Here is a 72,089-nt window from a genome sequence, read left to right on the forward strand (position 1 = left end):
AACGGTACCCCGACCACGTGTGTAAGCTCTCTAAGGCGCTCTATGGACTTAAGCAAGCCCCAAGAGCATGGTATGAATGCCTTAGAGACTTTCTAATTGCTAATGCTTTCAAGGTTGGGAAAGCCGATCCAACTCTTTTCACTAAGACTTGTGATGGTGATCTTTTTGTGTGCCAAATTTATGTCGATGACATAATATTTGGTTCTACTAATAAAAAGTCTTGTGAAGAGTTTAGCAGGGTAATGACGCAGAAATTCGAGATGTCAATGATGGGCGAGTTGAACTACTTCCTTGGGTTCCAAGTGAAGCAACTCAAGGACGGCACCTTCATCTCCCAAACGAAGTACACGCAAGACTTGCTAAAGCGGTTTGGAATGAAGGACGCCAAGCCCGCAAAGACTCCAATGGGGACCGACGGACACACCGACCTCAACAAAGGAGGTAAGTCAGTTGATCAAAAGGCATACCGGTCAATGATAGGGTCGTTACTTTACTTATGTGCTAGTAGACCGGATATTATGCTTAGCGTATGCATGTGTGCTAGATTTCAATCCGATCCTAAGGAGTGTCACTTAGTGGCAGTAAAGCGAATCCTTAGATATTTAGTTGCTACGCCTTGCTTCGGGCTCTGGTATCCAAAGGGGTCTACCTTTGACCTAATTGGATATTCAGATTCCGACTATGCTGGATGTAAGGTCGATAGGAAGAGTACATCGGGGACGTGCCAATTCTTAGGAAGGTCCCTGGTGTCATGGAATTCTAAGAAACAAACCTCCGTTGCCCCATCCACCGCTGAGGCCGAGTATGTTGTCGCAGGACAGTGTTGCGCGCAACTACTTTGGATGAGGCAAACCCTCAGGGACTTTGGCTACAATCTGAGCAAAGTCCCACTCCTATGTGATAATGAGAGTGCTATCCGAATGGCGGAAAATCCTGTTGAACACAGCCGCACAAAGCACATAGACATCCGGCATCACTTTTTGAGAGACCACCAGCAAAAGGGAGATATCGAAGTGTTTCATGTTAGCACTGAGAACCAGCTAGCCGATATCTTTACCAAGCCTCTAGATGAGAAGACCTTTTGCAGGTTGCGTAGTGAGCTAAATGTCTTAGATTCGCGGAACTTGGATTGATTTATAGCATATATGTGTTTATGCCTTTGATCATGTTCCTTATGTATTTCGTTGCTTACTTATGGTGCTCAAGTTGTACAAACACTCCCTGGACCTCACAAGTCCTTTTGCAAAGTGATGCACATATTTAGGGGGAGATGTGTTACAACTTGACCCTTTGAGACTAACCATGTGCTTGAGCTTGATGCCTTAGTCTCAAAGAAGGATTGAAAGGGAAAAGGTGGACTTGGACCATGAAAGACTTCCACTGCACTCCGATGAGAGGGTAACTTATTCCAAGTTCATCTCATGTAATCTTATTGCCTTTGTATTCTTATTGAAGATTTTGGTGAGGCAATGGGGTTTAAGGGCCAAGATTCATCCTGTTTTGGTGCTTGATGCCAAAGGGGGAGAAAATAAAGGCCAAAGCGATAAATGGATCAGCTACCACTTGAGAGATTTTGAAAATAGTAGAATAGAGCTTTTGGTTTGTCAAAACTCTTTTATTGTCTCTCTTGTCAAAAGTTGGCTTCTTGTGGGGAGAAATGTTGATTATGGGAAAAAGGGGAGTTTTTGAAATCTTGAATCAATATCTCTTGGAATGACTCTCTTTATGTCTTAACATGTGTGTTTGACTTAGAGATAGAAATTTGAGTTTGATTTGCAAAAACAAACCAAGTGGTGGCAAAGAGTGATCCATATATGTCAAATTTGAATCAAAACAATTTGAGTTCTTATTTGAATTGGTTATGTATTTGTTCTACTTGCGTTATATTGTGTTGGCATAAATCACCAAAAAGGGGGAGATTGAAAGGGAAATGTGCCCTTGGGCCATTTCTAAGTATTTTGGTGATTTAGTGTCCAATACAAGTGCCTAAGTGTAAAATGGTGGACAAAGTACAAATCAAGGATAAAGGTATGTTTCTCAGACTTAGTACATTGTTTTAGAGACTAATGTATTGTGTCTAAGTGCTGGAAACAGGAAAAATCCAATTGGAATTATCTTGGCTCGAGCAGCCAAGACTCTGCTCAGTCTGGGAGCACCGGACTGTCCGGTGGTGCACCGGACAGTGTCCGGTGCGCCAGGCTGGTTCGAGCGAAGTGGCCGCTCTCGGGAATTCACCGGCGACGTACGACTATAATTCACCGGACTGTCCGGTGAGCCAACGGTCGGCCGGGCCAACGGTCGGCCGCGCGATCTGCGCGAGACACGTGGCCGAGCCAACGGCTAGAAGGGGGCACCGGACTGTCCGGTGTGTACCGGACATGTCCGGTGCGCCAACGGCTCTCTGACTGCCAACGGTCGGCTGCGCTAGTTAAGGAAAGAAATCGGGCACCGGACAGTGTCCGGTGTGCACCGGACTGTCCGGTGCGCCACGCGACAGAAGGCAAGAATTGCCTTCCCAGATTGCTCTCAACGGCTCCTAGCTGCCTTGGGGCTATAAAAGGGACCCCTAGGCGCATGGAGGAGAAAACCAAGCATTCCTTGAGCACTCTTGATCACTCACACATCATTCTTGCGCACTTGTTCGACATTCTAGTGATTTGAGCTCCGTTCTAGTGTGCTAGTCTTTTGAGCTTAAGTCTGGGTCTTGTGTGTGCGTATTTGCTGTGATCTTTGTGACTTGTGTGAGTTGCTAATCCCTCCCTTGCTCCGTGTTTCTTTGTGAACTTCAAGTGTAAGGGCGAGAGGCTCCAAGTTGTGGAGATTCCTCGCAAACGGGATTAAGAAAAGAAAAGCAAAACACCGTGGTATTCAAGTGGGTCTTTGGACCGCTTGAGAGGGGTTGATTGCAACCCTCGTCCGTTGGGACGCCACAACGTGGAATAGGCAAGCGTTGGTCTTGGCCGAACCACGGGATAAACCACTGTGTCATCTCTGTGATTGTTCTCTTGTGGTTATTGTGTTTTGCTAAGACTTCTCTCTAGCCACTTGGCGATTACTGTGCTAACGTCTAACAAAGTTTTGTGGCTTAAGTTTAAAGTTTTATAGGATCACCTATTCACCCCCCTCTAAGTGCTCTCAATAGTTTAAGAAGAAAATATCTAAGAAAGAAGCACCAATAGAGTCCTTAGAGTATCTTCAATAAGGTACCTCAAAATAGTGTCATAGAAATTAAAATACTACACCATTTAAAGTGTTTAGGGCACTAAAAACAAATTGGGATGCAACCGTTAAGCCCTAAATCATGTATTTTAGAAAATAAATTACATTATTAATAATAAAATGGGAGGTCCAGGGCCTTCCGTGAGGGGCGCGAGGCGGGAGAAGACGACTGCCGCGAGACTTTCTCTCTCTCGTTCTTGCTCTCTCTCTCTCTCGACGCTTGTAACCCCTACTACGAGCACCCCCGGTGCGAGATAATACAAGCCGCATTCCCCCTTGTGTTCCATCTTGCGCCAACCCATCTGGGCAGGGGCACGCAGCGATAAATTCACTGGTCGGCTCAGTTGAAGGTCCCCTGGGTCCGAAACGCCGACAACTCCCTAGCTCTATCCCATTAAGGAGTGCATTTATTTGACAAAGCCAACCTTTTAGATCTCTGACTAATAATTTAGCCTATATATATAGTATTCATGCTATATATTTGGTATCATATACAAAAAGTACTTTAAAATGATGGCATTTTTGTATTTATTGATGCTATATTTTAAAAGATATGAATGGTCAATGTTTTGCTTTAAAGACCGTGCCAAAAAATTATATGCTCTAATCAGCGGGACAAAGGGAGTATTAAATATCTATAAATATCAAATTTTAAATAATAGAATAAACAAAAAAATTAGACACTTTGGTTTTGGTTGGTGTCTCTCTTTTGAGTCACAAACTAGTATTAAAGACTCTTCTTTAATACCGATTCGAGCCACGAAGGCATCTCTTTAGTATTGGTTGGAGTCATAAACCGATACTAAAGATTGACATATTTATAGTCTCAATTGTGCTCAGTACTGTGGTAGGTTATCAGTCGGTGCTGATTATTCTTTGTCCAATATTGGCCCATTTACACCACCCAGGCGGAAAGTTAACAGTGAAGGGAAGGGGGGTAAAACCACCGTTGATGAGATCGATTTGTGTATACTGAGTACTGACGCACATAGAGGTGGGCGATGCAGCCGTTGTTTCTGAAAACCTAGCTACCCTAGCCGCCTCTAAAAGTATGTTAAATTTAGTAGTAGTGCAGCTGGCTCACTTGTTATTGTTTATATGCAGAGGTACGGTGTGCGTCTGTTTGTGTTCAAGAAAAAAACGTCTGCATAAATTAATCAGTTAATTGGTTGACGTACTAACAGAGAGTAGTAGATAGGGATCATCGATCAAAGCTGCACATCTCGCATGATCGAACTGCGCGGTAGCAAGCACTACATTATTCCTCATGTACAAGTACAACACGACGCGAGCACCCTGATGCATGGTGATGAATTAACGCCTGAGATGATCAGCACGTAGTACATACGTACACACTGCTCGATCTCCATGCATGCATGGCAGCACCGCAAGAGATGCCGTGTCTACCCCTAGATGTAGCTAAGTAGATATATATACACAAATTAAACGCACGTATATTTAATTTTACACCTAATACACAACACACACGCCCCGGGTACGGCTAGTTAGCTAGCTAGTGATCACCTCTTCCAGGAGCTTGTACCTCCGGACCCTCGGCCTGCCACGCGTAGTAACGCCGGGCGAAGGCGGCGCGTCGTGGTCGGTACGAACGACGCGACTGCCGAGGTCCGACGCCGACCGCCGCAGCAACAGCCTCTGCGCATGCTGCTGCGGCTGCTTCTTGATAGGCTTGCTCAGGTTGGAAGACGCGAAGTCGCCACGAGCGGCAGCCTTGGGTGATGTTCCGCTGCCGATTTTGTCACCGCCGTGAGGAGCCGGGCGCTGGACAACCGCTTTGCCGGCGGATCTCGGCGAGTTAGAAGTAGAAGCCACGCCCCCGTCCGCCCTGAGGCACCAGTTGCAGACGCCGTATGACTCCACCTTCGGGTACCGATCCGTGCAGTATCTGGGTACCCGACCACGTACATACATACGTTCGTGAACAGCAGAATGTTAACACAGACGACAGATGATCTCATAATACGTTATTGCATGCAAATTATGAGGTGTCAACACGTACATTCACACTAATTAAGACCCGCAGATAATAAACAGTGCCGCTGTTGGATTCGGGTCAAATAAAGTCGAGCGAGTGCATTAGGCCCTGTGTTCGTTTGACAATTTGGTGACAGCACGCTGTTCCAGATTATAATTCGTTCTAACATTTTCACAGAGTTAAAGTATCTCAAGTTTAATTAAAATTATAGAAAAAAATTATAAACATTTATGCCATCAAATCTTTGTACTATAAAATTTTAATTGATAAAAAAATCTAATAATATATATTTGATATCACAATTATTATTATTTTATTATATAATTTTGTTGAACTTACCGATGCTTGAACCCTTTTTATTTAAAAGGTTTAAATGACTATAATTTATGAGTACAAGGACGTGCGACGTACGGAAAAGGATGGGAGACAGAGATCAGATGAAGTAGCAGTACAGTGAGTACACAGACGATGATATTTTCTGACGTACGGGGGGAGGGATTGAGGGAATAGCTAGCGCTGATGAGCAGTTTGTGCAGGCGGTTCACGTGTTGTCCTGGAAAAAAGGCTGTGCAGGTTAACATCAACTCATGAACTATCAGTTCGATCGTGTGGTGGGCATTTCCAGATTCAAAGAAGCTAGATCGTGTGGTCGTCGTTCTTCAAGATTATATTCCAAATTCAACAGTTTTTTTTTTAAATCTTTGAGAATGTGCAGGAGAACCACGCATTTTTGCACTCATGGGAGTAATTTCTAAAACTGTCAGGAATAGTGCTTGGGCTAAGAAAGCCAAAGCAGCTAGCGCACGTATCTGTCCCCGATTCGATTCACAAATAAAAGCGCCCAAATAAAGTGATTAAACCCCCGATGCGCACGATCACAAGCAGATATAGATGGGGATTTTTTTTAAATATATTCATAAGTAGCGTAATCGACGCTACTGCGAGTGCAGATCGAATTAGGGATCGGCCGCAGGTACGGACACGAACGACGACGACGACGACGCGCACTAAGGTAAAAAAAGAACTGATTATAGGGTGGATGGATATGGATGCACGTACGTGTGCTGGGAGCGGACGGAGCAGGCGGAGCAGCGGAAGAGCTCGGGCAGGAGGCCGCGGTCGCCGCACATGCAGCAGACGGCGGCACCTGGCGGCGAGCCGCGCCCGCCGGCAGTGGGGCCTGGCGGAGACGACGCCTTGCCGCTCCCCATGAAGCAATCGATCGAGTTCTCTCAGGAGACGGGTGCGTGGGGCATCCGTAGGTGCCGCGTGCTGTCGAATCGGCCGGATCCAACCCACAGCGGCACAGCCACAGGGCTGCGTCTCGATCGGTCGCTGCTGGCTGCTTGATTCCTCGTCGTCGATCCTGGTCCTGGATAGGTGATGAGAAGGTGGTGGTGCCAAACTTGCGGGGTGGATGTCCTGGGGAGGGTGGCTGGACGCTGGAGGCAGCAACTAAAAAGGTGGTGGTGGTGGTGCCTGACTGATGCGGGGTCTTCTCCAGTCCTCACACATCGCAAGGCGTAGGTAGATCTTGCGGAAGCTGCCCTCTTTTTGTCGTCCTCTTGCTGTGACATTTTTATTCACTACTTGGATTTTGCATTCTACCCCTTGAGCTTTCGTAGTTTTACTTCTAAATATTTGCTCTCGGAGCATGATAATTTTTGTCCAGAATAATTAACTAACAGCCAAAGACCCAAGTGTTCAGAACGGAGGGTCGTATGTATGAATATAAAAAATTACCTCGAATAAAAATTAAATCGATAGTCTTCCCAAGAACAAATAAGACGTCCTTGTGAGTGGCAAACCCGTGGATAGGACGGCATCGAGGGCCAAACCCTTTTTTCTCTCAGGAATAATTACAGCTGGGTGGATGGACAACGTTGGACGGCTGGGCCAACGTGGGCCGGCCTTCACGTTGCGAGAAGTCACCGTCCCTCCACTGACGCGCAGGGCCCAGATGGCAAGGCCCGCCTGTCAGATCCACGTGGTGCCGTGCGGTGAGAGGAGGTGGTCGACTTTGCTGGCTACACGCTGTCCGGTGGGCCTAATGCTAACGAAGTACGCTGGGGCAGTGGTAACGAGAAGTAGAGAGAATAATAGAATCAAGGAGTACATAATGCTTTTGGATCATGAGTAAAACTCACATTGAACTTCAAAAGAAAAATATGCTTGTAATCATCATTCGTAAAAACCCCTTTAGGAAAAAATCAATGATGAAGCATATAGCTTAGTTGATATTACCTCATTAAAAACTTTGGATGAGAAAACCTTAACAAGGCAAAACTCATACAAAGAAAAGAGTGTAATATGATGGATCAAAACAGGTCAAATATCATGGAGAATTACTTCCCCTGATCCTTGCAAGCATTTAAGTCTTCTCATACCAATCACATCAACACATTTCTGAAAATGTTGAGTATGGTGGAGATTTTGTGAATAGATCAGCAAGATTATCACAAGACTTTGTTTGCAAGATGTTTATATCTCCATTTTCCTGAAGTCATGGGGATAAAACAATTTAGGAGCAATATGTTTATTAATGTTGCTCCTGATATAACCTGTTTCCATCTGAACAACACAAGCTCAATTATCCTTATGGATAATGGTCGGTGAATCAGTTGAATCATGGTACGATATTGTTCTCCAATGGACCTCTAGCCCAAAGAACAATAATATGTCTATAGCCATCATCTCAAAAACCCCGTGGGGAAAATAAATGATGAGACATATAACTCAGACTAATATTTCTCCAAGATAATCTTGCCAGAAAATCTGAGAAATCAACATATCAGCTGAGTCTCCTTAAAAACCCAGTGGGAAAAATAAGGAGAGTAGTCATACTCTATTATTGATCCATTTGAACTCTAGGGAGATAAACTCATATCCTAGTTCAAATACAATAATAGCTATGTCATAATGTATCATCCTCGAAAACCTCTACGGAAAAAATAGATGATACGACATAGGCCTTGTGTTGATGTTGTCTCGTTAAAAACTTTGAATGAGAAACCCAAGCAGGGAAAAACTCATGCGAAGAAAAGAGTACAACATGATGTATAAACAAGTTCTTTCGATCAAGAGGAAACTCCCCCTGATCTTTGCAAATCACTAAGTCATCCTATACCTGCTCTCAAACACATTTAAAATGTGGAGTAAGGTAGAGACTTAGTTCGTAACTTGTTTTTCATCTAAACAACACAAAGTAATATTATCTTTATAGATAATAAGGTCAGTGATAGAAAATCATGACCACCACATACCCTCAGTATGTAGTATATCATTATGTGTGTAAGTGACCATTAATCTCTGTTGATCGACATATATCAAACAGTAGGTCCAACTTACCAGAAGTATGTCATTGATCTTGTACCTGGGGATCTTCTATAGATATCCAAGATCAGTATATCCAAACATAAGGAGAGCATGAGTACACCTGGAGATCATAACTCGATCTCATGTGCTGTTAGCTAGCAAGTCTTTGCAAAGCAATATCCGGCCGGATGCTCTTGCAAGATACAATAGCACATCTCATGATCAGAAAGAATCAAATAACAATGATTCTCTCATATTGAATTTCTTCAATATATGTTGGATATAGACAATTTTGTATCCAAGATACTCAAGATATTTTACTTTGAATTGAAAATCTCTTTCAATTCATATCCTCTATCTCGAACTCCGTCGATAAGTAATGTATGTTTAAAATATGCTGCACATATTTACACTGAACATACCATTCTATGTGTATCCTTTCAGAAGGAAGAATTCACTAGGTCGAATGTACCATATTTGACCAGGATGCTCTAAGTCACAAAGACCTTCCAAGCATTACAAATTTGTGATTGGTGATTATGTATTTGGAATCCTTCAAGACTCCATAAATACCATAATCCCGTGACCACATATACACATGTTGTCACTACATCTATCAACTGCACAGATAGATAATTTACTGCCCATAATATTGTATCGAAATTTTACTACTCACAGTAGAAGAGAATTTATAGCATTAAAATAATGCTTGGGTTTGCGTATAAACCCAGTTGCTACTAGCCATGCTTTCTCACCACCTCATTGTTTCCAAGTCCATGAAAACAAACTTGTATCCACAGTAAGATACCTTGAAGTGAAAATAAGTTAACACTTCTTTCCGGTGAGCAAGGCTATCTCTGCAACATTGTATCACTCAACAAGATCCAGTTTGAGCATACTCATGCTTTGCTATGGCCATAGACTTTTGGATCACTTGGAGCGCATATACAATTGCTGAGATGTATGTGTCGACACTCGTAGCTTTTAAATAACACAATTCTCCAGTTGACATGAAGTCATTTTTTATATACCCTTATGATTCCTCGTGAAATCCCAAAACGAGAATCAAGGGCTTCCGATAACCTAGCCTCATCAGTGCGCACTGAGCTAGGTTGTGAATGACTTCCATTCACAGGATAATCAATATCCTTTAGGTGTCCACCAACACCATGTTGGTTACCAACAAATAGATGGTCTGCATTTACTATCTCAGAAGGTCTAGCCTTCATTAGCTTGCAAGCATCTTAATCCTAGGATTTGTGACCATACTTCTCCCCCTCTTATTTACAACATCATTGTAATAGGGAGTTTAGTGGTGTTCCATTTAACCACTCTTTCTGGCACTTCCACATAGGATTAATTTGAGTGACACCTCATAGTAAATGCATAAGGCAGTCAATTTGCAACTTCTTGCAAATCATTCGAACCCAAAGGTTCAGTTTTAGTACGTGATCCTGAGCCTGAATGCTTACTGCATTCATTATAATTTCCTGGCATTCTTTTTGGTACTCGAAATCTCCCCCTAATGCCTAGAAAAGTGAAGCGTCCCGATCCTTTGGGACTCAAATGTGAAACAATTACTAGTCCCAGGAGGCTAGTAAACACATTCCTTACTTCAAATAGTACAGAGTTTAGATAAATTTATTACAATACCGGGGTACAAGCTCGAGAGAGAGCCAAATAGAGAAGCGTAGTAGGAAAAACACTAGCCCAAGCCACAGGCAGAACTGGGTGCAGACACAGCCCACTTAGTCAAGCATAGCAGAAAAGAAGTCCTCGGCTGCTGAAAAACATAAATAAATCTGGGTGAATACACTAGGTATTCCGCAAGCCCACCCCGCTCCCGTAGAGAGAAAGAGACCTATGATGTACATGCTCAATTTGGTGGAGTTGTAGTCACTCATCATTTTCTTAGAGAGAGGCAGTTACTTGAAGGTTTTCCCATGGTATTATAAGTAACCAAAAACTCAACCACCACTGAGCTTCCCGCTCCAGTGGCTTTATTTCTTTTTCAAAACCCATTTAAACACACCTTTCCTTTGATAAGAACTTAGAGAAAAAGTTCTAATTGCCATACCATACCAGACTCATCCATACCAGTGGACACGGACTATTCGAATAGGTTTCAACTCTGCGCAGAGGGGTACACTTTACCCACTAGCCCGGTTTCTGCGATCTCACCGTCGCGAGACCCGAATGCCGGATCTCTTTCCTTACTCGTGCATCCTAACCTTAACGGTTATCCGGAAGGAGTCAGGCCACCACCATGCCCAAACCGGACAAAACTTTCCCCCTCCTTATCCTCCCGGTGCTCCCCAGCCTTCTTAACCCTGGGGTCGGACCACACGAGTTCGGATTGAGTGACTGCCCACACAGTCTCGAGTGGTTGTACGACAAAGGAGTACAGGTAGTGAAAATGACAAACCGGTCCTTACATGAGGGGACAATCCTTCTGCTCACGCCTAAACCAGCTGAGCCAACACCTTAGGCCCTCCCCTAAACCAGGGAGTCCCTGATCATCCCACTCCCAGGGTGATGAGGGTGAGCACCCTTCATCGCAAAACTTTTCAAGAAGAGACTTTTTTAGGGGAAACACTTTGCCCTTCCTTCCAAACCATATTATGTATCCAGAAAGTATATGCTAATGCGGGCCATCTCTCACTCACAATGCAATATTCCCCCGTGATTCCCGGCCTAGGTAGTAGTAGAGAGAATAGGTAATTTATGCATCAAGGGAAGGATGGACTTGCCTTCGTCGAAGCTTTCCTGGCACAGAAGACCTACTTCTGGAAGTTCGGGCTCTGGTCCCTCTTCCGGGGCTATGGGTTCCGGATCAACGATCCCCGCTTCTTCTAGGAAAACAGGCAATAAAACAATACATCAACAGGGATTTACAAATTATAGTGTGTCATTTTCTAACATCATTGTTGTATGAGATCTTTTAGAAATTATTTGGATAATTTTTGGTGCATAAAATATTGAAGAATACTAATTAAATGGGAAAAAGGGGGTGAAAAGAAAAAGAGAAGGGAATCCCTCTTATCTGGGCCGGGGGCATGAATTTTGGCCCACCCCGGGCGCGAGCGCGCGATGAGGCGCTTTCGGCCCAGCGGCGGCCCACGAGCGGGGAGAACGGCGCGGCCGTGGGGGGGTGACGGCGTCGCATAGGGCCCACTTGCCAGCGAGAGGGGGGTGGAGAAGGAACGACGTTACGGTTGACGGGGGGGGGGGGTGAACCGGCCGTCCGCGGGGAGGACTCAGCCGCCGGTGGGCTCGGCGGCGGTTCGCCGCCGGTGGCCCGGTTCTTGGGCAATGTGTAGGCGCCTTAGCATGGGGAGGGGATGGCGGACCTAGAGGTGGGCTTAATTTGGTCAGAGGAGGTCGGGAGGGGGCTGCCCGCGGGGAGGTGGCGGAGCTTCGCGGCGGGGTTGCCGTCGGTGAGCTCTGGGCGAGCAATCGGGGTGGGGGAGTGGTGTATTGCGTTTGCGGCAAGGTGAGGAAGCTGCTAGTCTAACTCAATCGCTTGCTGGGCTAACAGAGAGGGAGAGAGAAGAGGGGGAGGGACTCACCGGAGAGGGGGAAGACGACGGCGCTTCGCGAATTGGGCTCGGGCGAGGGGAGGAGGGTAGTGGTCGAGGCTGGTGCGAGGAAGAAGGGGCTCGGGGCGAGCTTTTTATAGGCGCGCGGGGGCGAGGGGAGCGGTGGAGCTCCCTGACTCCGGCGAGCTTCCCGGTGCCGCCATTAATGGCGCACAGCGCCGCCGAGGGGACGCTACGGCGGGGCGGTACTGGCGAGGACGCTGATCAAGGGGAGGAGGACGGAGCGGTGCCAAACTTTTCTGTGCGGCGAGGAGACGGCGGTGAAGAGACGGCGGTGAAGGACGGCGGTGAAGGGACGGCGGGGCGTCGTATGCGGGGAGGATGACGAAGCGGCTGACCGGTGGGGCCGGTCTGCCAGTGGAAGCGAGCGCGTGAGAGAGAGCGGCTGGCAGGTGGGGCTGGCTTGTCAGTGAGAGGGCGGCGGAGTGCGGAGTGGGCTGGCGCGCGCGCGGAGGCAGGCCGGGAGTGGGCCGAAAGAGGAGGAGCGCGGGCGCGCGAGGGGGGGGGGGGAGTCGCGGGTTTGGGCCGAGAGTCGGCCCAACAGGGGGAGGAGGAGGCTTTTCTCTTTTTCTTTTTACTTTCTAATTCCTATTTCCCATTTTGTATCTTTTTCTTTGGAACAAATTATTTTTGTAGATACTCTAGGTGTTTAGAAAATAGAATCTAAGTGAGGTGCTTTTGTGATCAAACAAAATGTATGCATATGATGAAGGAAAATTTAGGGGAGGATTTTAGAATTAGAGGATGAAGGGAGGGGTAAAAGATGGATTAGGGTTTCAAACCTAGATTAGGATTTTTGGGATGCTACAAACCTACCCCACTTAAAGGAATCTCGCCCTCGAGATTCAGACGGGGCTCAAGAAAAGGTAAGGGTATTCCTTCCTCAGAGAGTCCTCACTTTCCCAGGTGGCTTCCTCTTCCCCATCTCTGCTCCACTGAACCTTACAGAGCTTCACTTTTGAATTGCGGGTTCTTCTGACTGCTGAGTCGAGAATCTTCACTGGCTTTTCCCGGTACTGGAGATCTTTTTGAATCTGAATTGCTTCTGCCTCGATACGGGTTTCTGGTACTTTTAGACATTTGCGGAGTTGAGACACATGGAACACATTGTGAATATCTGACATGGATTCTGGTAGCTCAAGACGGTATGCCACAGGTCCTATTCGGGAAATGACAGGGTAAGGACCAACGAAACGGGGTGCTAGCTTTCCTTTCATCTGGAACCTTTTGACACCACGCATCGGGGAAACCTTGAGATAAACAAAATCTCCTTCCTCAAATCTGAGCTCCCGTCGCCTATTGTCTGCGTAACTCTTCTGTCGACTCTGAGCTTCAAGTAACCTTCTGTGGATCAAAGCAACTTTTTCTTCGGCTTCTTTAACAAAGTCGGGTCCTTCTAGTGTTCTTTCCCCTACATTGGACCACATTAGGGGACTCTGGCATTTTCTTCCATACAGTGCTTCGAATGGTGACATTTTGATGCTGGCCTGATGGCTGTTGTTGTATGAGAATTCGGCGTACGGTAAACTAGACTCCCAATCTCTGTCGAAAGCCAATACGCAGGCTCTGAGTAAATCTTCAAGGACCTTGTTGACTCTTTCTGTTTGACCATCTGACTGGGGGTGATAAGCAGTGCTGAAATCTAGCTTGGTGCCCATTGCTTGCTGAAGGCCCTTCTAAAATTTTGAGGTGAACTGCGTTCCTCTATCTGATACTATCTTTCGTGGGATGCCATGTAGCCTGACTATCTCTTTAAGGTATAAGCGGGCAAGGGCTGCTCCTCCAAAAGTGGTCTTTACTGGAATGAAATGGGCCACCTTGGTGAGACGATCGATGATTACCCATATGGAGTCATTTCCTCTTTGTGATCTGGGCAGTCCGGTGACGAAATCCATGCCTATTTCTTCCCACTTCCATTCGGGTATTGGGAGGGGTTGAAGCAGGCCTGCAGGCTTCTGATGTTCGGCCTTTGTTCGCTGGCAGGTGTCACATCGGGCCACATACTGTGCTATTTCCCTCTTCATTCCTTTCCACCAATATCTGGTCTTAAGGTCTAAGTACATCTTGGTGGTCCCTGGGTGGATAGAGTAAGCTGAGTTGTGGGCTTCATCGAGCAGGGTTTCTCGTGTTTCTCCCATTGGCACGCACAGGCGATCCTTGAACCAGAGGGCTCCTTGATTATCTGTCCTGAGGTCCGGAAGTTGCTCCTTTCGTGCTCTTTCTATCAGCTTGGTTGTTTCTGTGTCCAGGCGTTGGGCCTTGCATATGAGATCTTCTAGATTTGGCTTGACTTCCAGGCTACCGTTGTCTCCCAGACATGCATTTAGCTGAGCTGATTCTTTCTTCCAATCTTCCAAAGAGTTTGCTCCTTTAACCCCGAAGGGTTTTCTGCTGAGGGCGTCTGCTACCACGTTGGCCTTTCCGGGGTGGTAGTGGATTTCGAGGTCATAATCTTTGATCAATTCGAGCCACCTTCTTTGACGGAGGTTGAGGTCCGGTTGCGTGAAGATGTACTTTAGACTCTTGTGATCAGTGAAGATGTGGCATTTGTTTCCAATCAGATAATGCCTCCAAATTTTTAGGGCGTGCACTATGGCTGCCAATTCCAGATCGTGGGTAGGATAGTTCTGCTCGTGCGGCTTGAGCAAACGGGATGCATAAGCAATGACTTTCTCATTTTGCATTAAGACACACCCTAAGCCTTGCTTGGAAGCATCACAAAAGATGACGAAATCCTGGTGTATGCCTGGTAGGGTCAGGACTGGTGCAGTTGTAAGTTTCTCCTTGATGATTTGGAAACTTTCTTCACATTTGGGAGTCCATACAAACTTATTGTCCTTTTTGAGAAGTTCCGTCATGGGCTTTGCTATGCTGGAGAATCCCTTGATAAAGCGGCGATAATACCCTGCCATTCCCAGAAAGCTTCGAACTTCACTGACGTTGGATGGTTGCTCCCAATTTGAAACAGCTTCTACCTTAGATGGGTCCACTTCTATCCCTTCAGCAGTCAAGATATGCCCTAGGAAGGCTATCTTTTCTAACCAGAACTCACACTTGCTGAGCTTAGCATAAAGTTGATGTGCTCTGAGTCTTCCGAGGACGGTTCGAAGGTGCTGCTCATGGTCCTTGCGACTCTTGGAATAGATGAGGATGTCGTCGATAAAAACCACGACAAACTTATCCAATTCTTCCATAAATACCTTATTCATGAGGTTCATGAAAAAGGCGGGTGCGTTGGTTAGTCCAAATGGCATCACTGTGAATTCATATTGCCCGTATCTGGTGACGAATGCAGTTTTCTGAATGTCTGCTTCCTTAATCCTGAGTTGGTGATACCCTGACCGGAGGTCTATCTTGGAGAAGTACTTGGCTCCTTGCAGTTGGTCGAATAGGTCATCGATCCGGGGAAGAGGGTACTTATTCTTGATTGTAACCTCGTTCAAGGATCGATAATCAATACACATCCTCATACTCCCATCCTTTTTGGTAACGAAAAGAACGGGTGCTCCCTAGGGAGACGAACTGGGACAGATGTACCCTTTTTGTTGTAGTTTCGAAATCTGAAGCTTCAATTCTGCCAACTCAGTGGGGGCCATGCGGTATGGTCTCTTTGCGATGGGTGCGGTGCCGGGAATGAGATCTATATAGAACTCTACTCCTCTTTCCGGTGGCATCCCGGGCAACTCTTCTGGGAATACATCTTCAAACTCCTTGATTACAGACATGCTTTCTACTGCCAGATTAAATATCATTGGATCATTTGCGGGCGGTTGGGCTTGACAGGAAACTGCCTTTCCTTGGTGATCTATGAGAAGAACAGTCTTGCTTGCGCAGCTGATAACACCCTTGTGCCTAGCTAGCCAATCCATTCCTAGAATTACATCAATTCCCTGGGATGGTAAGATGGTTAAGTCTGCCAGGAACACTACCCCACTTAAAAGAATTCTAACTTGGGAACACCTGAGTTTGCACAGGAGGTCTGATCCCAGGGTTCGGGTGACCAAGGGGATAGCTAGAGGTGTAGAGGGTATGCCATGCTTTTCCACAAACTTAGCGGCTATAAATGAATGGGATGCTCCTGAATCAAAAAGCACAGAAGCGGGAGTAAATTCAACTAGGAACTCACCGAGCACTACTCCCGGGGCTTGCTGGGCTTCCTGAGCGTCGACGTGGTTGACCCGGGCCCTGCCCTGGTACTGAGCCCTGCTCTGCTGGCTGCTGGAAGGAAACGCCTTGGGGGTGGGTGCTGATGGAACCTTGGGGCCATTCACCGAGTTGGAGTAGGTTGGTCCTGGTGCCTTCAACTGGGGGCAGTTGTTCTTGAAGTGATTGGGGTCCCCGCAGTGCCAACAGGCGTTTGCTGGCGGCTGGTTGCTTGCAACGGAGAGTGCCTGATGGGAGCTCTGACTCTGTTGACTGTAGCGCGATGGAGAGGGTCCAGATTGTTTATGGAAGCTTGGACCCCTGGGTGGGAGCCCAAAGGGTCGAGCTCTCTGGTGACGTTCTTGCTGTTGTGCTCGGAGGACCTGGAACTTTCTCTTGATGTGCCCCTTTTCTTCCTCTTTTGCTCTTTCCACTTGAATAGCTTTGTTGGAAAGGTGAGAGAAGTTGTGAAAGTCCTGGCTGGCGAGGATGGTCTTAAGCTCGGGTTTTAACCCTCTTAGAAAACGAGCCATCTTTCTGGCCTCGGTGCTGACATCCTCGGGCGCGTAGCGGGCCAACTCTGTGAACTTGTGCACATATTCACTGACTGTTCTTCCGCCTTGGGTTAGCTCCCGGAACTCATCCTCCTTGAGTTGAACTATCCCCTGGGGTACGTGGTGCTCACGGAAGGCTGCTTCAAATTCTGCCCATGTAGCGTCTCTGATGGCTTCACTGAAAGTGTCCCACCATGCTAAAGCCATTCCTGAAAGCTGATGAGCTGCCAGCTGAATACGTTGATTCTCAGGACAAGCGATGGCGTCCAACTTCCTCTTGATTGTGCGAAGCCAGTCATCTGCATCGAGGGGATTGCTGGACCCCGCGAACGTGGGCGGCTTTAGTCTCAGGAATTCTCCCATCCTGTCCTGGGGCCTTCCACCGCCTGGGCGCTGGTTCTCCAGACTTCGAGTGAGGACTTCAATGAGTCTGGTTTGATTGGCCAGAATTTGGGCTAGGTCTAGTGGTAGTTCTGGAGGTGCGGGGAGGTGGGTCTCACCCCCTTCTCCGCCAGCCTCTCCCTCAGCTCCTAGAGGAAGTCTTGCTCCAATCCCGGAGGCGGTAGGCGTGGTTCTATCCGAAGCCATCTGCCATGGGAAGAGAGTCGCTATTATGCAAATGCCATTTGTTTTTAACTAGTTATTTTATTCATTACATCAAGCCATTACATTACATAGCATACCACTACCACAAGGTTTATCACACACGAGTGCTACCTAAGGTACCCCCGAACTCTTTCTCTAAAGTGTCCCCAAATTCCTTGAGAAGGTCATCAAGGCTGGCCAGGGACATGTCCTCGGTGTCGGACTGGTTCCTGGGAGGGTTTTCTTCCTGCCGCTCAGTCTGACATCCTTGGCTTTTGGTCTTCTTGCGGATTTTCCTTGCGGGGGCGAGCTTCTTCAGTACCTTGTCGTAGTCCATTTTGAGGGTGCGGTAGGCTTCACGGGTGTTGGCCTCTTCGCCTTCAGCTAACGAGAGGCTCTCTTGGAGGGACGCTTTTTCTTCTGAAAGTTCCCTGACTTTCTGCTCCAGGCTTTCCACCTGGGAGGTTAGGGAGGTGCAGTGGAGGGCGAGGTCATCATATTGGTTATCAAGGGTATGAAGGTATCCAGCCATGTAGACAATGGTGGGATCATTCTCAATAGGATCTCCTCCTGATAGGGCCTGAAGTCTTTTCCTCCAGGTGGGGGTATTCTTGTTGCTGGGTGGAAAGTAGCGAAGAGGGGTTTCAATGATTACTTTGTTGTAGTTCTGGCATAGCTGTCGGAGGGCTTTTCGGGCGACATTTTGGCAAGCATCTAGGAAATGGACTCCGGTAAAAGTGACTTGGAAGGAACGTTGGTTGGGATAGCTTTGGCTTTCCCCCAGGTAGACTGCCATAGAGCATCTTATCATTCCGCCCTCGAAATGTTCCGTCCAGACGTATTCCGGCTTCTTGCGGATTCCCATGCGGAGCGACAGCTTCGCAAGAGGCGGGGGAACCCTTCCACTTCTGAGCAGTAGGATGACTTAATGGCCAGAGTGTCTTCCATCTGGAATAGGAAAAGAAGGGTCTTGTTAAAACCGGGGAAGGGAAGAGAAAACTTTTCCTGAGGTAAGGGGTATTTTCTTTCTAAGGTAAGTTTTAGGGTCAGGGCTGCGACCTACGGCCAATCCTATGGGCTCCGATACCACCTGAAGCGTCCCGATCCTTTGGGACTCAAATGTGAAACAATTACTAGTCCCAAGAGGCTAGTAAACACATTCCTTACTTCAAATAGTACAGAGTTTAGATAAATTTATTACAATACCGGGGTACAAGCTCGAGAGAGAGCCAAATAGAGAAGCGTAGTAGGAAAAACACTAGCCCAAGCCACAGGCAGAACTGGGTGCAGACACAGCCCACTTAGTCAAGCATAGCAGAAAAGAAGTCCTCGGCTGCTGAAAAACATAAATAAATCTGGGTGAATACACTAGGTATTCCGCAAGCCCACCCCGCTCCCGTAGAGAGAAAGAGACCTATGATGTACATGCTCAATTTGGTGGAGTTGTAGTCACTCATCATTTTCTTAGAGAGAGGCAGTTACTTGAAGGTTTTCCCATGGTATTATAAGTAACCAAAAACTCAACCACCACTGAGCTTCCCGCTCCAGTGGCTTTATTTCTTTTTCAAAACCCATTTAAACACACCTTTCCTTTGATAAGAACTTAGAGAAAAAGTTCTAATTGCCATACCATACCAGACTCATCCATACCAGTGGACACGGACTATTCGAATAGGTTTCAACTCTGCGCAGAGGGGTACACTTTACCCACTAGCCCGGTTTCTGCGATCTCACCGTCGCGAGACCCGAATGCCGGATCTCTTTCCTTACTCGTGCATCCTAACCTTAACGGTTATCCGGAAGGAGTCAGGCCACCACCATGCCCAAACCGGACAAAACTTTCCCCCTCCTTATCCTCCCGGTGCTCCCCAGCCTTCTTAACCCTGGGGTCGGACCACACGAGTTCGGATTGAGTGACTGCCCACACAGTCTCGAGTGGTTGTACGACAAAGGAGTACAGGTAGTGAAAATGACAAACCGGTCCTTACATGAGGGGACAATCCTTCTGCTCACGCCTAAACCAGCTGAGCCAACACCTTAGGCCCTCCCCTAAACCAGGGAGTTCCTGATCATCCCACTCCCAGGGTGATGAGGGTGAGCACCCTTCATCGCAAAACTTTTCAAGAAGAGACTTTTTTAGGGGAAACACTTTGCCCTTCCTTCCAAACCATATTATGTATCCAGAAAGTATATGCTAATGCGGGCCATCTCTCACTCACAATGCAATATTCCCCCGTGATTCCCGGCCTAGGTAGTAGTAGAGAGAATAGGTAATTTATGCATCAAGGGAAGGATGGACTTGCCTTCGTCGAAGCTTTCCTGGCACAGAAGACCTACTTCCGGAAGTTCGGGCTCTGGTCCCTCTTCCGGGGCTATGGGTTCCGGATCAACGATCCCCGCTTCTTCTAGGAAAACAGGCAATAAAACAATACATCAACAGGGATTTACAAATTATAGTGTGTCATTTTCTAACATCATTGTTGTATGAGATCTTTTAGAAATTATTTGGATAATTTTTGGTGCATAAAATATTGAAGAATACTAATTAAATGGGAAAAAGGGGGTGAAAAGAAAAAGATAAGGGAATCCCTCTTATCTGGGCCGGGGGCATGAATTTTGGCCCACCCCGGGCGCGAGCGCGCGCTGAGGCGCTTTCGGCCCAGCGGCGGCCCACGAGCGGGGAGAACGGCGCGGCCGTGGGGGGGTGACGGCGTCGCATAGGGCCCACTTGCCAGCGAGAGGGGGGGTGGAGAAGGAACGGCGTTACGATTGACGGGGGGGTGAACCGGCCGTCCGCGGGGAGGACTCAGCCGCCGGTGGGCTCGGCGGCGGTTCGCCGCCGGTGGCCCGGTTCTTGGGCAATGTGTAGGCGCCTTAGCATGGGGAGGGGATGGCGGACCTAGAGGTGGGCTTAATTTGGTCAGAGGAGGTCGGGAGGGGGCTGCCCGCGGGGAGGTGGCGGAGCTTCGCGGCGGGGTTGCCGTCGGTGAGCTCTGGGCGAGCAATCGGGGTGGGGGAGTGGTGTATTGCGTTTGCGGCAAGGTGAGGAAGCTGCTAGTCTAACTCAATCGCTTGCTGGGCTAACAGAGAGGGAGAGAGAAGAGGGGGAGGGACTCACCGGAGAGGGGGAAGACGATGGCGCTTCGCGAATTAGGCTCGGGCGAGGGGAGGAGGGTAGTGGTCGAGACTGGTGCGAGGAAGAAGGGGCTCGGGGCGAGCTTTTTATAGGCGCGCGGGGGCGAGGGGAGCGGTGGAGCTCCCTGACTCCGGCGAGCTTCCCGGTGCCGCCATTAATGGCACACAGCGCCGCCGAGGGGACGCTACGGCGGGGCGGTACTGGCGAGGACGCTGGTCAAGGGGAGGAGGACGGAGCGGTGCCAAACTTTTCTGTGCGGCGAGGAGACGGCGGTGAAGAGACGGCGGTGAAGGACGGCGGTGAAGGGACGGCGGGGCGTCGTATGCGGGGAGGATGACGAAGCGGCTGACCGGTGGGGCCGGTCTGCCAGTGGAAGCGAGCGCGTGAGAGAGAGCGGCTGGCAGGTGGGGCTGACTTGTCAGTGAGAGGGCGGCGGAGTGCGGAGTGGGCTGGCGCGCGCGCGGAGGCAGGCCGAGAGTGGGCCGAAAGAGGAGGAGCGCGGGCGCGCGAGGGGGGGGGGGAGTCACGGGTTTGGGCCGAGAGTCGGCCCAACAGGGGGAGGAGGAGGCTTTTCTCTTTTTCTTTTTACTTTCTAATTCCTATTTCCCATTTTGTATCTTTTTCTTTGGAACAAATTATTTTTGTAGATACTCTAGGTGTTTAGAAAATAGAATCTAAGTGAGGTGCTTTTGTGATCAAACAAAATGTATGCATATGATGAAGGAAAATTTAGGGGAGGATTTTAGAATTAGAGGATGAAGGGAGGGGTAAAAGATGGATTAGGGTTTCAAACCTAGATTAGGATTTTTGGGATGCTACAAAAAGCTCATGATTCAAGCAAGTGTACGGGCCATAAATAGATTCTCATGAAGAGATTCTAAAACTTAATGATCGACGGAGAATGAATTCTCATATAGATCCCCAGTTTTCTGTGTGCCCATATATGTACGCTGCGGTGGTGAGATTGGGAAAACATACCCAATGTACGCATGGGAAATCTTTCATGGATTCCCATGTACTAAAAACCATAGGGGAACTTGTACATGTAGTACATGCAGTTAATCACAAGTCAAGGAGCGTGCAAAACTTCCTGACTCCAACCATAACCAGTTGGAAATGACAATTCATTACTGATGGTCATTAATGATCTGAAATTTTCGAATCTATCATAGATTCATCATATCCTTTATGGATATCATTCTGAATACCAAGACAAACAATCATCATTGTAAGCAGATTTGGTAAATTCAGCAGTGTGGAGGCTAATGTGCTCAAGCTTGAGACATTATTACTTAATGGTCATGTGTTGTCCGAATGACACACTTGAGGTAATCATATAGATGCACCAAATAACCATATAAAACCTTCAATGTCCATACAACTCTGTAATGGACCACACTTGTTCCTTTGAAATAATTCAAAGAACTTAACCAATTCAGATCAGATTTTAAGATAAGAGGGACTTAAAATCTCATTCCCAATGATACTCATCAAGTATCTATCTTATGGGAAAAACATGACCAATAGAATTGTCCATAACTTTTCATTTCATTCCAATAATGGAATTACCCATTCAGTCTTACCCAACATGGTAAGTATCATCATATGAAAAGTTTAACAAATGCAACACATTGTATGAGAGGATGTATGTGGAATACAATCCATAAGAAATGTTTCTGAGAAACACATGCAATATCCATCACTATCACCTTGTGTTTCCACATGATAGAAATTATATGGATATCTCTATAATATGGTAAGATATCAATTAGGATATATCAACACATCCTTGATACTTCCAATACCAAAGGGGATATGGTAATAACATATCATGATATCGCACGAAGCGATTGTCAAAATATTCTTTCCTTTTTCCAAAGGAATATGAGAATATTTTGTTCCCCACTTATAGAGTTTGTGGCTCAATTTTCCATATTGCATGTTTCTTCCTCAATTGGAAGAATCCCTATACAAGTTTGCACAACTCAAATCAATGAGTCTTCAACTCCCTTGATGAGTTGGTTCAATTCTAATCGATGAGTTTGTTCAACTCAAATCACATGAGAGATCAACTCCAATCGATGAGTTTGTTTAACTCAAATTCATATGAGTTTTTACACTCAAATCACATGAGTGTGTTCAACTCACATCGCATGAGTTGAACCTATCACAACATCAATTATGAGATTATACTAAATCTCATGCATCATTTAAATAGTACTCAAAAGCAAATCATCTAACAAAGTGGTCTTCTCTTAGAAAAAGAAGTGTTGTTACATGATTAGTCCAAATCATGATTTACACAACTAACCATTGTCATCATGTCAGATGGAAGATTGAAGTACACTTCATATCTTAGCTTTCATGAGTAGTATGCATTTATTGGGATTTCATATACAAGATTAGATGCCTGGGCATACAACACTATATCACGTATAGTGTAATGACAAAAGAGTTTGTCATACTCATTGCCCTTCCCTTTTTAATGTGCTTATATATTTGCTTTTCAAGCAAAATATATGAATACAAAGTGTTAGTCTACAACTTAATGTAGACACATACTCATAAGTCCACAAGTCTTATGATTTTCTTTGCTATTCATTTTGGGCTTGCACATCAAGCCACAAAAGCACATTTGTTCCTTTCATAAGAACAACAAGAGAAAGAGAGCATCACACATATTCCAAAGTGAATAGGTGAATCCCATATCATTAATGAACATATTCAATAAACATTGAGGATAATTAAGCCCATTAGGCGAGTTCATCAAACTCTATTAAATAATTATCCTCCTAATGGCTTAACCATTTTTTTCTGATGTTGTAACATGCCGCAAAATATATCATATCTATATATGTTGGAGAATTCTAGGTATCACATACAGTGTACCAAAAGATTTTTGAAAAATTAGTGGACACAACGTAGATAATCTCCATGTAATGAAACAATGGAGTAGATCTCCCAGTAGTGGGCAAAACTTTTGCTGCCTGAAAGCATGGTCTCTGGGCTGATATATTCATGGAACATACCGCAGCCAATGCTTAGGACTCCACTACCATGTGCTTGACCAAAATTTCAAAAATAAAACGGTAATCACCATAAAGGTGAATAACCAACATCACATCTCCAACATATCTACTTGGGAGAACACATAGGTAATCATCATGATCATATGATGTAGATCTCTTACTGATGGGCAAATAATCTTTTGCTGCCTAAAAGCTTGGTCTCAGGGCAAATAAATTCAAAGAACTTATTGCAGCCAAAGCCTAGATCTCCATCATGTGTTGAAATATCCCAAGTTCAAGATATGTGTCATATTTTGCAAGAATTCATCGTTTAATTAAGTAGAACTTAATTAAAAGAATTCTTTTAGCAGTCAGCATGACTGCAACGTCCAGCCTGGCTCCATAGCCCGCGACGCCTGTGTGGTCCGTGATCTTTTTTTAGATAGCAAGTATAGGTAATCATCTCGAAAGATGTAGACCTCATAGTGATGGACATTTCAAATGCGGCCTAAAGCATGGTCTCTGGGCTACTAAACTCTATAAAGAATTTAGCGCAGCCGGTGCTTAGGACTCCATCACCTTATGCTTTTCCAAAAATGCAATATCATTTTGCATGAGGACCATTAGTTTCAACTTAATTATGTGTTATGTTTTCCATGCAAACATAAAAGAATACAAAAACAAAAGCAAGTCGAAAATATGTGAATTATAAATGTAAATAAAAATATAATTCACTAACAAGTCTGTATTTTTTATATATATTAAAAACAGACAAATATGTACAATTACATATAACATCAGCAGTCTAAATATTCAAATTTAGACGCATAAAACATAGATCAAGACAGAATTATGAACAAAACACAGAGTCTTGTACAAAATCTACAGAAAATAAAATAAGAGAAAAATGTTCAAGTAGCCCATTCTGGCCAAAAATGGCCCATGGTGGATGGCCTGGTACACGGTCTAAAATGGAGGTTGGTCATCCCTAAACCGTTTTCTCTCCATGCGCTGGTAGCGCCGCCGCCTATGCTTTTTTTTTGAATCATGGCGGCTCCGCTGAATCTTCTGGCAAGGGCGCGGGCGACCGGTCAGGCGCATCCCCAGCGCGGGCTCGGTCCTGGCAGGCACGCTGCTCCAGCCAGCCTCGTCGCGGGTGCGCAACCCCGGCGCGCGTGGGCTCGGCCCCAGCATCCCCAGTCGGCGGCGTGGAGGCCAGGCGCGGGCACCGCGACGAGCGTCACGCGGGCGCTCGGCCTCCAGCGCGGGACCGCGGCCCGGCGGACAAGCGGGCCCCCGGCGCGGCACCGGATGGGCATGGGCGCGCGGCCGCCCCCGACTTGGCGCGTCTCAGGCGCGGGAGCACCGGTCACGGACGACCACGACGGATCGGGCGTGCGGCTCCTCTAGCGCGGTCCGACGCAGGCGGACCTCAGTCAGTACGGGTGCGCGCCGGCCCCAGCGTAGCAGGCACGCGGCCACGACGGCGTGGGCGTGCCGCTCCTCCATCGTAAGGGCGCGGCCACCAGCGCGGCTCAGCTCAGGCGTGGAGCGCGGCCCCTGCTAGGCACAGCCTCGCCGCGGGTAGCCCCTGCGCAGGCCTGTAATGGCCCTGGTCCGGCTACGGCGGCGCGGCGGCCCTCGGCCTCGGCGGCGCGAGTGCAGCCCCAACGGCACGCGAGGCGTGGCCGTCCCGGCACGAGTGGGCGAGGCCCCTAGCGCTACGGCGCGGGTGCGAGCCCCCCTGCGCGACTGCGCGTGCGCAGCCACGGCGCGGGACCGCGGCCCGGCAGCACGCGACACAGGCACGGCTCCGGCGACGGCGCACGCAGTCCAGTGGCGCAAGCGCGATCCAGGGCGCACACAGCATGGCGATGGCACATGCCACCGGTGAAGGTCAATGCCATGTTCATGAAAGAGATAAGAAAAGTGGTGTGAAGGAAACGATATTTGCATATTACCGTTATTCTTTCTTGTGCGTTCCATTCCCTTTACGAACAACAATTCCATCTCAAAAACAGCGAGCGATTTGTTCTATCCTCTGGTCTCACGAGCACGTGTTGATAACGTGTTAGAATTCGGTGAATCAGTGGTAACGAGATGTAGAGAGAATGATAGAATCAAGTAACTGTTGTCCACTTTATTGCAGATAGGATCTCTTATATACAATGGATGCAGTGTCTCCCAAGGGGTGTGTCCCTTGGGAGAAAACTGTCAGGTAAGGGTTGATCACTTTGTACACAATATTTTGTAACAGTCTGGTAGAGCCGTAGAGGGCAGGGTACTGGGGCCACGTTTGACCCTTCTACGTGACACGACCGCAACAGCCAGGAAGGCAGTAGGGCCACGTTGATCCGATGTGGCAACGGTCCATCCGAATGTGACTAGGGCTCCTCCAAAGGCTCAGACCATCTCCAGCAGCACTCCGCATGCGGCTCCGTATCCGTATTTTGCGGAGTCTAGCACACTATTCATCAGTCCAGCAGGCTCCGTATCCGGCTCCGTAAAACGCACGGCGTGTACCCAGACTCCCCATTTCCACGCTTTCTCTCTCCTCTCCGCAGCTCTCTCGCGGGCGCGCGCGCCTGCTGGCGGGCCCCAGGTGTCATAGACTGCATGCGGAGTGGGATGGGGAGTGTTGCTGGAAACGGAGCCGGATACGGAGAGGAGAGAGAATGTGTCGGCCGCGCGTTTTAGGGATACGGAGTCGCACACTGCTGGAGTTGGTCTCACAGTGGGAAGACTTTTGTAGTCTCTTTCTAAAAAAGAGGGGAAGTTCTTCTAAAATACAATAGAGTCGGAAGCCAGAAGGAGCTTCTACCAACTTATCTCTCATGTTTTTATCTTTGTCGCCCACATCACACGAAGCTATATAAAAAGCTGCATTTTCAACTAAATAGAGTACTTTTTTAAAGGCTCTTCCTACAAGTAAGAAGAAAATTATTTTTAACTGAAGCTGACAGATGAAGAGCTCTACCAAGACGAACCATAGTGCTAGATTCATTGTACTACTTGGTTTCAGTTTAATGGAGCGAAAATCTAAGTCAAGGACTAAAGAGAGCCATTATAAGGGTGTTGAGGCTTCAATTAAGATAAAAACTAGTTCAAGGTCTGTCTGTTGAACTTCATAAAAGTAGGTTGTAGTTGTACAAGTATCACACAACTGGGATAGTGTGATTTTATAAGTCAAAGAGACGCAAAAATGTAATTAAAAAAAAGTTTATGAGAAGAGTTTATAACAAAACTCTAAAAAATTATAGTTTCGATACAACCATGATTTAAAACACTATAAAATTTGTTATACCTAGATAGCGAATAGCTTTTGAGAACCAAATAATTTAATAAAACTACAGTATTTCTCTTGTGCTTTAAAAGTACTTGACATCCAAAGCCTTAACTCGCTAGCTAGTGCTTCACGTAAGATAAAAACTACTTTATTCACAAATTTCGACTTCTGATGATGATTTGATTGCGATGGTTATCGGCATGCACGTACTACCGAGATTACCTATCATTCTATGTCTTGATTCTTGCGACCAACGTACAAGTTGAGATATTCAAGATAACGTGGATTTTGTTTGGTCCAAAGGAAACCGAAATTGTCTAATCCGCCGGCTGGCCTCGCCGCGCCGACATGCCAGCCGGCAGAGGGTAGTGGGCAAGTGGCCGAGCCTCGTTGCTGCACCTTATTACAAGTTGCGGATCATTTGCTGCATGCCTATCGGTATCGCGCGCTCAAAGTATTGCTAGAGGCTAGCTAGAGCCTTCCGGATAGAACCGGCAAGCAAGCACCACATGGACACATGGTCCCGTTCCGTACTCTTTTGAGATGGTATATGCTCTATTCCAAATCTCTAACGGCGCGTTTGGATCCCTTTATTTTAGAGGAATTGGAATTCACTCAATAAAATAACTTATTTAGTTTGGAATTTGACATTCCACCACTTTCCAAAGTTCAAATATAAGCCTACCTTAAATTCATGGGTTGGAGGGTGAGAAATGATTTTATGCATTAATAGAATTGGTTTCTACTCTGTAACTTACATGACACTCTTCGTCTCACTCTTATATAATAAAAATGTAGCACATAAATATCTCCGACATCTTACTAATAATATTATACAAATATATTTTGCATAAAACCTAATTAGCTTAATTGATATATGTCTAAATTACTATTATTAGAATGGAATTCAATTCCAATGATCCAAACAGGACGTAAAACTAATTATTAACAGCTAAAATTAGTTTAGAGGTTTAAAACGGATCAGCTAATAAATCAACTAATTATTACTTATACCTCTTAAATAGTTATTAATTGTTAGCTGCTTTAACCTAGCTAAAACCTCTCAAATACCTTATTAGCTGACTAATAATTAGCTTTGGAACATGACCTTACAACACAACAGCTCAAAAAATGAGGTTGTTATAACACTATTTCCGACAAACTTACTTGTCACATTCGTATTCCAAATTTCACTATATAAATAATATAGTACAAAATAATATTTTATGCCGCCAAATACACGATATGATGACCAGCTAAGACCGTTCGCAACAAACCACACATGCATATGTCGGATTGTCGTTACAACTTTCAATCAAAATGTTTTTTTAAAGGAACTTCCGCAGCAAATTCAATTTTCATGTGACCAATGCAATCGGCGGTAGGTTTTCCTAACATTCTACGACTCAAATTTGACATATGTCCACATAGAATAGAAGCCATCTCCGGAAGTCTCATTCATTGATTTAAATCATGTTTAGTTTCTTTAGTCAAGAGACTAAAGTTTAGTCTCTATCATATTTATTTGTAGGAACTAAAAGTATTCAAAACACATTAAATAAATCATAAGAAAACCAAAATACCCCAAAGCATTTTTCCAACAATTAGTACAAGTAAAATAAATGAGAGCCAAAAGATAGAATTAATATGATTTAATCTCTTTTATTTACCCCTTGAGAAACTAGAGACGAAAACAGTTTAGTCTCACCCTTTGACAATTTAGAGACTAAATAAAACTAAAATAAAGGAACTAATCTTTATAACAGAATATTCCTATCCCTAATGCACGCAGGAAGAACAAAAGAAATTAAATGAATTATAAATTGGGATGGAAAGAGTAACATATTTAGGAAACATAAAGTAACACAGTTCCTACACCACATCCAGACCCAGCAAGTCTTTAAGAGAAGATATACCCCAATCGTCAGCCACAAACTAGCATGACCTACCTGCGGCACGCAGAGACAAGAATACCACACATGTACATCTGTGATTGTCACTTATTGCAGAATCTCACCTATCTACAATCTGTACAAGGGAATGAATCCACACTGCATTACACACGTATGAATCATTATACCACCCCCAAACAACAACATAATTCCAGTGTTTATTGACATCTCAAGCAATAGTTTCAGCACCGGCACACCTGTTTATCTATCCAGGTGCGTCTACACTCTATAATGGCAACAAGGCCTTCCGATTTCACTAATTCAAACATAGGCTGCTTGTAGCTTGGATGATATCATTCTTCCAAGTATTACCCTTTTCCTGGAAAAGCTCAAACAAACGGTGTAATTGTCTTTAGCTCACTTTAGCGAACTGATTCCTTTGGTTGCCTTAAAATTTATGTGAATGCAAGTACCTCAAGCAGCTCCAGCGATAGTAAATCAGCTCTGGGCACACTCGAAACCTTCTGAAAACTCATGCATCTGAAATCGTTCTAAAAATTCAGAAGGCCTGCATATAGCATGTAGATTTTTCCAGATCAGAACTAAAAGATAATACAAACACACTGTGCTGAGTTAACGTCATTACATTAGACCCAAGTGACAGGGTGAGTAACATCAGGTCATCAGCCAAGGAGAAAAGCACATTGTGTTTATATAAATTTAGCTATTCTTTATCCTTCTACAATCAGATTGGATTGTTTCAAGATATATGAAAACCACGGAAAGTTGAGTAAGACAAAAGCAAGCATACAAGGTGTATGTGGTAATGTACAACGAAAAAAAACTACTGTTGACCTAATTCCAAGTATGGTCTGAGCCCCGGAAGAAAATGGAGGAATCGTGTCGAATATTACTTTTGCTAATTTGATTGAAGAATAGAAAACAAGGTAAGGTATTGAGTGTGTAGTAAAGCTTGGATTTCTTACAGTACAAAGTGACGGTTCCGACATAACTTCTGCTGATTATTCTCTATGGCACTCAATACATCAAGTTCAGGTCCAGAAACCATTGATGTAGCATTTGCATCGGGTGTCCATAGCTAATAACAAAATAAAAACAGAGAGAGCCATTAAGTGCTTCAGTAGAATATGTGTAACTATTTGAGATAAAAAAATGTGAATCTACACCAAATATACTCCACCATTCCAAATTATAAGACATTTTGACTTTTTTTAGATACATATCTTTTGCTATGTACTTAGATATCCAATATGTCTAGATACAAAATAAAACAATGTATCTAGAAAAGCCAAAACTTCTTATAATTTGGAATGGATGGAGTACCACTGAACAATGACATTTCAAGCATTCACTCATTGTATGGCTGGTATGAAGAACCATGGCCAACATGCCAGTGATACAGTTGTTGCATATATGAACATAGAAGAACCAGGGCCAACATTCTAGTGATACAGTGGAATGTGGGAAACAGAGCTGTATTGTATAATCAATTGCAACTAAAAATGTAGATTATAATACCTTTATTGTGTTATCGATTCCGCTTGTTGCAACGGCACAGTCGAAGGGATGAGACTGTATGCAGTTCACAACTATGGAAAATGTAAAACACATGAGCAGAAGTATCAGAAAGGTATCAGAAAAGGAAGCTGAAATATAATTACCAGCTCCGTCCCCTGCAAGCATTTTAATAAGCCTTCCTGTTCTCTTCTCCCATATGAACCATCTACCATCATCACTTCCACTGGCAATGAACTCCCCTGTTGTGAGAGGAATAAAGGACAAGAGTCAAGAACCACATGGACAAGCTCACCTTAACCAACAAATTTTGAATTCAATTAGGTTGTTTCACAGGAAGATTGGTCACTTCAATGTGTTAACACGGCATGGATATTTATTGTTTTTATTAACCTGAGCTATGTTTATTTCATGGATCTCAAGGCAGAGTCAATTTACAGTTATGCACAGTAAATTTTAGGTACTACTGTAAATCCAGACTCCAGATTTTTGCAACACAGCCCATCTTTTTATTACCTGCAAAACTACAGTATTTAACTAAAGGCTACTTCCCAGTCCCAAAATAGGTGCTCATCTCACACTTTAAGGAGTTAATCAATCTTAAGTGTTAAGGACTTGACTCCATTATCATCCTGGGAGCCTAGATTTTGTGGAACCATAGAAATAAATGCGTCTTTGATGGCTGCAGCCCTAGTGTTATCATGAGTCTTGGAGCTGCTGATGAGGAAAGAAAAAAAATGGGAGATTGATGGTGCCAAGGGCCTTTCCCATTTGGCAGCACCATTAGCTCAGAATTAGGAGGGTTTTTGGTTTCCTTTGTAGCTGTCCTAATTTGATGGACTTTTTAATGTATGCTTGCTACTGGGCCTCCGTAGGGAGGCCTCTTGTATTGGTCTTCTTAAGACCACCCCTTTTTTCTACTTAATATATAATGGGGCGCAGTTCTCCTGCGCTTTCAAGAGAAAAAAGTTAAGTTTGACTAAATATATACAAATAAAGTATTAATGGTCATGGAACAAAATAGACAATGTTGATACTATTTTGTCTAAATCTAGTCAAGCTTAAGATTAATTGACTCCTTGAAGTACGACATGAGCACTTAATTTGGGGCGGAGGGAGTACAACACAGAACAATTCTCTCTTACTCTTACATGAAAGGTTTCTGTTAATATAAAATCCACAGACGAAAAAATAGAACCATGCAGCGAAAAATAGCCTAACCTTGCTCACCAAGAAAACTGGCTTGTTTTATATCTGTCCCTACATTGCAGTGTGCAACATATCTTTGTTTCATATCAATGGCAACATCTGACTGCATTGCACAATTTGTGAAAATCCATGCAAGAGGCCAACAGCATTAAACACATGCACCTTATTAGATATAGACAGAAAAGGTAAGAATAAAGGAAAAAAGAATACCTGAAAAGCATAATCATCTTTTCGAGGGGACTCAACTGACCCATTCTCATCAGTGTGTACATTGGTTTGATCCTCTCTTTGATGAAATTGGAAACTTAAACTACCCCGGAAGACACCTTGATCATTCTCTCGGCTTTCATGACCAGATACCGTTGTTTCATAGTCCATTTCCGTATCATCATCATAATCTGAATCTTCTCGTCCCTCCTGTGATGAACCACCAACATCAGGTCTAAAGAGTATCTCACTCAATGAGCGTAATTTTCCATGAGTATCAGCTTTTGAGCTCCCATTTTTATCCGCTCTGTTCTTCTCAAGCTCAGCTGCTTGCACAAAAGAAATCCATTAAAATATTGAAGAGCAACAAGTTTCAAAGTTCAATTCCTTGACTTAAACACCCAAGGTGAAAGTAGAAAGAAGAATGGACAGATGGACAAAAATGCAAATGCATGTTCACAAGTAAATTCTAAGCTCATCTGTTTATCAGTGAACGGCCTAAATACATTCATGCAAACAGCTACCATATACGGAAGATTAATAAGCATAGTTCATTAGACATGAAGAACATCTTCTTGGCCATTTAGAATGCACATAATCTCCAAAATGATCAGCACATATGCTAAAGCTACACAGCAAAATAAATAGTACATGCTGTTCTTGTGCATGTACTCACCTGAAGCGATGCGTTGCTTGAAATCATCCACCTGCTCCCTCAATGGACAATGAGGTGGAAGAAGACCATTTGCCACCTCTGCATGCTCAGATGCCTCCTTCAGTCTTCCTAACTACACAAGGCATGGCAGCTATTTATGAGACGGAAGGTTTTTTTCCTCGGATCACGCAGGAGAACTGCGTGTCATTTCATTAAGAGGAAGAAAACTAAGTACATCAAGAGGAAATGATCTTCTTATACCATACAACTTTCTATTATATAAAAAAACAGAAAGACACTACTAGCTGCAGGGACACCTAAGGGACAGGACCACTCCTAAGAAGGAGCTCCTGCAGACCAGCCATATTATCATCCTATTTCGGAAGCCCATTTAAACGCAGACCAGCCTTATTATCATCCTATTTCGGAAGCCCATTTAAACGAGGATTTGCATTCCATTAGCAAGTTCCAAAGTCAAAATTTTAAAACCAACTATATTCAATACAGGACTAACAAAACCAAAAGTAGATGACATGATTAAACAAAAAGGGGCACTTATTGGGATAATGAAGGCCCCCTAAAGTAAGAGATTGTTTATGATCATGTTTTCCTGAGAAGGAATAGGAAAACAGAAGAACTTATAAATTTATCAAACCCTTCGTGCTAGTGTAAAACTTAGCATCCTACGTAGAACATATTCAAGGAAGGCTTGACCAATTCTGTATAAATACGAAAGTACCAGACTATTTGACAGTAAATCCATATGTTGTTCTGACTGATTTGCTGATGCTTACCTGCAATAGTGCCTCAGCCATATGCAAGTGTGCTTGATACGATGTGACATCAATCTTCCACGTTCTATTGCAATCTCGAATCGCCATGTAAACATCATTTTTCCATTTCCTCTGTAGATCAAATTCTATGATCCCTAATTTAATGTGGAACAGAGCTCCCACAAATGATAAAGGAAGCAGACAAACCTTTAGGTACAATGCTGCTCGAGTACACAAAAACTCGTGCCTCGTGTCATCGTCAATATCAGGTTCCATTGATTCAAGGACTTCACTGCATGCTTCAATCCCAAGCATTAAGTTCTTACCTGTCTCCAGAGATCTTGTTGCGACTTGCATAAATTTCTTGCACATATCTACCTGAAACGGGAGCCAAAGAAGGCACAGGGGTTCAATATGTATCGCAGACCAAGATACGGATATGGTATGACATGGTGATCCCATTTTTCTCACCCTAGACAAACTTCTTGAAGTTGTATTTACTGAAGCCTTCTTTTGTTTTGCATGTCCTTTTGCTGATACTTTGTGAAAAGGAGGTACAAATAATTGTTCCCTTACATAGTCTGCTGTGTATCTAGAACTCATACCATCTGAACAGATAACATTATAAACATATCAGTATTGTATATCGGTCATTGAATTGAAACAGTGCCGCATAGACTAGAAGTGTATAGTAGATGTGATAAAAAGCACAAAGTGAGTTATTTTATAATACCTGGGTCAACATCGAACAGATAAACATGTTCACCACTGTAACTTAAAAGAACCTCCTTCCCATTTGGGCTGAATGCAACATGTGTAAGGTGTGAATATGTCTTCTTCTGAGAACAAATTGGGGGCAGAAAATCAATAAGAAAACAACTATAGTTCAAGGTATAACAAATGTGAAACTAAAAACTCATTGAAGTGGCGTACTGTGAACAAGGATAAAAGCACCAGAACTAGTATTTTCTACTCCCTCGGTTCCAAACTATAAGGGTGTGTTTGGTTTGAGGAATGAAACGATTCATCTTCTTCTCACTCCTCACTTTTTTATTTGGTTTGTGGAATAGAATGAGTTGATCCACCACCACCTCATTCCTCATAAGCTAATAATTAGTATATACATGAGGAGTGAGTTGATTTCACCAAAATTTATGGGATGAACTTATGATGCATCACCTCGTGAAGCATAGGGTGAGTCACTGAGTCCACAAACCAAATACACCATAAGTTGTTCTGGCTTTTCTTGCTATGCATCTAAATATATGCCGTGTCCAGGTACATAGCAAAAGGTATGTAACTAGAAAAGCCAAAACAACTTATAATTTGGAATGGAGAGAGTATAAAATAAAACAGTTAAAACTTAAGACTCATTGCCATTATGGCATGAAGTTGAAACCCAGTTGCCAAAATAGCATTGTTGTGTCTATGACCAGTGGGTCCAGGCATCCAGCAGATGTTATTTTGGCAGTATCAACACTTTGTATTGTATTTTAGCAATCATCACGGTAGTTTAATGGTATAAAGGCAATTTTACCATAATAAGGCTAACAGAACTATTTAAACTGACTAGACCATTTCATAAATGCTCTCTGGTTCAAGGGAGGAATCAAGAAAAAAATGTATCTTTACCATGTTTCCTTCTCACATGATAACTTTTGTAGCACATGCATATCGGATTTACAATTATTGACTTCATACAAGCAAAGCTACAATGGTTGCAACTGAAACAACACAGCATAACAATCAAATGAAAGAATGAACTCACACTGTCAGCAAGATGCAATGGGCAGAACATTTTAACACATGGTGGTGGCTTCCTTTTGGTTTGACACGAGCTCAATGGTGGAAGCATTCTTCTATCGTACAACCTAGCAAATGCATCGCTGCATGAACATCATGGAGCAGAGAAGTGCTAGTCATTAGTCAGGTATAGAAACACAAAAGGCTTGTTATGTACTGACTGTTGATGACAAGAAACTAGGTTACCTCCCACCAACAAGGATTTGATGGGAACAGACAGAGCTAATGTCACAAGACTTCAGTGCCAATGGATGTTTGGGTAGATCAGCTAAAGACTTCTTTGCTCCACACCGTAGATCAAGCTGCCAAAAATATGTAGTGCAGAAAATAAAATCAGAACCACGTCCATAATTAGATCAGCTAATATTATTAGCAAGCATTTATCTTCATTCTTCAAGCAGACTTATCCATGCATTCAAATAGAATCCAGGAGAAAAAATGGACTACTGGTATAAATCATATAAGCAGGTGCATGAGAAGTGCAGAATACTGAACACAAAGCTACAACTGAATTTTCCAACAAATGAAGCATTATGAGTTCACTTTTTCTAAGATTTATAGATTCAAAGGCAGAAAATGATATCCAGATCCAGATACCACCAAAAGTTATAAAAAACTTAATTTACAAACATAACATTTCAAATAAAAAACAAAATACCCCAAAATATAATTTGGCTTGCCACTATTATATTTCGAAATATCTAAAACAATGGAAAAGTTGCGAAAGGGCCTCTAGTTGAGTTGGTTAGGTGGTATGAGTAGCACTCCTCAGGTACTGGGTTTGACTCCCTGTGGGACCGAATTTCAGGTTGTGGTTAAAAAATCCTCTCATCTGTATCACGCCAAAACACAGGTCTAAGGCTCGGCCCCGGTCGCGATCGTTCTCACATGGGCTTTGATGCCGCTGTGTATGGGTGGGGCAGGGGTTCCGGGGTTTTCTCGACCTGTGTGAGAAGGTCTTCTTCTTAATACAATACTCGGGGGCTGTCTTGCCCCCCGCAGGTCGATTTTTTTTAAAACAATGGAAAAGTTATTGACAATAAAAAATGATCAGCATAAGCTGGACAGACTAAAATGCCATGCTCCATGTCAAGAATGCAGTGAAGCAAACACAAGTAGACACAGCAAGGAAAGAAGTGAATGCTCACAAGCACATTACGGCATTCCTGGTTAGCAGATCCTGCACGAGGACAGGAACTACACTCCCGAAAATCATGTTGTCTCAGAGTACCATCCTCACTTGCACTCCACACTGCGTTAGGATTGCCAACTTCAACCTACATGTGGAATGCCAACAAACAAAAGTATTACCGAATGATGCAGAGACTCAAAAAAGTAGAAAATATAAGAGCATGGGTCAGCAGAACACATCTCAAATGGTAAGACAGAAAATGCAATACATCAATGTCTAAACATGCAGATACGGAGAACAAATTTAGAGCGGTGCATTATGTCAGGATGGCAGCTGTTCGCCTAAAAAATAACTGCAAGTTTTCCAAAAAAAAAGCAGTTCATCCATGCCAGGGATTGGATCAGATTAGTTATCGAAAAGATAAGGATTAGATCAGATTTGGTTGATAAGGATTAGATTAGGGAAGAGATAAGGATTGGATCAGATTTGGTTAGTTGGATAGACATAAGTAGGTCGTCTCTATAAAAGGAACACTATTGTATCAGTTAAGGGTAAGAAAGAATTAGAAGCAAGCCTTCTTCTTGCCCGACCGTGGGCAGAGGCCCCCGGCCGACATTCCTGCAACTACAACTCCCTCTCCAATCCCATCGCAGTCCATAACAATCTGGTATCGGATATGTCAGGCCATCCGACGCCGATGACCCTCGAGTGCCTCAACGCCAAGCTCGACGCTAGTCTTACCATCATCACCAACAACTTCGCCACTCTCACGTGCTCTGTGGCAACCATTGAAGCCTTCATGGCGCACATGGCGTGTCCCTCCCAACACCCGCCGACGAACTAGCCGTCGGCGATAACGCACTCACCAGCAACCGCAGCACCACCCCTGCCACCACTGGCGCCGTCACATCGCCCGATTGGTGCCAGTGCCCCCGCACCAACAGGGCTGCCCCTTTACCTCAACTCCATGCCACCATCACCATCACCAATTCCATCGTACGCCCACTCATCAACGACGGCACCGGAATTCATGATGACAACGTCTCCTTCACCGACCCCGTCGTTCACCGCCCCCATGCCTGTGCCGCCACAGCAGCACTACAATGACGTCTTCTACGGGGGTGTGGATGGTATCCGGGCATCGATGGCGCAGCTACAGGTGGCGGCACGCTGCCTCCTAGCGCCCTGGCAAGGAAAGCGTCCCATCTTCAAACGGCGGAGCCCAGTCGTCCCAACAAACTTGCAGCAGCGCGCGGAGAGGAAGGTGATTGTGCAGGCGAGTGCCTGCAAGGTGTCTGCAGCGGTGCGGCTGCAGGCTGCGGCGCGTGGCCTCCTAGTGTGGTGGCGGCCGCAGGAGGTGTGGCGGCAGATGCTCGAGGCAGCCTTGGTGGTGGTCGACCTCAGCACATAGGGGCGTGACCTCGCACTGTCGATCGGCCATCAACAACCGCGCTGGCCCGCTATCTCCAAGCGCGAGCATGGTGCGTGTCCCGCGGGCGACGAACTCCAACTCTACGACAGCAGTGGTAGGGAAGGCGCTCCCCTCCTTGTCATCGGCGAGGGCGAATTGCCTAGCGCCACCACATTCCGCTACCAACCGCCACGAGGGTGCCTCTGTTGGTCATTGTTGCGACCCATTCCAGGTGGCCATCCACGTGTCCTCTTTCGTCCAGATGGCGTCCATGGGATCCAGGTGGCTGCACACGTGCAGGTCCAATGCGCGGAGGGTGTTCGCCTTATCTTAAGGGGTCAAAAAAATAGAGTCACAGTCTAATTCAGGTTCGGAATAATAAAATAACCTAAGATGTAAAAGGCTTATTTTTAGGTGTTAAGTTTGTGTCAAGTGGAGTCATCGTTAGCATCATCGTTAGGTTGCATCTCGAGGACGAGCTACATGTCCAGGTGGGGTGTAGTGTCAGGGAGGCACTTCGTGGAACAGTACCGAGATTAGATCAGATTTAGTTGATAAGGATTAGATTAGGGAAGAGATAAGGATTGTATCAGATTTGGTTAGTTGGATAGAGATAAGTCAGTCATCTCTATAAAAGGGACACTATTGTATCTGTTAAGGGTAAGCAAGAATTAGAAGCAAGCCTTCTTCTTGCTCGGTCGTGAGAAGAGCCCCCCAGCCGGCATTCCTGCAACTACAACTCCCTCTCTAATTCCCCAATCCCATTGCAGTCCATAACAATCTGAGACTTCTTTCAGATTTTTTTTGTCAAAATTAAATACAAATTTTGTCATGCTCTAGAATTTCAAATACGAAAAAATGTCCCATCAGCATGCTAACTTACAGCTAGTTTCTTGACCCTTCTTGAGTGACACTGGTAAACTGCTGTTGGTTCCATAGAAATTTCTCTAGGCCTTCTGCCACTTAATCGAGACATATTGAAAACACGAACCTGGAAAAGAATTAGTAACCGAGTTGAAGAAAGGCCCAATATAACAGGGAATACAAAGTTATTAAAAAGAAAAGAAAGAGGTAGGTGTACCTCTGCATCTCCTGCTCCAGAGACTACTACTTCATCACATGTTTCTGGAACAAACTTTGTGCAAAAGATATTTGCAGAATGGCCAGTGTCAATATCATGCACCAGCTCTCGGTTATTATAATTCCAGATGTTAATCTGCAGAACAAGTAGTCACCAATACTAAACCATTTGCCAAGAATCTTTTCCTAGTTAAAGGTGATACCATAAAATATTAAAGCAAGTCATATAGGAAATATCTAAGGGCTACAGAGTACTGAAGCAACAACTCTTTTCACAAGAAGATGATCTAATTCCTAAAAAATATGTTTATTCCTTTGTCCACAGCTTAAAATCCAGATACCCAAATCAAAATCAGGATAACTTCTTATGTTTGTGAAAGCATACACACACTACGATGCCGCCTTTCAACGACAAGATCCATGATACTATGTCCTGTAACATATAAAAGAAAAGACTACCATGCACTACCTATGTATATTGTAGGCATTACCATTTACCCTTATGACTTAGTCCTTCTGTAAGGGAAAACACCAAGGCATATAGATGCAAAAGACACAAGAAGTTCATGAATCAAAGCCACTTCCAGGGCTATAATTCAGATAGAGAAGTGAGAATCCAAACAAATAAAAAAAGATCTTGAAAAAATTATCATGATAGCTAACCAATCTAGGCTTAGAAACTTACTCTAGTGTCATCTGATCCTGATACAAGAAGCGAACCACTTGAGTTCCACGCAATGGCATTCACGCAACCTACGTGACCCTGTTCAATACCACAAAAGAAAGAAGTACATCGTAAAAGGCAAGCAAGCAAAGAGCAAGTAACTAGCTTTTTACTCAACGCACACATAAATTCCAGCACGCCAACATGAGATTCATTCATATATATTAATGCACATGGTAAGACAATGAATGAAAATGTTAGTTAGATACCTCCATCTCCTTTTCCAAAGCAAGCTTTTGCACTAGAGAAGAATGGAACTGTACTTTTTTCTTAATGTCCTGCAAAGGGGAAAATATTAGTTGCACTTGCATTATGCTTTGGCTTAAACCATAACTGAGACATGCACACTTACAGAATGCAGGAGCGAAGAAGAACAGTACAAAGAATACAATTAAGTGTCCTGCTAATTGAAGATATGTTCCGCCCGTTCCAAATTTTACGACGTTATGGCTTGGCTTTTCTAGATACATAGTAAAAGGTACGTTTCATGTCCACAAACCCTTGAGTTTCATCCTAATCAAAAGCACCGATACGGAAATGCAAGCCGACTCCCCCTAGATGATCAAAAACCGCCCCGCCAATCACTCCTGCCCCCATCGATTCGCCGACACGAACCCTGACGAATCGGCAAATTCGATCACAAAGCAGAGAACAAATGCCGCCAAAAGCGCTAGGAGAAAATTCAAGGGTTTGCTGCTCTGAGGGGCCTTACGGGGGAGCCGTGGAGGCTGCGGGCGTCCAGGAGATCGGTGACGCTGCCGTCCGAGAAGGCCCACCGCAGCTTCTCGGCCCCGTTCATCTCCAGCTAACCCTCGCTGCCACTCGCTCTCCCGCGTCGCCAGCTTCCGCACGATCGCCGCGGACCGGGTGGGGGATGATTCTGGACACTGCGCGGTGGCGAAGGCTTGAGGTCTGGGTTCCAGGAACAAGAATGGAAGGGTTCCATACAGGAACAGAGTACCGAGATGCCCCGGGTTGGGGAGTGGGGCCAGCCGGCCAGAGACGCGTGAAGCCGCCGCTGAACGAGGAGCGGCCTGCCAGGTGGGGCCTACCGCCGCATTTTCTCTCTTTTTTCTTTTTTAGTATGCCCTTGGATTAGGATGGTTTCATGGTGAGCTCACAAGTCACAACCATGGACGTCCGATCAAAAGCCAACCGCGTGAGACGACAGGCTGCAATTTCTACCTACTCGTTGATCCAGGAAGTTTGTTAATAAAAGGCATGCTATGCTTTGATCATTAAACAACACTTTTACTGCAGCGAATTTAGAGAGACAATAGTACTTTGCTCTAATTTATAATTCATTTGACTTTTTTACTCTAAATTTCACCGAGTCACCTTCTTGAAAAATCATAATTATATTTTTTTCTCTTTGATATTGTTTAGTATATACTATCTCCGTTCTTAAATATTTGTCGCTCGCTAATTCATTTTTAAACTAAAAGATATTAAATAAAAAAGAATAGAGTGAGTAACACACTTTTAAGTATGACTTTGGATTTAAAAATGAATAAAATATGTCTATCAAATATATATATTGTAAAAAAGTTGAACGAATTATAAATTTGGACTGGCGATGTGTTATCTGCTGTGCTCGCTCTTGCGGGCCTGTGGCTAGCTAGCGAGAAACTACGTAGTTTTAGGTAGTGTTTGGTTGAAGAGCCAAGTAGAACGGAGCTGTTCTGTCCCAGTTTTGTTGCTGTTTGGTTACAAAGGAACTAGAACGGAATGGCTCCAATTAGGGAATATTCTCCTCAGATCTAGAACCATTCCGCTCCAAAAAAATCAACGGGACGGAGCCGCTCCGTTCCCATCCCGCTCTCACAGTCACGCTCCGTTCCGTTCACTCTGCAACCAAACAAAAAATAGAGTCACTCCGTTTTAGATTACCAAACACAGAACAGAGCGGCTCCGTTCATAGAATCAGGAATGGAACGACTCCGTTCTACTTGACTCCTCAACTAAACACTACTACCTTAAAGTTGGGTTGAGGCTGTCTGCAGTCATCCACCTTACGAACTACTGTATCTAGTTGGAGTCCATATTACAGTGTGAAAAGAGCGGCAACGGTGTACACCATCGGCTACTGTAAAATAGAGTTGGCCACAAAAAAACTTCATTTACAGAGGACATGAGCCTTAACTCTTGGCACCATGAAATCCTGTGCGCTGACGTGATATGGAAGGAGGTAGTTTGATGGTGAATAAAAGAGAATTGAAAAAAAAATGACATAATATGATGTAGTTGGTATAGAGTTGATATGATTGTGGATTCTCTCGTGATTTCTAGCCACCAAACCAGCCCTAAGGGTTGACCTCATCTTAAGAGCCGGTTTAGTGACCATGAAGAGATCTACGGAGAGGAATCTACTTGCTATTTAATAAAATAACAATTCATTGATCTCCTTTATTTTTCTGGTCATCATCAGTTAAAATAGCAATTTATTGATCTCCTTTATTTTTCTGGTCATCATCAGTTCCAAGAAGGCCCGAGGGAAGGGTCGTCAAAGCCGATTGCAGGATAGAAAAGAGCATGAGGTGTCGTCAAAGCCGAGCGCTGGATAGAAAGGAGCATCACCACCAACCGAAGACATCGTAATTCGCAAGAGACGAGAAATGGGTCGCAGTTTCATAGACATAAAGAGGTCAATGACGTAAAAGAAGAAAAATCGAACCAATATCTTCGTTACCAGTTGCAAGATTTAGGAATTGGTGTGTGGGTGTTTGCGACAAAAAAAAATGTCCCAGACTTTTCTCTCCCTCCAAAACTTCTTCTCTATCGGCTCTACAGATATGTACACAGTTAGCAATTTATTTCAGTTTGACATGGATCACACTAATACAAAGCGATGTACAAATGCCAAGAGAGGAGAGATCTCGCCCTTCACAGGGGGTTAAAAAAACACAGAACATCTACAAAGAGAACCGCCCGGTCACAGTGCCAAACTAGCTGCAAAACTGCTGATGTAAGGCCTACTCGTTTCCTCAGAGATAACCTCACCTCTTCCCTGAGTAATGAATCATTTCTTCTGCTCTCCTGTGCGGAACCGCGCAGGTATCCAGCGACGCCATTGATATTTGAACTGTCTTTGATTCCACTTCACCGTGATTACTATCAAATTCATCACGCTGATTTGGTTTGAGGACAAAGTGGGATGAGGCAGGGCAACACGCCGCCACCTAAAACTACTCCGGTGTTCACCTCGCCCCTACGCGACTCTCATCCAAACACTATTAAATCTGTGGCCACCTTTTTCCATCCCTTCATGTACATTCAACCAAACACACCCTAAGTCTCTCAGGTTTCCTGTGATACGTGCCTTCGACTGAATATTTCCAAGCCAAGTAAATTTCTACAAAGGCAAAGCATAATGCTGATGCCCAGATATTATCAGCCTTGACAAGAAGCAGTCACCTGCATAGTTGCCACAGATCAATAATGTAGTTCGTCGTCAGACCTCAGTTGGCTGTTGTTCTGCAGTGCTTCAGGGAAATTATCGATTAGAACTTAACTCACATGTTATGAGAGTAAAACAGCTACTCATTTGAATAGGCGTCCGTAAAATCGTTGATTCTTTCCTTAATAATCTGGGGTAACAACCAAGGAAATCAGAAATCAGATAACTATGGTAAACTACTATAGTAAACACACCTGCAGTTCCTCATGAAGCAAAACGAAGACCTTCTTCATCAATTTATGTCTCTGCAGGAGATAATATTCACAATCACACTTTAGGGCCTCAGTTATTAATCAAGAGTTATATAAACAACGGTGTTGTTTAATAGTATCCTTTAATTCGTTAGATAAGGATGCATGTAGAAACTTTTAAGAGAAGATCACAGAATGAGGACCATTTGGTCCCCCTTTCAGGCCATGAAAAAGCAGGGATTCATGTTGAGTATATTGGTAGGGAAGGCAGAAAACATACTGTTCCTGATTCATGATACATGTCTCTGAGTCTTTCTAAGGTGTTATAATACTGTTCCTTGCCTCTTTCTTTTCCAACATTGAGATCATCCTGAATCTTTAAAAATTCTGACCTGCATTTCAAAAAAGGAAACAGTTGCAGGAGATTGTTATGTTATGGACTAACGGAAAGAGAGAATGAAGTGCAGAAAGATCTTCAAACCACCTACATAGTTTTGTCTATCTGACTATTCAAATAAGAATAAACCCCATACTTCTCATTGTACTCCTGCACATAATCCTTGTATCTGGAAAAGAATATAATCAAATGGGTTGTATGCATCAAAAACAAAAGTTATTTGTTTAGAAAAAAAAATATTTGGAAATAGAAAACTGGCAGCTAAGAGCCATGGTTCTTAAAGCAGTAAGGCGAGATAAGGCGTTGGACCACCGTCTGGACGCCTAGATGATGTCTAAGGCAAGCAAGGCGACGCCTTATCAATCTGAGAACCAGTAAACCAGCAACATGGAGGAAGAGAAAGAAAAAAAAAAGGAAAAGGAGAAGGGGAAGGAGTAGGAGGCCCAGCCCATTAGCTAGCCCATATAATCATTTCCCTGGTTGCCCTAGGTTTCCTCTCTCCTCCGCAGTTCAGCCGCCGGTTGCCTTCTCCTCCATGGTTCAGCCGCTGCCGCCCCTTATTGAGCCACCGTCGCCCATGATTCGCCGCCGCCTGCGTCGATTCGACCGCTGCCACCCCCGATTCGGCCGCCGCCGCCTGGATTCGGACGTCGCCGCCCTGATTCGACGCCACCCTTCTCCTTCCCCTCTTCCCTCTTGCTGATTCTTACCTAGGCGGTGGCCGGTGGGGACGCCTTGGATCTTTTGGGCACCTAGACGCCTAGGCGACGCCTTTGAAACAATGCTAAGAGCTTCAACAATTTGCATTTAGAAAACAAATTAAATTATAGAGACGGGCCTGGTGCAGCGGTAGAGCCTACGGTCTGTAACCGGAAGGTCCCGAGTTCGAGCCCCAGCCTCTGCATATTATGCGGGTAAGGCTTGGCGCTTAAAAGATGCCCTTCCCCAGACCCCGCACATTGCGGGAAGCCTACGGCACAAGGTACGCCCTTTTTTAAATTATAGAGACGCCTTACTAAAATGTAGGAATGATCATACTACCTACAGTATTTTAGACAACACGGGCAAATTAAAGAGCCTATAGAAAATACTTTAAACATTGGGACCCTGGTCGAAGTGTAAACAGTTTTAAGATTAAGGGGGGAGGTCAGACATTATAAATTTATATATTGCTGGCCCAAGCCTGCTGATATAATTCAATCATTCTCTATTGTGAACTGTGATGCACTCGCAAGATAGTCCCGATACTCAGCCCTCCCGCAGAAGGCCCTAAGAGTAAACCAAATCTATTCTTCTCGCTTATCTCCACTAACACCCTGTGCCCCTCCTTATATAGAGAGGTAACCCTAAGTTAAAAGCTAAGCAACATAACAAACCCTATCTGGACGGCACTGTTCACGCGCTACAGTGGCCACATCTAACCTAACCATAATACCCTAGCTAATGGGCTTAAGGCCCATAACATTCTCAGAAAGTAAGCTGGACTACGAGGGAACACAAAAAAAACAGAAGTATGTTCTAGTTTGATAAATACCACATAACTTACTAATTGAAAGGTGTGTAGAAATGTCCAAGATCATATCAAATAGTTCGAGAACAGGATAAGTCAGTCTATCAGCATGCTTATTGCTTATAGCAACAAAAGTAGAGGAAAAGTCAAAATGCACTAAACAATTTTTTTCAAACATACATAAAACTGACATTGTGGAGGATATTGGAACTTACTGTGAGAAATCTTTTATTGGATCTTTAAGCTCCGGAGCATCTTTATCATACTTGGAGAAAAACAAATTATCATCATCTGAAGAACTGCCCCTTCTCTTCCTACCTGTCTTTGTCTCAATCAAAGAGTCGTTCCTACTTCTTTCATCATTATCTGATGGGGATATTGATTTCTGCATTCGAGACACTCTGACATTATTAGTACCATTCTGTGGAAGCCTTGAGGTTGTTTTCTTCTTCTGGATATCAGCATACTCTAGCATTCCACCATGTGTCATCCTAGTTTCCCTTTTGCTTGTTTTTCCTGAACTATCTGGATATATTAAATTCTCAAAATCTGTATTATAAATCCTTGGCAAATGCTGACTGTCTGGAATATTTTGCTGAGGCCTATTATCATCAAACTCATACCCTGCTGCCTTCCTGGGAAACCCTTCCTGGTTTATATGGCCTCCAATTCCATATTCTTGAGGTGAAGGTTTCCTCTTAGTATCATTAAAGACGGTAACAGGAACCTTTCTGTCATTCATACTGGGGTAGGAGTTAATTACATTTAATTTAGCATCAAGCGACTTGGAGGAACTACTCTCAAATTGCTTCCTTATCCTTCCATCGTCATTTTCCAAAGAAGTCTTGCGAAGTTCAGCCAACTCAAGATCAGAAAACTCCCTCTGGAGCTTTTTTTTACCGTAAGGTGATCTCTCAACATTATCTCTTTGAGAATTTGACTGCTCACCATTACATTCATTAGATTCAGGAAAAGCAGTTATTTCATCAGGCACAACAGTTTCTCTGGAACTTTTGGTTAAATTCATGGAATCTACATTGGCATTAGCGTCCTTCGAACGCTTAAACATTTTATCATCAATAAGAAGATTCCCATGTCTACTCCTTTTTCTTGTGGAAAAATCATCAGAGCCATCAAAATTAGCGTGGTGATCTACACCATGTGAATAACCTGGCCCAAAGTCACCATCCATACCATGCCATGGTTTCTGCGACTTATCTGATTTTTTCTTCAAACTTGATTTCACAGTATTTTCTTTTGTTCTCTCAGAGTGCATTGTTGGGACAGGTAAATTTGGGCTCTGATCTATCCTCTGTAAATTTCCAGGAGCCAAAGGTCTTCCTTTCATGGCAGGACTGCTATCTTGTGAAGCATGGCGGCTAACATCCCATGTCCCCTTGTTAAACCTATCATTGCTATATTTTTCAGGTGGTAAACTTCTTTTGTGCTCTGATAAAGAACCTATTGACGATGCTATGTCAGCTTTGACCTTTTTAGCACTCTCAGGCTTTGCTGTAGAGTTCTCGCTGCCAGAAGACCTTTTTAATTTAGGTTTAGCAATACTCACTGGGCCAAATTTTGATTCATCCTTTGATGTTGATTTTCTCTTGTTGACATGCTGCACTGTCAATTGACCAGCTTCCCCCTTGGGTGAGTTTTCACTGGCTATTCTCATGGAGTCATCAAAAAGGTTGTCCAGAAAAGACATTTCATTATATTTGGTATCAACTCCAATAGAATCCATTCTGGTGCTCGTCATGTTCTTGCTTCCTGACATTTCAGATGGCTTACTAAGGTTGCCGGCACTAAAGCCCTCTGCTGCTGCATCATCATTACCGGTATTAAACTTATTCAGACCAATATGAGGTGATGTACTCCTGTAGTCAAGATTTGTTTCAATGTCAATTTGTTCATCATCAACATCGAGTCTTTTCAAATCTCTTGGCGATGAAGACAAATTAAGGTCATCCACTACTTTTGTGTGTGCTATATTTGCTTTGTCATCATCACTCGTAATATCAACAGCTGCATCAGATCCTTCCTTGCTGCTTGATGAGCCATCACTGTCACTATTGCTGCTGCTTCCACTACCAGTTTCTGCAGCACTTCTGCTTTGGCTCCCACTATCACTTCCACTGTTACTGCTGTCACTATCGCTATCGCTTCCACTGTCACTGGAAGTTCCAGCCTTACCTTCACTGTCATTACTGAGTTTTCCATCAGTTGGAGCAACTAGGGAGCCCACAATGTCAATCCTCTCACATATATCAGGATCATCAATCGTCAGGCTTGGAGCCGATTCCTCAATTTTCTTACTGATGGATCTGTTAGACACAGCAATAGATGTTTGTTAAAGCGTTATGGTAGAATTACAAATATGTAGGCATATAATTGTCCAAAGTTGCAGAAGCAACATAATGAAAACCAACTTCTGCGAGATCCAAAAGAGAGAAGGACCAGAGCTTGGACTTAAACAAGAAAACAATAATACCTTACTCCTTCAGATACATGACTTTTTGAGCTTTCTACCTCCAACCCTGATTTCAGAACATACCTCTCAGGTCCTTGGTAATTTGCAATCTGAAAGAACATCCAAATGTGAAGTGTGTTTACTCCTTATTCCTTAAAAAATCCTAATTGGGAGAGGACATGGTAAAAAAAATTGTTTGATTACTCACATTCTTGATGATGCTCTGTATTTTCTTTGATGCATTTGGAAATGCATCTGCAACAGCTTTCTCCAAGGCCTGCATATGATTCATAACATGTGAAAACAAAATCAGACAAATATTTGTGGAATACTAGAATAATGGAATATGACGTCCATAAGCATCTACAGAGTATGGTAAAACAAAAAAAATGGTGTTACGTAACAAACAAGAAACATTTCATGTGTATGAACAAAAAAATGTTACTATGCACTATGTTCAAAAGGTAAAAGAGAAATCATCAAACCACAAAATAGAGATACAAATACAATACCACTTGATAAAAGCACCAAGATGCAAATGGGTTTGACAGTCAAAAGAAAAGGCAACAAACTCTGCAGAAATGTAAGTCCCAACACCTTCAACATTAATAACTAATAAGGTATGAGTCTTTACAAAGGAGTGCACAAGGTTCCTGAGTATTTTTACCATTTGCACATGGACTTGATTAATATCATGTTACCCATGCTCAGAGAGATAGAGAGATTTACCTTTAGGCCCATTCCTTTTGGATTTTTTGAGAGCACGGATATCAAGTAGCTTCGCACTTCATTTGTATTATCATCCACATTTGCAGCATGAGAACTTGCTCGGCGATTTATATCTTTGTTAGACATCTTATTTCTAACTGATTTCTCATATTTACTGTTTTCCTCTTTGTTAAAATCAAAAGGTGTTATGACTTCATTATTTGCATCTGATCCAACAGGAAACGAAGGATTGCTTTCTCCAGGTTGTTCAGGAGAAGGTGCAGGTGAACTTGAGATATTCCCTTTGGGGATGTTGTTAGATAACTTCACCTTCAAAACTGATTTGGTTGGGGTGATAACAGCAGCTGGAGTAGGTGAATAAACGACATATATTAAACATAAACAGATGAAACAAAGAAAAAATATGACCCAGCAGGATTAGAACCTTTATTCTTCTTAAGAAATTCGCTCTTCTGCTTCCAGTGCATCCTCCGTGGATTACCTGGAACAATAACAGCACTAAATTGTAATTACAGCCACTACTAACATTAGTGAGAATTGCACATAGAAAATTCTGACATAATAATCATACAGCAATGTCCATTTCTATTATGAACGCAGAATCCAGGTAGAGATCACAAACCCATAGTATAATGTTGAGAAAGGAAACATGAGACATAGTTGAAAGGGGAGACCTTCTACAGCTGCAGCAGCCATTGACTTGGCCTGACTCTTGACAGATGGATTGGCAGGGTCCAGCACGATTGATCTACAGCCAGAAAAGTAAAAAGGATATATAAGCGGTTGAGAAGTACAATATCATAAAACAAAAAATTTTAGAAATCATAAATATCAGGTTTATCATAAATCAATAGAGACCAAGAGGATTATAGAACAGTGAAAGCAGACAAACTTTCGAGATTTTGAGAGACGTTCAGCCTCTTCTGAGCGCATTTTCACAAGGTTCTTTGTTGATTCATCCAAAATGCGTTGCACATTCACCTTGCGCCAAGCAGAGCCACACTCCAGAAGCAACCCATTTCCATCCTCTCCACTCCGACGTTCTTCATAAATATCACACAATTCGCCTCGTTCAGATGCCCAGGTGAATTTGAATTCTTTACCACTAACATCTATAACCTGGCACAGGAAAAGAGATTTGAGAGCTCCAATTGAAACACTAAATGTACAAGTGCAATCATCATGTTGAAATAAGTTCTCATGTCAAACAAATCCAGTTTGGATCTAGTAAGGCCATTTAAGTAAGCATTGTAACCTTGAAATTCTTTAAAGCATCCTTCACAGTTCACTCAGCCTCCACGATTTCAGTTTGGGTTGGACGTTCAAGGCAAAGTGAATAGGCATATTCTTTGTTGTTTCAGAATTTCTGGTCAGTGATCATACTTGTCGGCGATTCCATATATATGGAAAAAAAAGGCGACTCATAAAATGCAAGAAAAAAACTGCTAGGAGGGGGGCATCCAATCTATGCAGGGCAGATGGCCCTGCTAATACTTCAGAGCTGAGATTTGAACTCCTGATCCACCGTACAAAGCTAACTGAAATATGACATTATTATGCTAGATATGTCTGAATCACCATTAAGGGAAGTCATCCAAAAGCATTGTTATTAAAATGTAGTTTAAACGACGTTTAAACGTAGTTTAAACGACGTTTAAACGCCGTTTAAACGAGAAAACGTGTTTAAAAGTTGGAATGTCCTAACGTTTTAGGTTTAGGGCGTAGAACGTCCATTTCGTGTGTTTAAACGATGTTTAAGCGTCCAAATAGCGTTTTAGGGCGTTTTAGACGTTCTAAGGACGTTCTACCCGTCCTGGGCCTTTAGCATTTTCTAGGTCACTTTCCTGGGCACTGGCCAGCGCTGGACACGGCGCCCTCACTCCCTCAGCCAGCCGCCGCTCTCCTCTCTCCTCTCCTCTCCTCAGCCACAGCCGGCCAAAGTCAAAGATCAGTCACGAAGGCCAAAGTCAAATGATTCAGGGTGATCTTTTTATGCTATTTGGTTTGTGAACTCAACTTATGTATGAACTTATTCTATATTTGAATTTCTATGTCAAGTCTGAAAAGACGTTTCAACATTCGTTTAAACGTTTAAAAGTTAAAAAGTTGGTTCATAACGTTTTACCGCTTTAATAACCATGTACAAAAGTAACAACACCAAATCAAATACCATGTAAGAACTAATTGTACAACAATAAATAGTGAAAATGTGGACGCGGATCAAGAAAGTGAACTGAACTGAAAGAATCATCAAATAAGCAATGTGCTAATGTGGAATGAGAAATTTAGCTGAACTGAAAGAACCATCAAATGAGAAAAGTGCCTGCTCTGATCAGCCTAAAATAAATTAGAATAGCCAGAAGTCTGGGACCATAAAGCATGGTAAAACTCGAGATTCCTTAGAAAAATCGCTAGGCCTTCAAATGTCCAATGAGAATGTAATAAACATTCAACTTTGACCCAATAAATCAATGTAAGTGCAAAGTAAGCAACAGTGTGACTTGAAATGGGAGCATAAGACACAGCAATGATATGAAGGCTTGAATTCAAATTACTAAACCAAATGCCGTTTCACCCATCTAAATCATATAAATTGAGATAGGAGCAATGAGAGCTCGCTGTACGAATCAAAATACTCCAAGACCATCACCCGAGATGAAGAGAACCATCATTAATCCTAGAAAGACACCTAACAGATCATTGTGCCCTAACAATACAAAATATCTCGCCGGTACCATGCTAAAATTTGATTGGCGTGAATGCAAATTACAGAACTCACTCAAACCCAGTAAAATTGCCAACAGAAGGAAAACAACTTACCAGGATATATTTTGTATTGGTAAAGAAGTATCTAAATTTGTTAGGCTAAAACTTAAGAGGAACTCATAGGGACAGACAGCTGAAAGACAAAGGGTGAAAGACAGCTCACGTTCTCCGATGAGTTGTACATGTTAGGGTTGAACTTGATGCGGGCGCCTCCACCGGCCTCCTCCGTCCGCCGTATCTCGTCGACGAGGTCGGGCGTCAGCCGTATTATAGCCGCAAAGGCAGGCAGCCCGCTGGACTCGAGGCAGAACGCCTCCTCGCGTCCCACCGGCTGTTTCAAGGCGGCGGCGGCGGCGCGACTGCGAGGAGGCCCGGCCATCCCGCCGATAGAGGAGGCAACGCCACGGCCGCGGGCGTTGGAGGGCATCGGTCGCTTTGCTACGCCGCTGCCGCCGCGCCCGCCGCCACGGCCGCGGAGCTTGTACATGGCCCGCGGCGAGCGGCGGCGCGGCGGGAGGGTTGGTCGTACAGGGGCTCGCTGGGGGGGGGGGGGTAGCGAAAACGCCGAACAGGAGCGCAGAAATCGTATAAAATTTATCGTCTTTTTCTTTCTTTTCTTTCTTTTTGGGTTGGGTTTCTCTGTATTTCCTGCCGGGGTGTTTTTTTTCCCTGTACCCTGTTTCTGATGCATACTTGACATGGTTTTAAAACCGGTCGCCGCTAAAACCGGGCCGGAAACCCCCGGTCCGAGCGGTTTTTCCATCCTGTTTTTTAAAATTTCATTCAAAATATTAAAATTTAGAAAAAAAATTGTATATATATTAACAGGAAACAAATGAGAAAAGGACTGCATGTTTTCTAAGTAATATGGTATATCTCATATTAATTATTTGAAATCAATTTGATTTTTTTGTAATAAAAATAACGAATTTCGTCGATAAAACCCCAGCTTTTTACAAGCAAAACATAATTTGTTCTTTTCATTTTAAAAATTTGTACAACAAATTTCCTCGTGAAAACTTATTTTGCTGAGAAACACAGGGATTCACGAAAATTGTTTTTTTAATTTGAATTGCAGGTCGGTCGGAAATTCGAAATCCACTGAAAACCGTTTGGTTTCCCATTTTTCGGTGATTAAATCAAAACGGTTTGGTCAACCTGGGATGTACGTAAGCCGATAAGATGTTTTATCCAATAGGATAAAGAGTCATGATAGATAGATGAAAATAAAACGCTATATGTAAATAATGATGAGATCATATCATATGCAAACAATTATATTGGTGCAGTCATGCAACCAGATGATTTGTTGCATCTAATTAAAATCCAACGTTGTCTGCTACTTTAGGTGGAAGTGCTTAAGTGTAAATAGCAACTAGGTTTCAAGTGGAAGGTTTAAATATAAATAGTTGGATACATCGCTTAATTGCACGGTTGCATCGGTATAACTAGTTGTACATCATAAGTTCTCGACAACTATGGGGACATATCTTATGTAATCAATAGTTTGGTGCAAGCGTGCGATTAAACCATCTAAAGCATCTGACATGGATCCAATGGGTGACTGCTATTTTACATTTCACCCTTTCCACATAAAATTTAGTGCCTATTTTATATTTAACCCCTTTCCATACGAAGTCGTTGATCTAAATCTGATGTTCAGATAATTTGGTTGCATACTACATTTCACCCTTTTCACATGAAATCTAGTGGTTATTTTATATTTAACCCATTTCATATGAAATTGTCGGGTCTATATTGGGTGATTTAGATGATTTGATTGCACAGTTGCACCAAATAAGTGATCGCATGAAAATGTCCCCTGATAATAATAGATAGATCAAAATCTCTGCTACAATAAGGCTGACTCTAGCAGTCCGTACAAACGTGTGTGCAAAAATTGATTTGTAATGTAGACGATACTATTTACAGAGTGGAGTTTAAAATATGGGTGAAATAGGGTGTGTGATAGGTAGTATGCTAGAGATAGTGTAATGTAGTTGTTGACTCCACATTCACACTCTTCTAACCAATAGAACATATATATTTTTGTGTTTTATATTCTATACTTAATCATATTATAGATATTCATCCACTAAGACAACAGAACACACATAGTTATTCTATACTCAATCATATTTTATATATTTTAAAAAAATGCGAAAAAATAAAATCGGTCCGTACAAAGCCTAGCCTATCATATCACGCCTACGACCTAGGCACATCACGATGACCAGGCCAGCACGGGCCTGGTGGATAATGGGCCAGACCATGCTCGGGTTGGGCTTAACAGTGTTGGGACACGAGTCGCCAACAAACTTGGTCCATTTAGACATATATGCTCGTACACCAGTGATGCGCCCGCATATGCAGGCAGCAAATGCAATCAAGACGATGGTCCGTATAGACGAGGGTTCTAGGTGTTAGCGCACCAAAGCTATCAAGCTATCAATTGAGATACATGAATTTTTGATTTAGTAAATGAAAGGGAAATGGCTTAATCATTTCCAATAATCGATTTTGGTGGTTGACGCTCATCACAAACCAGGTGGACTAATTAGTTTGCCAAGATGTCATGTATCTCAGGTACATAAGGTTCAACACAAACCAAGAAAGAAATTCAGTTGGGGACTCAAATAAATTTGGAGGAAAGCACTTGAGAGTGTGCTGCCAATGGCGCACCAGACACTGTCCGGTGCACCAGGCCGAGCTTCACTCAAACTGGCCACTCTTGGGTTTTTTGAGGGTGCGCTCTAATATAATTCACTGGACTGTCCGGTGATCCAACGGAGTAACGGTAACCTGCCGCCAATGGTCGTCTGCCAAAAGTGAACAGTTGTGAACAGTGTGCGGTAGAAGTCAGAGCAGAGTGGCACCAGACTGTCCGGTACAACAACTGGAGAAAGGAGTGAAAGGGAAATGTGCCCTTGGGCCATTTCTAAGTATTTTAGTGATTTAGTGTCCAACACAAGTGCTTTAATGATAAACTATGCCAAGTGATGGACAAAGTGCAAATCAAGTAAAAAGGTATGTTCCTAAGACTTAGTACATTGTTTTGGAGACTAATGAATTGTGTCTAAGTGCTGGAAACAGGAGAAATCAAGTTGGAAAAGAGATGGCTTTGTTCAGCCAAAGACAGCTCGGTCTGGGTGCACCGGACAGTGTCCGGTGCGCCAGGCCAGCGTCTGTCAACTGGCTGCTCTCGGGAAGCGATCAACGGCGTACGGCTATAAATCACCGGACTGTCCGGTGGTGCACCGGACTGTCCGGTGAGCCAACTGTCGGGCGGGCCAACGGTCGGCCGCGGAATCCGCGCGCGACGCGTGGCAGAGCCAACGGTCAGAAGGGGGCACCGGACTGTCCGGTGTCCGGTGCGCCAACGGCTCGGAATCTGTAACGGTCGGCTTCGCCAAATAAGGAAAGAGATCCGCACCGGACAGTGTCCGGTGGTGCACCGGACTGTCCGTGCACCAGGCGACAGAAGGCAAGAATTGCCTTCCTGGAATGCTCTCAACGGCTCCTAGCTGCCTTGGGGCTATAAAAGGGACCCCTAGGCGCATGGAGGAGAACACCAAGCATTCCTTGAGCATTGTTGATTACTCACACTTCATTCTTGCGCACTTGTTCGACATTCTTAGTGATTTGAGCTCTGTTCTAGTGAGAACCTCGAGATATTGTCTTGAGCTCAAATCTTGGTCTTGTGTGTGCGTGTTTGCTGTGGATTTGAGTGTATTGCTTTCCTCCCTTACTTTTGTGTTTCATATTGATTCTTATTGTAAGGGCGAGAGACTCCAAGTTGTGGAGATTCCTCGCAAACGGGAAAAGAGTAAAGTAAAGAAGAACACTGTGGTATTCAAGTTGATCATTGGATCACTTGAGAGGAGTTGAGTGCAACTCTCGTCCGTTGGGACGCCACAACGTGGAGTAGGCAAGTTTTGTACTTGGCCGAACCACGGGATAAATCCTCGTGTCTCTTGTGCTTGTCTTTATTGTGTCTATTGTGCTTCACAAGAGCTCTCCTCTCTACTCACTTGATTTCATTGTTCTAACCCTTAATCAAGTTTGTGGTGTTAAGCTTTAAGTTTTACAGGATCACCTATTCACCCCCCCCCCTCTAGGTGCTCTCAATTGGTATCAGAGCCGTTCTCTTCAAGGAAGGGACTAATCACCCGAAGAGATGGATCCTAAGGGCAAGGGGATGGTGGTCAACGATAAGGAGAAGGAGTCCTTCGTCAATGATCCAAAGGATGACAAGTCTACTGACTCAGGCTCGGGCCACAAAAGAAAAGACGGGAGGAAGAAGAAAACAAGACGTATCAAGGAGATAGTCTACTACGACAGCGACGAATCTTCCACTTCCCAAAAGGACGACGACAACGACTACGAGAAAAAGAAGACGGACAATTCAATCTTTTCCTTTGATTATTCTTGTATTCCGCAAAGTTCAAATGCTCATTTACTCTCCATCCCACTTGGTAAACCTCCTCACTTTGATGGAGAGGACTACGGATTTTGGAGTCACAAAATGCGTAGTCACTTGTTCTCTCTCCATCCAAGCATATGGGAGATAGTAGAGAGTGGAATGCAATTTGATAGTAGTGATAGTCCCATGTTTATCAATGAGCAAATTCACAAAAATGCACAAGCTACTACTGTTCTTCTAGCATCATTGTGCAGTGGATGAATACCATAAGGTGAGCGGATTGGATAACGCCAAGCAGATTTGGGACACCCTCAAGATCTCACATGAGGGGAACGACGTTACCATGCTCACCAAGATGGAGTTGGTGGAGGGCGAACTTGGTAGATTCGCAATGATCAGGGGCGAGGAGCCAACTCAAACATACAACCGGCTCAAGACCCTCGTCAACAAAATAAGGAGCTATGGAAGCACGCGATGGACGGACCACGACGTCGTCCGCCTAATGCTAAGGTCTTTTACTGTCCTTGATCCACATCTTGTGAACAATATTCGTGAGAATCCTAGGTACACCAAGATGACGCCCGAAGAGATACTTGGAAAGTTCGTAAGTGGGCGGATGATGATCAAGGAGGCTAGATACGTTGATGATGCGTTGAATGGCCCAATCCAAGAGCCTCAAACCATTGCTCTCAAAGCAACGAGGAGCAAGGAGGCGCTACCTAGCAAGGTGGCACAAGTTGAGGCGGCAGGGCTCAATGAGGAAGAGATGGCCCTCATCATCAAGCGTTTCAAGACGGCGCTAAGGGGTCGCAAGGAGCATCCCAACAAGACCAAGACGAAGGGGAAGCGCTCATGCTTCAAATGTGGTAAGATTGGTCATTTTATCGCTAACTGTTCCGATAATGATAGTGACCAGGAACAAGGGAATAAGAGGGAAAAGAAGAAGGCTTACAAGAAGGCTAAGGGCGAGGCACACCTTAGAAAGGAGTGGGACTCGGATTGTTCGTCGTTCGACTCCGACAACGAAGGACTCGCCGCCACCGCCTTCAACAAGTCTGCCCTCTTCCCCAATGAGCATCACACCTGCCTCATGGCAAGGGAAAATAAGGTAAGCACTCGTGATACTAGTACCTACGCTTCCTCAAGTGATGAAGAATCTAGTGATGATGAAATAGACTATTCATGTTTATTCAAGGGCCTAGATAGAACTAAGGTTGATAAGATTAATGAATTAATTGATGCCTTGAATGACAAAAATAGATTATTAGAAAAGCAAGAGGATCTTTTGTATGAAGAACATGACAAGTTCATAGAGGCACAAAAATCCCTTGCTTTAGAAATTAAAAGAAATGAAATGCTTTCTTGTGAATTGTCTACATGCCATGACTCTATTTCTAGCTTAAAGAGCACAAATGATGATTTGAATGCTAAGTTAGAAATAACTAATAAATCAACATCTTGTGTAGAACATGTTGCAATTTGCAATAGGTGTAAAGATTTTAATGTTGATGCTTGTAGTGAACATCTAGTGTCAATTTCTAATTTGAATGATGAAGTGGCTAGTCTTAATGCCCAACTTAAGACTAGCAAGAGTGAATTTGACAAACTAAGATTTGCAAGGGATGCATACACAATTGGTAGACAACCCTCAATTAAGGATGGTCTTGGCTTCAAGAGGGAAGTCAAGAACTTAACAAGCCATAAGGCTTCCATCTCCGCCAAGGAGAAAGGGAAGGCCCCTATGGAAAATAGTGAGCAAAAGAACCATGCTTTCTTATACCGTGATAGGAGATATTCTAGGAATGTTTATCATGATAGAAGTTGCAATGATATTGTTTCACATGCTTATGATTCAAATGCAGTGTTTGCTTCAAGTTCTTCTATGATGGATGATAGAAGTTTGGCTAGGAAAAATGTCATTCATCATGTGCCTAGGAGAAATGCTCATGTGCCTAGAAAAACAAGTAATGAACCTTCTGCAATTTATCATGCTTTAAATGCTTCCTTTGCTATTTGTAGAAGGGATAAGAAGGTGGTTGCTAGAAAATTAGGGGCAAAATGCAAGGGAGATAAAACTTGCATTTGGGTCCCTAAGGCTATTTGTACTAACCTTGTAGGACCCAACAAGAGTTGGGTACCTAAGACCCAAGCCTAAATTTGCCTTGCAGGTTTATGCATCCGGAGGCTCAAGCTGGATTATCGACAGCGGATGCACAAACCACATGACGGGGGAAAAGAGGATGATCTCTTCCTACGTCAAGAATAAGGATCCCCAAGATTCAATCATCTTCGGTGATGGGAACCAAGGCAAGGTGAAAGAGTTAGGAAAAATTGCTATTTCATCCGAGCACTCTATTTCTAATGTGTTCTTAGTTGAGTCGCTTAGATATAACTTGTTGTCTGTGAGTCAACTTTGTAATATGGGATATAACTGTTTATTCACAAATGTAGATGTGTCTGTCTTTAGAAGAAGTGATGGTTCATTAGCTTTTAAGGGTGTACTAGACGGCAAACTTTATTTAGTTGATTTTGCAAAAGAGGAGGCCGGTCTAGATGCATGCTTAATTGCTAAGACTAGCATGGGCTGGCTGTGGCATCGCTGTTTAGCACATGTGGGGATGAAGAACCTTCACAAGCTTCTAAAGGGAGAACACGTGATAGGTCTAACTAATGTAACTTTCGAAAAAGATAGACCTTGTGCAGCTTGTCAAGCAGGTAAACAGGTGGGAAGCTCTCATCATGCCAAAAATGTGATGACAACATCAAGACCCCTGGAGTTACTTCATTTGGACCTCTTCGGACCCGTCGCCTATCTAAGCATAGGAGGAAGTAAGTATGGTCTTGTTATAGTTGATGGTTTTTCCCGCTTCACTTGGGTATTCTTTTTGCAGGATAAAACTGAAACCCAAGGGACCTTCAAGCGCTTCCTAAGGAGAGCACAAAACGAGTTTGAGCTCAAAGTAAAGAAGATAAGGAGCGACAATGGGTCCGAATTCAAGAACCTTCAAGTGGAGGAGTACCTTGAGGAGGAAGGAATCAAGCACGAGTTCTCCGCTCCCTACACACCACAGCAAAATGGTGTGGTAGAGAGGAAGAACATGACGCTACTAGACATGGCGAGGACGATGCTTGGTGAATTCAAGACGCCCGAACGGTTTTGGACGGAAGCCGTGAGCACGGCTTGCCACGCCATAAACCGGGTCTACCTTCACCGCCTCCTCAAGAAGACATCATATGAGCTTCTAACCGGTAACAAACCCAATGTGTCTTACTTTCGTGTATTTGGGAGCAAATGTTACATTCTAGTGAAGAAAGGTAGGAATTCTAAGTTTGCTCCCAAAGCTATAGAAGGGTTTTTGTTAGGTTATGACTCAAATACAAAGGTGTATAGAGTCTTCAACAAATCATCGGGTTTGGTTGAAGTCTCTAGCGACGTTGTATTTGATGAGACTAATGGCTCTCCAAGAGAGCAAGTTGTTGATCTTGATGATGTAGATGAAGAAGTCGTTCCAACGGCCGCAATATGCACCATGGCGATTGGAGACGTGCGACCGCAGGAACTCAAGGAGCAAGATCAACCTTTTTCCTCAACAATGGTGCGTCCCCCAACTCAAGACGATGAACAGGTTCATCAAGAGGAGGCGTGTGATCAAGGGGGAGCACAAGATGATCATGTAATGGAGGAATAAGCACAACCGGCACCTCCAACTCAAGTTCGAGCGACGATTCAAAGGAATCATCCCGTCGACCAAATTTTGGGTGATATTAGCAAAGGAGTAACTACTCACTCTAGATTAGTTAATTTCTGTGAGCATTACTCTTTTGTCTCTTCTATTGAGCCTTTCAGGGTAGAAGAGGCCTTGCGAGATCCGGACTGGGTGTTGGCCATGCAGGAAGAGCTCAATAACTTCAAAAGAAATGAAGTTTGGACGCTGGTGCCTCGCCCCAAGCAAAATGTTGCGGGAACCAAGTGGGTGTTCCGCAACAAACAGGACGAGCACGGGGTGTTGACGAGGAACAAGGCTCGACTTGTGGCAAAAGGTTATGCCCAAGTCGCAGGTTTGGAATTTGAGGAGACATTTGCTCATGTGGCTAGGCTAGAGTCCATTCGTATTTTGCTAGCATATGCCGCTCACCATTCTTTCAGGCTGTTCCAAATGGATGTGAAGAGCGCTTTCCTCAACGGGCCAATCAAGGAGGAGGTATACGTGGAGCAACCTCCTGGCTTCGAGGATGAACGGTACCCCGACCACGTATGTAAGCTCTCTAAGGCGCTCTATGGACTTAAGCAAGCCCCAAGAGCATGGTATGAATGACTTAGAGACTTTTTAATTGCTAATGCTTTCAAGGTTGGGAAAGCCGATCCGACTTTATTCACTAAGACTTGTGACGATGACTTATTTGTGTGCCAAACTTATGTCGATGACATAATATTTGGTTCTACTAACCAAAAGTCTTGTGAAGAGTTTAGCAGGGTGATGACTCAAAAAATCGAGATGTCGATGATGGGCGAGTTAAGCTATTTCCTTGGGTTCCAAGTGAAGCAACTCAAGGATGGGACCTTCATCTCCCAAACGAAGTACACACAAGACTTGATCAAGCAATTTGGGATGAAGGACGCCAAGCCCGCAAAGACTCCAATGGGAACCGACGGACACACCGACCTCAACAAAGGAGGTAAGTCCGTTGATCAAAAGGCATACCGGTCTATGATAGGGTCCTTACTTTATTTATGTGCTAGTAGACCGGATATTATGCTTAGTGTATGCATGTATGCTAGATTTCAATCCGATCCAAGGGAGTGTCACTTAGTGGCAGTGAAGCGAATTCTTAGATATTTAGTCGCTACGCCTTGCTTCGGGATCTGGTATCCAAAGGGGTCTACCTTTGACTTAATTGGATATTCAGACTCCGACTATGCTGGATGTAAGGTCGATAGGAAGAGTACATTGGGGACGTGTCAATTCTTAGGAAGGTCCCTGGTGTCGTGGAATTCTAAGAAACAAACTTCTGTTGCCCTATCCACCGCTGAGGCCGAGTACGTTGCCGCAGGACAGTGTTGCGCGCAACTACTCTGGATGAGGCAAACCCTCAGGGACTTTGGCTACAATCTGAGCAAAGTCCCACTCCTATGTGATAATGAGAGTACTATCCGCATGGCGGATAATCCTGTTGAACACAGCCGCACAAAGCACATTGACATCCGGCATCACTTTTTGAGAGACCACCAGCAAAAGGGGGATATCGAAGTGTTTTATGTTAGCACCGAGAACCAGCTAGCCGATATCTTTACCAAGCCTCTAGATGAGTCGACCTTTTGCAGGCTGCGTAGTAAGCTAAATGTCTTAGATTCGCGGAACCTGGATTGATTTATAGCATACATGTGTTTTATGCCTTGATCGTGTTCCTTAATGCATTTTGTTGTTTATTTATGGTGCTCAAGTTGTACAAGCACTCCCCGGACCTCACAAGTCCATTTGCAAGTGATGCACATATTTAGGGGGAGATGTGCTACAGCTTGACCCTTTGAAGACTAACTGTGTGCTTGAGTTTGCTTAATTTAGTGTCAAAGGAGGTTTGAAAGGGAAAAGGTGGACTTGGACCATGCAAGACTTCCACTGCACTCCGATGAAAGAGTAACTAATTCCAAGTTCATCTTTGTACTCTTATTGCCTTTTTACTCTTATTTGAAGATTTTGGTGAGGCAATGGGGTTTAAGGGCCAAGATTGATCCTGTTTTGGTGCTTGATGCCAAAGGGGGAGAAAATAAGGCCAAAGCAACAAATGGATCAGCTACTACTTGAGAATTTTGAAAATAGTAGAATAGAGCTTTTGGTTTGTCAAAAATCTCTTATTGTCTCTTTTGTCAAAAGTTGGCCTCTTGTTGGGAGAATGGTTGATTATGGGAAAAGGGGGAGTTTTTGAAATCATTGGTCAATTTTGTCTTGGAACAACTCTCTTTATGTCTCAACAAGTGTGTTTGACTTAGAGATAGGAATTTGAGGCTGATTTGCAAAAAAACAAAACCAAGTGGTGGCAAAGAATGATCCATATATGCCAAATTTGAATCAAAACAATTTTGAGTTCTCAATTGTATTGATGTTGCACTTCTTTTAGTTGCTTTATGTTGTGTTGGCATAAATCACCAAAAAGGGGGAGATTGAAAGGGAAATGTGCCCTTGGGCCATTTCTAAGTATTTTGGTGATTTAGTGTCCAACACAAGTGCTTTAATGATAAACTATGCCAAGTGATGGACAAAGTGCAAATCAAGTAAAAAGGTATGTTCCTAAGACTTAGTACATTGTTTTGGAGACTAATGAATTGTGTCTAAGTGCTGGAAACAGGAGAAATCAAGTTGGAAAAGAGATGGCTTTGTTCAGCCAAAGACAGCTCGGTCTGGGTGCACCGGACAGTGTCCGGTGCGCCAGGCCGGCGTCTGTCAACTGGCTGCTCTCGGGAAGCGATCAACGGCGTACGACTATAAATCACCGGACTGTCCGGTGGTGCACCGGACTGTCCGGTGAGCCAACAGTCGGTCGGGCCAACGGTCGACCGCGGAATCCGCGCGCGACGCGTGGCAGAGCCAACGGTCAGAAGGGGGCACAGGACAGTGTCCGGTGCGCCAACGGCTCAGAATCTGCAACGGTCGGCTTCGCCAAATAAGGAAAGAGATCCGCACCGGACAGTGTCCGGTGGTGCACCGGACTGTCCGGTGCGCCAGGCGACAGAAGGCAAGAATTGCCTTCCTGGAATGCTCTCAACGGCTTCTAGTTGCCTTAGGGCTATAAAAGGGACCCCTAGGTGCATGGAGGAGAACACCAAGCATTCCTTGAGCATTGTTGATTACTCACACTTCATTCTTGCGCACTTGTTCGACATTCTTAGTGATTTGAGCTCTGTTCTAGTGAGAACCTCGAGATATTGTCTTGAGCTCAAATCTTGGTCTTGTGTGTGCGTGTTTGCTGTGGATTTGAGTGTGTTGCTTTCCTCCCTTACTTTTGTGCTTCATATTGATTCTTATTGTAAGGGAGAGAGACTCCAAGTTGTGGAGATTCCTCGCAAACGGGAAAAGAGTAAAGTAAAGAAGAACACTGTGGTATTCAAGTTGATCATTGGATCACTTGAGAGGAGTTGAGTGCAACTCTCGTCCGTTGGGACGCCACAACGTGGAGTAGGCAAGTTTTGTACTTGGCCGAACCACGGGATAAATCCTCGTGTCTCTTGTGCTTGTCTTTATTGTGTCTATTGTGCTTCACAAGAGCTCTCCTCTCTACTCACTTGATTTCATTGTTCTAACCCTTAATCAAGTTTGTGGTGTTAAGCTTTAAGTTTTACAGGATCACCTATTCACCCCCCCTCTAGGTGCTCTCAAGGAGTCTAATGGTCGTGAAAGGGAAATGGGCCTAATCATTTCCTATAATCGATGTTGGTGGTTGGCGTCCATCACAAACCACGTGGACTAACTAGTTTGCCTATGTGTCATTAATCTTAGGTTCATAAGGTTCAACACAAACCAAGAAAGAAATTAAGTTGGGGATTCAACAATATTTGGAGCAAGACTCAAGAGTGTGCTGCCAAGTGGCGCACCGAACAATGTCTGGTGCACCAGGCCAAGCTCCACTCGAACAGCTCACTCTCGGGGTTTCCTAGGGTGCGCTCCGCTATAATTCACCGGACATGCCCGGTGAGCCAACGGAGCAACGGTAACCTGCGCAATGGTCGTCTGCCAAAAGTGAACAATTGTGGATAGTGCGCGGCAGAAGTCAGAGCAGAGAAGTCAGAGCACACCGGACTGTCCGGTGTGGCACCGGACTGTCCTATGCAGCTACAGGACAAGGGTTCCAACAGTCAAGCTGCTCCAAACCCCAACGAGCGTGCTGATGTGGCACACACCGGACAGTGAACAGTGCCTGTTGGGTGCACCACCGGAATGTCCGGTGTGCCCATCGCCAGCAACAACAGCCAACAGCTAGAAAGTGGTTGAAGGCTATAAGTACCCCTCCAACCACCTCCTTCAATGGCATCCAAGTATTATGAACATCACATCCATTACAGGAGCAAAGGCAACCACTCCAAAGACACAACCAAAGCATTCAATCCACTCCAAGCTCCAAAATCAACTCTATTGCTTAGAGACTTGTGAGAGGATCATTTGTGTTCTTTTGTTGCTCTTATTGCTTAGATTCCTTTCTCCTTCTCTATTCTTATTCTCATAAGTGCTTTGTAAAGCTAGCAAGAGACACCTAAGTGTGTGGTGATCCTTGCGAGGTCTTAGTGACCCAAGTGATTAAGGAGAAGCATCTACCAGTCTGTGTGACCTATTGAGAGAGGGAAAGGGTTGGAATAGACCCGGCCTTTGTGGCCTCCTCAACAGGGACTAGGTTCTTTGGAACCGAACCTCGTAAAACAAATCACTATGTTCACTTGTTGATTCTCACTTGATTTGTTTTCCCTCTTTCCTCTCTCTAAAGTTTCCTTGCTAACATTGATTTGAATTTGCTCACAAAAGTTATCCGCATCAATTTGAGCAACTCATAGCAAGAGAAACATTCTTCTGCACTTCGAAACGCTAACCTCGGCCTTAGTGCGTGTTTAAAGTTTATAAATTTCATGTTTCGCCTATTCAACCCCCCCTCTAGGCGACTTTCAGGTCAACCGCTTCAAACCCCAACGGGACGTGCTAACGTGGCACACATCGGACAGTGAACAATACATATCCGGTGCACCACCGGACTGTCCGGTGTGCCCATCGACAGCAAAAACAGCCAACGGGTAGGAAGTGGTTGGAGGCTATAAATACCCCCAACCACCTCCTTCAATGGCATCCAAGTTTTCTGAACTTCACATTCATTGCAAGAGCAAAAGACTTCACCCCAAGACATATTCCAAAGATCAAATCCTCTTCAAGTCTCAAATTCAACTCAATCACTTAGTGACTTGAGAGAGAGTGTTTTTGTGTTCTTTTGTTGCTCTTGTTGCTTGGATTTCTTCCTCCTTTTCTACTCTTATTCTCATAAGTGCTTTGTAAAGCTAGCAAGAGACACCTAAGTGTGTGGTGATCCTTGCGGGGTCTTAGTGACCCAAGTAATTAAGGAGAAGCCTCAATCGGTCTAAGTGACCGATTGAGAGAGGGAAAGGGTTGGAATAGACCCGGCCTTTGTGGTCTCCTCAACGGGGACTAGGTTTTTTGGAACCAAACCTCGGTAAAATAAATCACCGTGTTCACTTGTTGATTCTCACTTGATTTGTTTCTCCTCTTTCCTCTCTCTAAAGTTCCCTTGCTCATATTGGTTTGAGTTTGCTCCCAAACGTTATCTGCATTGATTCTGCAACTCTAAGCAAGGAGAACTCTCTTTCGAACTCCGATTTAATTCTAACGCTAACCTCGGCCTGAGTGCAAGTTTAAGTTTGTAAATTTCAGGTTTCACCTATTCACACCCCTCTAGGCGACTTTCAGTAAATTTAGCATTAGTTAGGTTCGATTTGGAGTTAGTAGTTGTTTGGTTAAGGAGGGAGGGTGAAAGCTCTCTTATGATTTTTGGTGGTTTGGAGGACAACCCAATTAAAGGACTGATTAGTGTGTTAAGTATTGGACAGAAGCTTGTAAAGTTCAACACAAGTGTTCAAGAGTGATGGTCCAAAGGTTGAGTTGATTAGGGTTGTGGACATCACAAGCGAAGGGGAACATTGCTTTATGTGAGACTTGGTGTGCATATCTTGGAGACAACTGGTCAAGCCAAGGATGGAGGCAAGAAGAGCTTCAAGGTATCGAGTGCTCCGAAGAAGGTCATGGAGGACGAGGAACCCAATACCAGGGGTGAAGAAGACTTGCAAAGCCAAGGTTGATCGAGTTGAAAAGAGACATGGTGCGTCGAGGATCACGACTTAAGAACATGACTTACAACCAATGATGTAACATCTATGGTTATGTGGTGTAAGTCATAAGGCTCAAGATCAAGCTCAAGACATAGAGCAAGGTCACTAGAAGAAGGAGTGTCAAAGCCATAACCTGGAAATAACCCAAAAGAGCTAAGTTTACTTTAAACCCGAGTTTGGGTTGTTCCTGTGTTTGGATATGTTCTGTGTGACCTATGCAGGGTGTTGGAGCTCATATATGGCGATCTAGGTCAAGTCATGAAGACTTGGAGTTTTGGAGTCCAACATCGACCTCAAACAAGCCAAAAGGAGCAAAACGGTAAAGAAGGTTAAGTATGCAGGTTTGAGTGTTCAAATATGTTGCATACACCTTTTACTATGCATATGGCACTTTAGTTTTTCTCTCTAACCATGTTTATACAGAAAGTGTCATCTAGAGCTCTATTTGATGTGAAATAGAAAAAAGTGAGTGAGGTATGAAACCATCACTTAGTCAATTGGGTTATACTCTAATTATGTCTCTCTAAGTGTTAGGGAACCTCTCAAAAAGAGTTGGAGAAGTTTGGCCAAACTTGGGTCAGTCTGGGCCTCGTCAGGTAGTCACCCGAGACGCCCTAGGGTGAGTCGTGACTGTGCTCGGGCGAGCCATGACTACGCTCGGGTGAGTCGTGATTTCGTCTCCCGACGAGGTTGGTCTCGGACGAATCAGAAGTGTGTCTCCCGTCGAGGTTTGTCTCGGGCAGGCCGTGACTGCCTCGGGCGAGCTATGGCCTCGGGCGTGCTGTGGCGTCGTGCGAGTCGTGGTCTCATGCGAGTCGTTGTTCGGTGTGCCAGGCGGCTGAAGGCTTCAACGGTCGGCTCAGCCATAGAAGGAAACAGACCGTCGACAGAAGGAAATTGAGATCTTCACAAGGAAAGTAGCAACGACTAGGGGCTCGTTGGGGGCAATAAAAGGACCCCTTAGGCGCCTATTTGACGTAAGCAAAAGTGTAGCCAACAAGTTGATACATCAAGTGATCATATTCTTTCTCTTCCTCTCATTTGTATCTCTCTAGTTTGTGTATAGGCTCGGTTATAAGGCTTTAGAGAGAGGGTAAGTTCTGTTGAGAGCAAGAGCAAGATCTTGAGCGTATTGTTACTCTACTGGAGTGCCGTCGAGAATATTGTAAGCAGCCACAACATTGTTGTAACTGACATCAACATAGTAGAATACTCTATCTGTCGCATTGACAGATCTGAGCAGACGGAGGAAGGAGTTGAAATAGACTCCGTCCAAGGTGTGGCTAACTCCAACAAGGACTAGACGAGCATTTCAGGCTTGGTCGAACCTCGTGATAAATCCATGTGTTTGTGTGCTCTACTCTATGTTGTGTTCAGTCTCTTTGTCTTTATTACTTTTATACTTACATTTCAATAATTATCTGTGGTATAAATTGTCTTTAAAGCGCACGGTATTTTGAGACAGGAACTTCATTTCCGCGGATATCTACTCGAAGTGTCTTCCATTCCTCTACGATCCAGTCTTCGAGTAGAGTAAGAAACTCTAGTTTTAAGTGTTAGTTTTTATTTGCATATTTACCCCCCTCCAGGCGACATCCAGATCATGTTCCCATACGCCACGCCTGCGAGGCCTGAAGTCATGAGGACGCGAGTAAGACCTCGCCGCCACCTAGGGATGGGCAGATCAGTCAGAATAACTTTTTCATGTTTTCATTTTCACATTCTATTTCGAAAACTAGACTAGCGGGTGACGAAAACAAACCAAAACGAAAGGAAAAAATCGGTAACCGATCAAAATCAGACATAAAAAGCCAAAACATCGCCACATAGAGTATAAAAATAAATTAGTGTTACGATCAATCGAAACATGTGAAAAAATCTGCATGATATACACATGTGTATACTATTTTTTGTATACTAACTTTATATAGTATAGATAACTAACTTTTATATAGCATACATAATAAGCTAATTAAAAATTGCACCACATAATTACATATTAATTAGCTTCACATGGATCAAACATAATCTGCATATGCGATATATTTAGAGAATAATAGACTTACATGATTACATCTCTATCAACTTGAATTTTCCTCTGCAAGGACCGATCAAACCAAAAACTTCGATTATATCATTAGAGCTAATTTCGTCCTCAATTTCTTCTCAATATAGATGATCATGTAACTTTGTAGAAAATTATCTCCCATTTTATTCTGTAGACGTGTTTAGATAAGTTTTATAACTGATAAGGCTCTTTTTAGTGGTTGCAGTTGAAACTGGAAGGGTGCTTATTAATCTTAACTGTCGTGGAAATGATCCCCGGTCCCTAGGACCCGCTGGTCAGTGAGCGTGCTATGGGAAGAGCCCCTAATCGCTGGGGCCCGTTAGTCGGAAAAAAGAGGCAAGTGCGCCAACCCTGGAAGGACCCACCCCCGGTCAAACCATGCGGCACCAAGCTAGGGTCGGGCGTGGCAGAGCCTAACAAGGGGGGACGAGCGTGTCGGAAGGTAATCGCTCGAGTGGATCATGCGTCCGGCCCTGAAAGGGAATTAGGCCTTCACCTTGTCCCTAATTAATTTTGGTGGTTGAATTGCCCAACACAAATAATTGGACTAACTAGTTTGCCCAAGTGTATAGATTATACAGGTGTAAAAGGTTCACACTCGGCCAATAAAAAGATCAAGTTTTGGATTTAACAAAGGAGCAAAGGGCCAACCGAAGGCACCCCTGGTCTGGCGCACCAGACTGTCCGGTGTGCCACCGGACATGTCCGGTGCACCAGGGGGACTCAGACTCAAACTCGCCACCTTCGGGAATTTGCAGAGGCGACTCCGCTATAATTCACCGGACTGTCCGGTGTACACCGGACAGTGTCCGGTGCGCCATGGGAGGTCGGCCTCAGGAACTCGCCAGCTTCGGGAAACTCCAACGGCTAGTCCGCTAAAATTCACCGGACTGTCCGGTGTGCACCGGACTGTCCGGTGCAACTCCGGAGCAACGGCTATTCGGCGCCAACGGCTACCTGCGACACATTTAATGCGCGCTCTGCGCGCGCAGAAGGCAGGCGCGCCCATGCTGGCACACCGGACAGCAAACAGTACCTGTCCGGTGTGCACCGGACACCCAGGCGGGCCCACAAGTCAGAAGCTCCAACGGTCAGAATCCAACGGCAGTGATGACGTGGCGGGGGCACCGGACATGTCCGGTGCGCCATCGAACAGACAGCCTCCCAACGGCCACATTTGGTGGTTGGGGCTATAAATACCCCAACCACCCCACCATTCATTGCATCCAAGTTTTCCACTTCCCAGCTACTACAAGAGCTCTAGCATTCAATTCTAGACACACCCAAGAGATCAAATCCTCTCCAATTCCACTCAAGCCTTTGGTGACTAGCGAGAGAGATTTGTCGTGTTCTTTTGAGCTCTTGCGCTTGGATCGCTTTCTTTCTTTCTCACTTGCTCTTGTGATCAAAACTCAATTGTAACCAAGGCAAGAGGCACCAATTGTGTGGTGACCCTTGTGGGGAAGCTTTGTTCCCGTTTTGATTGAGAAGAAGAAAAGCTCACTCGATCCGTGGATCGTTTGAGAGAGGGAAGGGTTGAAAGAGACCCGGCCTTTGTGGCCTCCTCAACGGGGAGTAGGTTTGCAAGAACCGAACCTCGGTAAAACAAATCTCCGTGTCTCACTTGCTTATTCGCTTGGGATTTGTTTTGCGCCCTCTCTCGCGGACTCGTTTCTTTATTACTAACGCTAACCCCGGCTTGTAGTTGTGTTTATATTTGTAAATTTCAGTTTCGCCCTATTCACCCCCCTCTAGGCGACTATCAATTGGTATCAGAACCCGGTGCTTCATTAGAGCCTAACCGCTCGAAGTGATGTCGGGAGATTACGCCAAGAAGGAGATGGAGACCGGCGAAAAGCCCACTACAAGCCACGGGAGCACTTCATCGGAAGAGTCCCGCACCAAAAGGAAGGAGAAGAAGGACTCCTCCAAAGGAAAGGAGAGGAGATCTTCTTCTCATCACAAAGAGAAGAAGGAGAAATCCTCTTCTCACAAGTCGCATCGGAAAGGCGACAAGCACAAGAGGATGAGGAAAGTGGTCTACTACGAGACTGACACTTCATCGCCATCAACCTCCGACTCCGATGCGCCGTCCGTCACTTCTAAGCGCCAAGAGCGCAAGAAGTATAGTAAGATCCCCCTACGCTACCCTCGCATTTCTAAGCATGCACCTTTACTTTCCGTCCCATTAGGCAAACCACCAACTTTTAATGGTGAAGATTACGCTAGGTGGAGCGATTTAATGCGATTTCATCTAACCTCGCTCCACAAAAGTATATGGGATGTTGTTGAGTTTGGTGCACAGGTACCGTCCGTAGGGGATGCGGACTATGATGAGGATGAGGTGGCCCAAATCGAGCACTTCAACTCTCAAGCTACAACCATACTCCTTGCTTCTCTAAGCAAGGAGGAATACAACAAAGTACAAGGGTTGAAGAATGCAAAGGAGATTTGGGACCTACTCAAGACCGCGCACGAAGGTGATGAACTCACCAAGATCACCAATCGGGAAACGATCGAGGGGGAGCTCGGTCGCTTCCGTCTTCGCCAAGGGGAGGAGCCACAAGACATGTACAACCGGCTCAAGACCTTGGTGAACCAAGTGCGCAACCTCGGGAGCATAAAGTGGGATGATCACGAGGTGGTTAAGGTTATTCTTAGATCACTCATTTTCCTTAACCCCACTCAAGTTCAATTAATTCGTGGTAATCCTAGATATACTAAAATGACCCCCGAGGAAGTTATCGGAAATTTTGTGAGCTTTGAATGCATGATCAAAGGCTCCAAGAAAATCAACGAGCTTGATGAACCCTCCACGTCCGAAGCTCAACCAGTGGCATTTAAGGCAACGGAGGAGAAAAAGGAGGAGTCTACACCAAGTAGACAACCAATTGACGCCTCCAAGCTCGATAATGAGGAGATGGCTTTAATCATCAAAAGCTTTCGCCAAATCCTCAAGCAACGGAAAGGGAAGGATTACAAATCCCGTTCCAAGAAGGTTTGCTACAAGTGTGGTAAGCCCGGTCACTTTATTGCTAAATGTCCATTATCAAGTGACAGTGACAGGGATAACGACAAGAAGGGCAAGAGGAGGGAAAAGAAGAGATACTACAAGAAGAAGGGCGGCGATGCCCATGTGTGCCGCGAGTGGGACTCCGACGAGAGCTCCACCGACTCCTCCTCCGACGAGGACGCCGCCAACATCGCCGTCACCAAGGGACTCCTCTTCCCCAACGTCGGCCACAAGTGCCTCATGGCAAAAGACGGCAAAAGGAAGAAGGTAAAATCAAGATCCTCCACTAAATATGAAACCTCTAGTGATGAGGATGATGCTAGCAATGAGGAGGATAACTTGCGCGTTCTTTTTGCCAACCTTAACATGGAACAAAAGGAAAAATTAAATGAATTAGTTAGTGCTATTCATGAGAAGGATGATCTCTTGGATTCCCAAGAGGACCTCCTAATTAAAGAAAACAAGAAACATGTTAAGGTTAAAAATGCTTATGCTCTAGAAATAGAAAAATGTCAAAAACTATCTAGTGAGCTAAGCACTTGCCGTGAGATGATTGACAACCTTAGAAATGAAAATGCTAGTTTAAATGCTAAGGTTGGTTCTCATGCTTGTAATGTTTCAATTCCCAATCTTAGAAATGATAATGATGATTTGCTTGCTAAGATTGAAGAGTTGAACATTTCTCTTGCTAGCCTTAGAGTAGAAAATGAAAATTTGATTGCTAAGGCTAAAGATTTTGATGTTTGCAATGCTACTATTTCCGACCTTAGAACTAAGAATGATATGTTGCATGCTAAGGTTGTAGAATTAAAATCTTGCAAACCCTCTACATCTATTGTTGAGCATGTATCTATTTGTACTAGATGTAGAAATGTTGATATTGATGCTATTCATGATCATATGGCTTTAATTAAACAACAAAATGATCATATAGCAAAACTTGATGCTAAAATTGCCGAGCACAACCTAGAGAATGAGAAATTTAAATTTGCTCGTAGCATGTTGTATAATGGGAGACGCCCTGGCATCAAGGATGGCATTGGCTACCAAAGGGGAGACAATGTCAAAATTAATGCACCTCCTAAAAGATTGTCTAACTTTGTTAAGGGCAAGGCTCCCATGCCTCAGGATAACGAGGGTTACATTTTGTACCCTGCCGGTTATCCTGAGGACAAAATTAGGAGAATTCATTCTAGGAAGTCTCACTCTGGCCCTAATCATGCTTTTATGTATAAGGGTGAGACATCTAGTTCTAGGCAACCAACCCGTGCTAAGTTGCCTAAGAAGAAAACTCCTAGTGCATCAAATGAACATAGTCTTTCATTTAAAACCTTTGATGCATCTTATGTGCTAACTAACAAATCCGGCAAGGTCGTTGCCAAGTTTGTTGGGGGCAAGCACAAGGGATCAAAGACTTGTGTTTGGGTACCCAAAGTTCTTGTGTCTAATGCCAAAGGACCCAAAACCGTTTGGGTACCTAAAGTCAAGAACTAAATTTGTTTTGTAGGTTTATGCATCCGGGGGCTCAAGTTGGATACTCGACAGCGGGTGCACAAACCACATGACAGGGGAGAAGAAGATGTTCTCCTCATATGAGAAAAACAAAGATCCCCAACGAGCTATCACATTCGGGGATGGAAATCAAGGTTTGGTCAAAGGCTTGGGTAAAATTGCTATTTCACCCGACCATTCCATTTCCAATGTTTTTCTTGTTGATTCATTAGATTACAACCTGCTTTCTGTTTCTCAATTATGTCAAATGGGCTACAACTGTCTTTTTACTGATATAGGTGTCACTGTCTTTAGAAGAAGTGATGATTCAATAGCATTTAAAGGTGTGCTAGAGGGTCAGCTATACTTAGTAGATTTTGATAGAGCTGAACTCGACACATGCTTAATTGCTAAGACTAACATGGGTTGGCTAT

General features: G+C 44.2%; 2 protein-coding genes and 1 pseudogene across 2 annotated transcripts; 1 reads left to right on the plus strand and 2 right to left on the minus strand.

Moving 5' to 3' along the window:
• Nucleotides 1–4,447: 4,447 nt before the first annotated feature.
• On the minus strand, nucleotides 4,448–6,742 carry LOC100276596 (uncharacterized). The gene is given in 2 exon segments (NM_001150346.1): nucleotides 4,448–5,125; nucleotides 6,275–6,742. Coding segments are annotated over 2 exon segments (549 nt in total). The 5' UTR covers nucleotides 6,427–6,742; the 3' UTR covers nucleotides 4,448–4,728.
• A 21,894-nt stretch (nucleotides 6,743–28,636) lies between these two features.
• On the minus strand, nucleotides 28,637–51,372 carry LOC103640420 (uncharacterized). Its single transcript, XM_020544809.3, has 33 exons — nucleotides 50,947–51,372; nucleotides 48,910–49,136; nucleotides 48,692–48,765; nucleotides 48,442–48,498; nucleotides 48,018–48,361; nucleotides 47,497–47,565; nucleotides 47,310–47,398; nucleotides 45,034–47,142; nucleotides 43,400–43,477; nucleotides 43,192–43,303; nucleotides 42,915–42,965; nucleotides 42,804–42,850; nucleotides 42,264–42,360; nucleotides 39,976–40,068; nucleotides 39,473–39,541; nucleotides 39,225–39,302; nucleotides 38,541–38,675; nucleotides 38,343–38,450; nucleotides 36,065–36,193; nucleotides 35,103–35,218; nucleotides 34,882–34,999; nucleotides 33,847–33,952; nucleotides 33,585–33,721; nucleotides 33,321–33,491; nucleotides 33,135–33,245; nucleotides 32,362–32,473; nucleotides 31,689–32,011; nucleotides 31,491–31,581; nucleotides 30,416–30,511; nucleotides 30,273–30,343; nucleotides 29,720–29,832; nucleotides 29,207–29,301; nucleotides 28,637–29,112 (listed from the first exon to the last, which is right to left on the minus strand). The coding sequence occupies exons 1-32, from the start codon at nucleotides 51,268–51,270 to the stop codon at nucleotides 29,232–29,234; spliced, it is 5,925 nt and encodes a 1,974-aa protein (XP_020400398.1). The 5' UTR covers nucleotides 51,271–51,372; the 3' UTR covers nucleotides 28,637–29,112; nucleotides 29,207–29,231.
• On the plus strand, nucleotides 36,216–37,667 carry LOC109942211 (translation initiation factor IF-2-like; annotated as a pseudogene).
• Nucleotides 51,373–72,089: the final 20,717 nt, after the last annotated feature.

Source organism: Zea mays, chromosome 9, assembly GCF_902167145.1.
Source record: "Zea mays cultivar B73 chromosome 9, Zm-B73-REFERENCE-NAM-5.0, whole genome shotgun sequence".
NCBI lineage: Eukaryota > Viridiplantae > Streptophyta > Magnoliopsida > Poales > Poaceae > Zea > Zea mays.

Bases quoted from the DNA above. Each gene is read 5' to 3' on its own strand.
- LOC103640420 (XM_020544809.3), bottom strand. From the start codon at position 51,270: ATGTACAAGCTCCGCGGCCGTGGCGGCGGGCGCGGCGGCAGCGGCGTA. The intron at 48,499-48,691 runs GTCTCCCCTTTC...TTATTGTTCCAG, and splicing joins GGCTGCTGCAGCTGTAGAAG to GTAATCCACGGAGGATGCAC. The intron at 31,582-31,688 runs GTATTCTTTTTT...TGTGCAATGCAG, and splicing joins AAGATGATTATGCTTTTCAG to TCAGATGTTGCCATTGATAT.